Source organism: Lycium ferocissimum, unplaced genomic scaffold (genome assembly GCF_029784015.1).
Source record: "Lycium ferocissimum isolate CSIRO_LF1 unplaced genomic scaffold, AGI_CSIRO_Lferr_CH_V1 ctg3490, whole genome shotgun sequence".
Taxonomy (NCBI): domain Eukaryota; kingdom Viridiplantae; phylum Streptophyta; class Magnoliopsida; order Solanales; family Solanaceae; genus Lycium; species Lycium ferocissimum.
Window position 1 is genome coordinate 10,938 of NW_026725419.1, and position 72,089 is coordinate 83,026.

The 72,089-nt window shown below is 39.6% G+C and overlaps 2 protein-coding genes and 2 long non-coding RNA genes across 6 annotated transcripts; 2 read left to right on the forward strand and 2 right to left on the reverse strand.

Moving 5' to 3' along the window:
• Positions 1-35,320: 35,320 nt before the first annotated feature.
• On the forward strand, positions 35,321-40,133 carry LOC132044085 (protein COFACTOR ASSEMBLY OF COMPLEX C SUBUNIT B CCB1, chloroplastic). The gene is made up of 4 exons (XM_059434573.1): positions 35,321-35,754; positions 35,842-35,972; positions 39,567-39,719; positions 39,810-40,133. Exons 1-4 carry the CDS (start codon positions 35,434-35,436, stop codon positions 39,994-39,996), a joined length of 792 nt encoding a protein of 263 aa, XP_059290556.1. The 5' UTR covers positions 35,321-35,433; the 3' UTR covers positions 39,997-40,133.
• A 3,010-nt stretch (positions 40,134-43,143) lies between these two features.
• On the reverse strand, positions 43,144-48,529 carry LOC132044089 (G-type lectin S-receptor-like serine/threonine-protein kinase At4g27290). Of its 3 annotated transcripts, none has more exons than XM_059434576.1 (7): positions 47,200-48,510; positions 46,893-47,012; positions 46,623-46,780; positions 46,164-46,374; positions 45,775-46,012; positions 45,545-45,695; positions 43,169-45,456 (listed from the first exon to the last, which is right to left on the reverse strand). In XM_059434576.1, the coding sequence occupies exons 1-7, from the start codon at positions 48,470-48,472 to the stop codon at positions 45,148-45,150; spliced, it is 2,460 nt and encodes an 819-aa protein (XP_059290559.1). In that variant the 5' UTR covers positions 48,473-48,510; the 3' UTR covers positions 43,169-45,147. The 3 variants fall into 3 exon arrangements, 2 of the variants coding, with proteins under 2 accessions (XP_059290560.1, XP_059290559.1); XR_009412023.1 differs by having other exon boundaries at positions 45,317-45,456; positions 45,786-46,012; positions 47,200-48,529; XM_059434577.1 differs by lacking the exons at positions 46,164-46,374; positions 46,623-46,780; positions 46,893-47,012; positions 47,200-48,510 and having other exon boundaries at positions 43,144-45,456; positions 45,786-45,925.
• Positions 48,530-51,288: 2,759 nt separating this feature from the next.
• On the reverse strand, positions 51,289-53,400 carry LOC132044092 (uncharacterized). The gene is made up of 3 exons (XR_009412025.1): positions 53,219-53,400; positions 52,805-52,861; positions 51,289-51,729 (listed from the first exon to the last, which is right to left on the reverse strand). It is a non-coding gene; the product is annotated as an uncharacterized LOC132044092 (long non-coding RNA).
• Positions 53,401-69,074: 15,674 nt separating this feature from the next.
• On the forward strand, positions 69,075-71,581 carry LOC132044091 (uncharacterized). The gene is made up of 2 exons (XR_009412024.1): positions 69,075-69,318; positions 69,818-71,581. It is a non-coding gene; the product is annotated as an uncharacterized LOC132044091 (long non-coding RNA).
• Positions 71,582-72,089: the final 508 nt, after the last annotated feature.

The following is a 72,089-nucleotide window of genomic DNA, read 5'->3' on the forward strand; positions in this document are numbered from 1 at the left end:
GTAGCTAAATTTCCTTACTAAGGTTGTGAACCCAAGGATGGGTGTTTTGTGATTGGGGATTGTGATTGATATACGCATAATGGATTGTTAGGGTTTATTTGTTCTTCGTTTTCATCATATAGTTGCGGTTGCAAACATTAGCTAACGCCATAAACTTTGGTTTATTTAGGAAAATAACTAGGGTTTGGTAAGAGAAAATAATAAGAACTCAAGGCTTTAAACCTTGTTTAATAAATTCACTTAGGAATAAGAGGAATTTACTTGGTATAATTAACCGTTCTTCCTGCATACTTTCTTATCTTGTGAAAAAGCATAGAAAGAAATAATCTTTTCTTATTGGGAAATAGTCTAGATTCATATAGAGGTTAAGTGCATTCATGCAACGATCCATTAGAAGTATATCAAGATAAAGATCCATGATCATACACTTTATCTGACGGGGACACAACGTTGGTTCTTTTTACCCATATATTTACAACTCTAGATTACTAGTCACTCTAAATTAGTCCACAAACCAAAACTCTTATAAAACCCCTTTTTTGGAATGCACCAGGACCGCAAGATTAGTATAATACTTGTTTAGTAAACTTTTCACAACATATTCTCTGTGGGATTCGACACCAACCGAGTTGGGTTACTATATATGACATCGTCCGTTTTACGCTATTAAAAGGTGGAATTTGAGCATATCAAATTTTGGTGCCGTTGTCGGGGAATACAGTTTTGTAATTACTAAATAGTGTTTACTCTTCTTAAAGTCTTTGTCCTAATCCAACACACCTTATTTGCTACCTTGTAAACCAGGTGATCATGGACAACAACAAAGTTTCAGTCAACAATGCTTTTGCTGATGAATCAAATATGGAGGAAGACTTTGCATTTGCAATAATTCATCCGAGGGTGACTGCTGCTACTATTAAGTTTGACCAGTCCCTCTATCATATGCTCAAACAAGAGGGATACTTTCAGAATGCATTCGATGATGATCCTCACCTGCATATAAAAAACTTTCTGGAGGTACGCTCTCATCATATCCAGAGGGGTATGTCTCAAAAAGCTATGCGGCTGAAGCTCTTCAAATAATCATTAGCCGAAGAAACGAGAAAATGGTTCACAAAGCTGCCTCTAAACTCTATTGCTACATAAGAAGAGTGGTCAAAGTGTTTCTCAGGAAGTAGTACCCCCCGAGTAAAAAAGCTGAGATTCGTGATCAAAGTTACGAGTTTAAACAACGTCATGGGGAGGAACTTTTTGAAGCTTGGGAGAGGTATAAATAATATTTGGACAGGAGTCCGAACCATGGTTTCCCAGATCATATTCTGAAAGAGAAGTTCTACAGATGTTTGGATCCCATAACTCAAGCAATCGCCAATAATCTTTGCTAGTGGGTGTTTCATGAATAAGTCCAATGATGCTATTACCGATATACTTGATCAATTGACTACACACAATCAAGCATGGCACTGACTAATTCTGATGGTTTATCACTTGGGACACCATTGATCCAAAATATTGTGAAGGATAACCAGGAGACGCAGCAGGCATTGGCACAACTGGCCACAAATATCTCTTTACTGACGAAGAGGATTGATGAGAGGGAGTCGAAGAAGGTAAACGTTTGTGAAGATATCTCAGGCATGCCGCCTAAAATGTACCAAGTCCAAGAGGGTCCATATCAAGAAGGTCCCCCTCCACCAATTGAGAATGTTCAATATGCAGAGTACATCGCGAAAGGGGAAATTCTTGGGCCAATTCAAAGATACTGGAGATCTCAACAAGGGCAGGGTGCATACAGCAACAACCAAGGGAGATACAACAACAACCAAGGGAACTACAACAACAACTATGGTGGAGCGAACCAAGGTAGATACAACAACAATAATGGAAACTTCGGAAACAGAATTTCCAACCTTTACATTCCACCCAAAAGGGCAGTCTAATGATCAAGGTAGTTCGTGGTTGGATTCAATGCTTGAAAAAGTGTTGGCAAGACAGACGAATACTAAAAAAACATTATCTGGGCTATCAGAGACAGTGGTTTCTCACCCAGCGGCTATTCAAAACCTTGAACAACAGATGTATGGTCTTTCTAGAGAGCAGCGTCTTGCTAGAAAGGGAGGACTTCCTAGTGATACTATTCCAAACCTTAAGAATGGAGGTGGTGGTGTGGAGCGTACTTTTGCTATTAGCACGAGAAGCAGTAAAATACTTCAAAGTGCTGACAAGAAGTCAGTTGATCTAGATACGGTTATGGAGAAAAAAGAGGTGCATTCTGATATGCCTATAGTAGATGATGAGGTCCATGTTGAAGAGAAAACTATTGATATTTTAGATGTTGCTGCTGATACTAGGAAACAGGCGATAAAAGGGGCTCTTCGCTCTTTGACTTAGATGTACAAAGAAAAACATCCCTTTCCTCAGAGGTTGGCGAAGAAGAATGATGATGCTAAGTGTCAGAAGTTTTATGATCAATTAAAGCAGTTGACGATAAATTTTTCATTCTTAGATACTGTGAAAGAGATGCCCGGATTTTCTAACTTCGTAAAAAACCTGCTTACAAAGAAGAGGTCTGTTCAACATGATACAGTGAATTTAACTCATCGCGTGAGTTCGATTATTGCTTCCACCACATTTCTGAAGAAGGGAGATCCTGGGGCGTTTACCATTCCGTGTAATATTGGGCTTCATGCTTTCGCTAGTGCTTTGTATGATAATGGGGGTGAGTATCAATCTAAAGCCCCTTGCTATTTTCATGCAATCTAGATTGGGAATGGCTAGACCAACGTTTATGTGATTACAAATGGCGGATAGATCCACCAAGAAGCCAATTGGGGTTATAGATGATGTGTTGGTAAAAGTGGGTAAGTTCATGTTGCTTGCTGATTTCATTATTCTGGATTGTGCGATTGATAAAGATATTTTCATCATCTTGAGAAGACCCTTCCTTGCTACGGGCAGAACACTTATGGACTCTGAAAAGAATGAAATCAAGTTCCGAGTGAATGATGAAGAAGTGACTTTCCAAGCAAGTAAAGGGATAAAGTTGCCAAGTGCTTATAAGAATATCTCGGTTATTGATTTGATTGATGAGACTGATGATGCGGTCGAACATAAAATGGAAGAAAAAAGTTTGGGAGAAGCTCCTGCTGCTATTCTAGTGAACTTTGATGCTGATGATATGGAGGGATACGTGAAAACCGGTGAATGTGCTTGAGGGTCTAGGTTCTTACACTAGCCACCCAAGAAAGCTTGATCTTGACCTTGCAAAGAGAACCACTCCACTAGCTAAGCTTTCTATTGTTGAGCCACCAAAGCTTGAGCTTAAGCAGCTCCCAACATACTTGAGATATGAGTTCCTTGGCCCGAATAAGACATTGCCAGTTATTGTTTCAGCACTACAGATTGAGGAACAGATTGAGCAACTATTGGAGATTTTATGCGAGTATAGGCGTGCTGTTGTTGGACCATAGTCAGACATCCGGGGTATTCCTTCTAGTATTTGTGAGCATAAAATTCAACTAGAGGAAGACAACAAGCCGAGGTCGTGAAAAAGGAGATCATAAAGTGGTTAAATGCTGGCGTAGCGTATCCGGTTGCAGACAGCAAGTGGGTGAGTTCGGTTCAATATGTTCCAAATAAAGGAGGTATCACTGTGGTGCCTAGTGCAAAGAATGAGTTGATTCCCACTCGTACAGTCACTGGATGGCTTGTTTGCATGGACTATAGGAAGCTAAATTCAGCTACTTGTAAAGACCATTTTCCCATGCCTTTCATTGATCGACGTTTGATAGGTCGGCCGGGAGGTCTTAGTATTGCTTCTTAGATGGGTACTCTGGCTACAATCAGATCAATATTGCCTTAGAAGATAAATAGATGATGACATTCACTTGTCCTTATGGAACGTTTGCATTCAGCTGAATGCCCTTTGGGTTGTGTAATACACCAGCAATTTTTCAGAGGTGCATGATGTCGATCTTTTCTAACATGGTAGAATACTTCTTGGAGGTGTTCATGGATGATTTCTCTATTATGGGCGATTCATTTGATGATTGTCATGACCATCGGGTAAAGTGCTGAAAAGATGTGAAGAGACAAATCTTGTGCTAAATAGGAGAAGTGCCACGTGATGGTGAAGGAGAGGATTGTCCTTGGGCAGAAAATCTTGAAAAGCGAATTGTGGTCGATCAAGCGATGATAGATATGATTGCAGAACTTCCTCCACTAATCTTAGTCAAAGGTATCTGGAGTTTCTTAGGACATGCTGGGTTCTACAGGCGCTTCATCAAGAATTTCTCCAAGATTACCAACCCAATGTGCAAGCTTCATGAAAAAGAGGCTAAGTTCGTGTTCGATGACAAATGCCGAAAGGCATTTGATGAATTGAAGGAGCATCTCACTTCTGCCCCTGTTATTGTTACTCCTGATTGGTCCCTGCCTTTTGAGTTGATGTATGATACGAGTAGTTTTGCGATAGGTATTGTGCTTGGCCAGAGGCACAATAAAATTATGCACCCGATCTATTATGCTAGTCGAACTTTTAATGCGGCGCAGCTAAACTACACGGTGACTGAGCAAGAGCTGCTTCCTATAGTGTATGCTTTTGAGAAGTTTAGGTCCTATTTTTTGGGATCCAAGGTTGTAGTGTACACTGATCATGCTGCGTTGAGGTATCTTATGGCAAAGAAATAAGCTAAGCCACAACTGATTTGTTGGGTCCTTTTGTTGCAAGAGTTCGATTTTGCAGTGAAAGATCAAAAGAGGTCTGAAAATGAGGTTGATGATCATCTCTCGAGGCTTGAGAAAACTGGGGTGCCAGCAGAGGAACTTGAAATTGATAATGCTTTTCCGGATGAGCAAGTTTTGGCGATGTCTATGCAAGTGGCACCTTAGTATGCAGATTTGGCTAATTACTTGGTGATTGGTATCATTCCTGATTAGATCAAATCTTACCAGAAAAAGAAGTTTTTGCGCAATTCTAGTCAGTACTAGTGGGATAAAGCATACTTATTTAGAACTTGCGCTGATAACATTATTCGGCATTGTGTTCCAGAGAGTGAGGTGTTGGATATTTTGAAGGCTTGCCACGACTCTCCAGTTGGGGGACATCATAGTGGTATGACGACTGCTACAAAGGTTCTTGAATGTGGGTACTATTGGCCTACTCTCTTTCATGATACTAATCCGATGATGCGATCTTATGATCAGTGCCAATGGCAGGGGAGTATTGTTAGGAGGCAAAAGATGCCTATGAACTTTATAATGGAAGTAGAGGTGTTTGATATTTGGGGGGTTAATTTTATGGGGCCCTTTTTTAGCTCATGTGGCATGAAGTACATCTTGGTGGTTGTTGACTATGTTTCTAAATGAGTAAAAGTGGAGGATTTACCTAATAACAAAGCCAAGAGTGTTATGGGATTCTTGAAAAAGAACATATTTACTCGTTTTGGTACCCCGAGGGCTATAATCAGTGATGGTAGTTCTCACTTTTGCAATAGGGCCTTCGCGGGAATGATGGAGAAGTATGGCGTCAAACATAGGGTGGCAACACCTTATCACCCTCAGACAAGTGGGCAAGTTAAAGTCTCCAATCGGGAGATCAAGAGTAATGGTGAATGCAAATAGAACTGATTGGGCCCACAAGCTCGATGATGCTCTATGGGCTTACTGGACTGGTTTCAAGACTCCAATTGGGACTTCGCCATTCAAGCTAGTTTTTGATAAAGCATGTCACCTGCTAATTGAACTTGAACATAAGGCCATGTGGGCCCTGAAGAAATTAAACATGAATTGGAAAGAAGTGACCCAACTCAGGTTGTTTCAACTCAACGAGATGGATGAGTTCTGATACCAGGCCTACGAAAGTGCAGCACTGTATAAATAGAGGATGAAACATTACCATGACAAGAAGATCCTCAAGAGAGACTTTCAAAAAAGGGATCCAGTGCTACTGTATAATTCAATACTGAAGCTATTGCCTGGTAAGTTGAAATCTAAGCGATCCAATCTATTCGAAGAAGTTAGTGTATCGGCTCATGGTGCGATTGAGTTGAAGTCCGAAGATGGAACTCGGACATTTAAAGTGAACGGGCAGAGGGTAAAGCATTATCATGGTTGCATTGATGGTGATAGAATTGTGGACCGACACAGGCTAAAACATGGATACACTCCTAACCCAGAGTAAAATTGAGTAACACCGTCGTGCCGCGACGTTAAATCAAGCGCTTCTTAAGAGGCAACCCAAGTGTTTTTTTCTTTTAAAGAAAAAGAGTTGTATATAGGGTAACGTTTGCTTTGGTGCGCAGATGCGAATATAGAAAACATGGTCGATAACAGGTAAGAAAATCATCAAACTCACTATTTTAATACATGGAAAATTACACCAAGTGATTACGGACAGTAATACAACACGTAATTTTCCATGTCACAAAACAGTGAGCACTATGTTATAACTTGAAAAATTATGACCAAGAATTATGAACCATAACTGAATTACGGTCCGTAACCAAGGACGTAATTTTTCATGACACAGGACAAGAACTGCGCAACAATTTAGCATGAAATAGGACCGTAATTCAAATTATGGTCTGTAATTAAATTATGAAGAAATTATGGGCACGAATTTTAAAAATCGAGCAGAGGGTTTTAATACATAATAGACGCGCCTTTTCTCATTCCCACCACTTCAAACACCAACTCCTCATCTCTCCACCATCAACCCATGATCCTAGGTCCACAACCCATTAAATCCTCTATTAATTCTTTAAATCTACCCTAACCCATTCCCTAATTTCACCAAAAAAACATCAAACCCATCCGTCTGCTCAAAAACTTAAGTTGCTTGTGGTTTTCACTAAATTTCTCTCCAAGAATCTAGTCTAAGTTCATCAAAGCACAGGTATGTTGACACTTTAATCCTTACTTTGTTCTTATGGTTGAAATTTTATTATGGGTTTTGAGTAAACTAGGGTTTTAAGTGAGAGATTCCATGGGTAATGACATTCATCAATGGAGATTTATTATATTTTGTTGTTGTAACCTCATGGGGTTAAGAAATCAAAACCCAAATGGGTTGGAGGGCGTTTCAATTGACGAATTCAATTTTGGATTCCGAGATTGTTATGCCCGCCAATTGTTTGTTAACTTTGCTATGAGTTTAAAATTGAAATAAGGGTGAAGTCTGAGTAACCCGACCCAATATGAATTGAAATCGCGTGAAAATTTGTTGTGTATGATGGCTTGATCAAAACCCGAAGCAAAGATGAACCGTAAACACTGTGACATGTGATTGAAAATTATGGACTCAGTTATGAACCGTAATTCAAATTACGGTCTGTAATTTCCAATTACGGTCATAGACGATTTACACTGTAACATGTGATTGAGAATTACGGACTCAGTTACGAATTGTAATTCAAATTACGGTCACAGACAAAAAAAATCCAAAAACATTTTGTTACTTAGTTGTTTAATTATACCTAATAAGTTCCTCATTTACAGGGATGACAATAAAACATGGTATACGAAGAGGTACGGGGCCCCGAGCTTCGGGCCGAGGTAGAGGCCGAGGCAAACAACCTGAGATCGAGCATGCATTGCATGATTCCCCCTCCCAGTCTGAAGAGGAGGTGGAAGTCATCCCAGAAAAGAAAAAGAGTGGGGCCCCACGTGCTAAGCCCGAGCCAATGACACCTTCACAGTCCGAGTATGGCTCCTCCCAGTTTGAAGAGGGGGAGTCGGTCTCGGCCACATCGGGACATGACGAAACAGAAGGAACAGAACAAGCAGGCTCATGTGAACCTGCTTCCAGCCAGGGTCAGATTTTCAAGGCGTCTCTAGATCCAGAGGAAGAAGGCGAGGGTTGCGGATTGGCCATACGTACAAAGAAATTGGAGGAAAAGAAGCTTCGATTCTCCATTAAAGGGTCCAAAGAATTGTATGAGGCTGGGTTAGCTCCGACGAAAAAATGAGGGAAGCCGCAAAGGAATATTTTGGAAGAACGGATGTTGGTATTCGAGGGTTTGTCTGCGTACCCTCGCATTGCGGAGACTTTACAGTTTTACCAGCTCGGTATGTTCAGCCATCCGCCAGGGGAGTATTGTCCACAGATGGTGCGGGAGTTTTATGCATCCTACGGGGCCCTCTTATTTTTGATGAAGAAACACAGTACCCCCAGGCCAGAGGTTCCCATGCTTGACTTTGTCATAGTCCAGAATGTCAAGGTGGACATCTCCTCCAAAGCAATCAACCGGGTGTACTTTGGTGATGATTTTGTTGAGCCAGCCAATGAACATGAGTTCCTTGACAAGAGGGAAAGGAAGGATGAGAGGTCCATGAAAAGGTGGGCCGTATCCTTGATGGCTAAGGATGATCAAGAATGGGTAACAAATGCTAAAGCCCGTATTTTGAAAAGTTGTCAGACTACTGAAGACAAATCCTGGTGGAGCTTAGTCAGATACAGAGTGCTCCCAACTAAGGCTGATAATGTTCTCTCCACTAATCAGGCAGTGACAGTCGCTGCATTGATGGCCCGCTATCCCGTGAACCTGGGGCGTCTGATCAGTGAGGAGATTCGAGGCAGAGCGTACCAGCCTAAGTCCTCCATGGTATTTCCGTGTCTTATCACAGAACTATATAGGAGAGCGTTGGTAAAACCTCTTCCGGAAAAGACCATACTACCAGAGAACTTTACGTGGAAGACTAGAGGAAGATTAAGAAGGAAGAGGAGGAGGATGCTGGGTTAGAGCAGCCCGATGATGACAACGAGACTCAGTTCAAGTTGAGTTCGAGCCATACTGAGCAGGGTCCTGCACGTGATCAGACTATTCCCATAGCTGCTAGTACTGATGCTACGGCATCGCCATCGCCATCGCCATCGATACCCCCGCCACCGCCGCCGACTCCTGTTCTAGTGCCTGTTGATGCTATTACCACTGCCGCTGACTCGAGTTCGGTGCCTATTAAGGCTATAGCTACAGCTACTGCTATGCCACCACCACCACCACCTGCTTCCATACCCACGACTTCTGCAGGTGCCACTGCTGCGTCTATTCCACCACGAGCAGCAGCATCAGATGCAGAGTTGCTAAATTTCTCTAGAGCTAATTATCACGAGATATCCTCTAGGACATTAAAGGCGGAGAAGAAGATTGGGGTAAGGTCTTCCAGTCCAGATTAGATGGGGTCAAAACGAGACTTGTTGAGTTAGAGAAGGCCGCACCGGAGGTGGTTCGGCAATATTGAAGAATGATCTAGCCAAGTTGAAGGCCGACTTTGAAACGCTAAAGGCGCAAAAGCGAGTAGAAGAGCCAATTCCTGCCCTACAGATTAACCTGGATTTGGATATCCCGATTATAAATTTGCTCGACTCTGAGGAAGAGGATAGGGACGAGTCCCGTGCACTAACGAAAGGCAAGAGAAAACGGGATGAGATGGACCCATCAGAGGAAGACCCACTAGAGCGGGACCATTGATTGCACCGAAAGGAAGAGAAGCAGGTGAAACAAGCCATGCGCATTTCTCTGAGGGTGTCGTCCTAGGATTTAGGTTCATCCAGTCATCCCCTAGTGGACGACCCAGCTGCTACAGAGCCTGCTCGGGATGAGCATAGCACCTAGGGCGCCCAAGTACCCCTACCCTTCCTTTATGCTTATATTGGAGATGAATCGGGGACAAGTGAGCGCTTTTTTAGTCAGTAGTGGGTTGTGTTTCTATATACATGTGTTTAGGACCCCCTCAGCTTTTCTTTGCCTTGGGTTCTTTTCCTGAGGGGTTTATTTTATATCGAACCTAGCATGTTTAGGTAGTGTTTAGGTATAATAGAGTAGTTTTGCCTTATATGGTAGTACTCTGGTAACTTACAGCATGTTTGTGTTGTGTTTGTTAAAAATGGTAAACCCCTCAAAATTTTTGTGCATGCTTAGGAGTAGCTACGAATTGATGTGATTGGGTCTTTTCATGACAGGATGATTATAAGGGTATCGTGTAAGATAAATGATCGCTTGGGATGCTGTGTTAGGTTGAAATCCTTATGCCATTGTGTAAGTAAGTTGTTCATATGTGTTCATGTATTTGCATTTGCAATCTAGAACTTGCCCAGTTAGTCATGCTTAATTACTAACGATAGGTTGGTTGTTGAAATGATCCTAGGCTCTCTTTGTGTGAATATTGAAGCTAATTTTACCTTAAAAGCCTACCCAGACAATGAATATTATCACTAGTCTCCCCTTTTGAGCCTTTAGCCTTTTTATTGACTAACCATAATTAACCTGTACCCCTATTTGAAATAAATTCCATCATTTGCACCCGTTCCCTCCTTGACATTAGGAATTGATGAAATGAGGCTAAAAGCCTGAGTTGGGGGTGAAACGGGGGTGAAAGCATAAGTTGGGTGTGTTGCAAGTTCCTTAGTAAAGAAGTCGGTGGGGTTGATTAAGTAGTTATTTAAGTACTTATGAAAAGGGGGGGGGGGGGGGGTAAAGAAAAAAAAAGAGGCAACAACAAAGAAAAAAAAATAATAGCAGTTTGAAATAAGTTAAAGAAACCACACCGAAAGCAAAGCAATAAAGAAAGGGAGAAGTAAAGGCGAATTAAGGTAAAAATAGTGTAGTGTCAAAGAGGCTCAGTCACTAATATCCAAATATGTACCATTCCCGTCCCAAAGCCTACATTACAACGCGATAAAAGTCCTAGAGTGATCTCAATCGAACAGTCCGAAATGTATAACATCGAAAATAAGGGCAAGCCTATGGTATGTGCATTTGTGATACTTGAACTTCTTTATGAGTGAGAGTGTTTCTCTTTTTCTTCGTCGTGGTCCCTATCTCGTTGTACATATGTGTGAGGGAAATTCTTTGTTCTGTGTGAGGGCATTAGGATTAAAGTATGAGCATTCCCTAAAAAGCGACGTTTGTGTGTACATTGATGCATCTGATAAGATTATGTCATGGATTGAAACGTCACTGTGAGTTGTAGTGTCCTTAAAGTGAATCATGTGCTAATTTTTTAAAAATGAGGTGTTACCGATGATAAACATGCATGCCTGTAGTTCGGATTTAAACCATTGTAGACATTAGTACTCTGTTGTATCTAAGTTTAGTTGAGTCGTTTTTGTCGTATTACTTGCTTGAGGACAAGCAAAGACTTTAAGTTAGGGGTGTTGATGTGCCATGAAATTATGGCACATTCAATGCTTTTTGACCTTAAGTTTTACTTATTTTTAAGCAAGTCTGTGTCGTTTTAACATTTTTTTAATGTTTTGTAGGTAGATAAGAATTTAGAGGACAAAAATTGAAAAGTTGCAGAATTGGCCTTGGTGAAGATTTACTGACCGTAATTTGCATTACGGTCTGTAATCGTGGATCGTAATGAATGATAAGCTGAAACAGAAGGTGCAGAAAAGAAAATCAAATTTTACGGACAACTATTACGGTCTGTAATTCAAATTACGAACCGTAATTCAAAACGTAAAATTTTATATGGCAGAAAACAAAGAGGCAAGTTTGGGGGAAGAAGAATTATGGCCAGACAATTACGGACCATAAAACTTGATGAAGACTTTGTCACAGTTTCAGCAGGAAAGCCAAGTCGTAAAATGAATTACGGTCCGTAATTTGAATTACATAATTAGTGCCGCCAGGGACTAAGTTGCGATTCTGTAATTTTTATGTTTTTGAAACCTATAAATAGTCCAATGCAGAGTTTTATTTATTATCAGCTGTTATAGTTTGAGTTTCGACTTAGAGCATTCAATACTCATAATTTTTTAAGTATTTTTTAAGTCTTTTTGGGATTACAAACAATTGCAATTATTTTCTCTTCAATTCCATTCAATTATTTATAAGCCTTATGATCTCAATTATTTCTTCTTCTTCTTCTTCTTCTTCTTCTTCTTCTTCTTCTATGAGTTGCTAAATTTCCTTACTAAGGTTGTGAACCCAAGGATTGGTATTTTGTGATTGGGGATTGTGATTGATATACGCATAATGGATTGTTAGGTTTTATTTGTTCTTCGTTTTCATCATATAGTTGCGGTTGCAAACATTAGCTAACGCCATAAACTTTGATTTATTTGGGAAAATAACTAGGGTTTGGTAAGAGAAAATAATAAGAACTCAAGGCTTTAAACCTTGTTTAATAAATTCACTTAGGAATAAGATGAATTTACTTAGTATAATTAACTGTTCTTCATGCATACTTACTTATCTTTGGGAAAGCATAGAAAGAAATAATCTTTTCTTATTAGGAAATATTCTAGATTCACATAGAGTTTAAGTGCATTCATGCAATGATCCATTAGAAGTATATCAAGATCAAGACCTATGATCATACACTTTATCTAACGGGGACACAACCTTGGTTCTTTTTACCCATATATTTACAACTCTAAATTACTAGTCACTCTAAATTAGTCCACAAACCAAAACTCTTATAAAACCCCTTTTTTTGGAATACACCAGGACTACAAGATTAGTATAATACTTCTTTAGTAAACTTTTCACACCATATTCTCTGTGGGATTCGACCCCAACCTAATTGGGTTACTATATTTGTCATCGTCCGCTTTACATTATTAAAAGGTGTAATTTGAGCGTATCAATCACCTGCATGATCGAAAGACTACCAGGACATTCATAAGTGTTTCTCATTCTTCTTCATTCTAGGTTGTGCTGTAGAGCTTGAACTTCCGTTAGGATCGTTTTGACGCATTTGTTAATTCGTGCTTCACAAAAATGCCTGTAACTCGTGTGGGAACTGCTAAGCAAGGGAGCAATGGTGCTTCTGATTCATCATCTAGCGGACGAGCCGCTCGGGTCACTAACCGCACGGTAATGGAGACCAAGCACCACCTGCTCCAACTGCTTCTGCTGCGGGCATGGCTAATATTGGATCAATACAAAATACGATCCAGATGCTTACCACCCTTGTTGCAGCCCAGCAATAGCATGGAGATATGGATCCAGCACTGGGTGGGGGAAGACTTAAGCACTTTCTGGGGCTGAATTCGCCCAAGTTCTTTGGTTTGCGAAAAGAGAATGATCCCCAGTACTTTATGGATGAGACTTTCAAAGCTCTAAGGGTCATGGGTGCGAACCTGTGGAATTCGTATCATATCAATTAAAAGATATTGCTCTTGCTTAGTTCGAATTGTGGGAGACTAAGCGGGGTAATAATGCTCCAGCTCCTACTTGGGCTAAATTTGAAGGGGCATTCATGGAAAGGTTTCTATCTGATGAGGAGCGGTTTGCTATGCCCACTAAGTTTGAGAAGATTGAGTAGGGCACTATATCTATTCATAAGTATAGCTTGAATTTCACCCGTCTAGCCAGGTATACGTCGTATATGATTCATACTGAAAAGCACAAGTTGACCCAATTGGTGCGTGGTTTAGTGCCACGTATCAAGTCTTCGTGTGCTACTGCTATGTCTCCTACTTGTACATTTTCGTCCTTGGTTGGGTTCACTGAGCAACAAGAGAATTGGAAGGGTAAAGAGAGGCTATAAAGGGAACAAAGTAAGAAAGCCCGATCTACGAGTGGTTTCAGTGGTTCACAAAATGGAGGGCAAGGAAAGTGTATTCTGCAACTACTCAGTCTGGCGCATATTCTAGTACTAGTGTTCCGTCTAGCAGGCAGGGTAAAAGAAACAATAATCAGAACAGGTATTCGCAAGGTGGGAATAGACACTCATATGGATGAGAGGATTGTATTTGTCACCATTGCGGAATTAGGAGACATATTAAGAGAGATTGTAGGAAGTGGTTGCGTCAAATGGCTAATTCTTCTGGCCAAAGAAATAATTCGTCTACACCTGTTGCTGCTAGGAATCCGCCTGCTGGTAATACTAATAATGCTCCTAATGTTTCTGATAATGGGACTGATAAAGAGGTTGCTAACACCGCTAACGAGGGTCAAGCCCGAATTTACTGTTTAACTCGTAAGGAGGAAGCTGAAGCCTCAGATGCTGTGGTCACATGTATTCTTACTATTTGCTCTTTTGATGTATACTCGTTGATTGATTCGGGCTCAAATCTCTCATATGTGACACCATATTTTACTCTCGATTTTGGTATGGAACCTGAACAATTACGTGAACCCTTTTCTATGGATACTCCTGCTGGTGTCCCTATTATTGCCTCTAGAGTTTATAGAAAATGTGTGGTTGTAGTTAGGGGTCATGAAAATACAGCTGACTTATTTGAGCTAGAGATAATAGATTTTGATGTAATTATGGGGATGGGTTGTTTAGCTGCTTGTTATGTTAATGTGGACTGTCATTATAAGTTAGTTCGATTTGCTTTCCCTGATGAACTAGTTATTGTGTGGAAGGGAGAAATTGCTAAGCCTACGGGTAGGTTTATCTAGTATGTTAAGGCTAGTAAAATGATTTTGAAGGAATGTATTTTCCATCTAGTTCCGGTCAATGATACTCAAGCCATAGTGCCAGAGTTTAAGTCTGTCCCTATAGTTAATGAGTTTCCCGAAGATCTTCTGGGTATCCCTCCTGATAGAGTTATCAATTTTGGGATCGATGTTCTTCCCGAAACTCAACCAATCTCCATCCCAACTTATTGTATGGCTCCGACAGAGCTAAGAGAACTGAAAGATCAATTGAAAGACTTGTTGGATAAGGGGTTTATTCGACCAAGTACCTCGCCTGGGGGTGATCCGATCTTGTTTGACAGAAAGAAAGATGGTTCTCCCAGAATGTGTGTTGATTACTGTCAGCTGAATAGGATGACTATTAAGAATAAATATCCTTTGCCTAGGATAGATGGCTTATTTGACCAACTTGTGGTGCTAAGTTCTTTTCTAAGATCGACTTGCGGTTTAGGTACCATTAGCTAAAGATAAAGGAAGAAGATATTTCAAAAATTGCATTTCATACTAGTATGGACATTTTGAATTTCTGGTGATGTCCTTCGGTCTAACTAATGCCCCTACTGCATTTATAGACCTGATGAACCGTGTGGTCAAGCCTTTTCTCGATCGTTTCATAATTGTGTTTATTGATGATATCCCGGTTTATTCGAGAAGTCGTGAGGAGCATGCAGGGCACTTGAGAATAAACTTGAAACACATGAGGAGAATAATCTCTATGCTAAATTTTCCAAGTGTGAATTTTTGCTTAACTCTGTGGCGTTCTTGGGTCATATAGTGTCTACTGACGGTATCAAGGTTGATCCTCAGAAAATTTCGGCAGTGAAAGACTGGCCAAGACCCACAGGTGCGACGGACATTCGCAATTTCTTGGATTTAGCTAGTTATTATCAGAAATTTGTGGAAGATTTCTTATCTATAACTGCACCTCTGACGAGGTTGACTCAAAAAATGGCTAAGTTCCAGTGGTCAGAAGCCTGTGAGAAGAGCTTTCAAGAGCTCAAGGCACGATTGACGTCAGCTCCTGTTTTAACTCTAACTTCGGGTTCCAGAGGCTACATATTTTATTGTGATGCTTCCCAAATTGGGTTGGGTTGTGTTTTGATGCAGAACGGTACGGTGATCACTTATGCTTCCCGTCAGTTGAAGAAGCGCGCAAGGAATTATCCAACTCATAACTTAGAACTGGCTGCTGTGGTGTTCGCATTAAAAATCTGGCATCATTACTTGTATAAGGATCATTGTGATGTTTTCACCGATCACAAAAACCAGCAGTATATCTTCAAGTAGTGGGAATTAAATCTCAGACAGAGAAGATGGTTAGAGTTGTTGAAGGATTAAGACTTGAACATCTTGTATCATCCTGGTAAGGCGAATGTTGTTGCTTATGCATTGAGCCGGAAATCTATAGGTACGTTAGCATATTTTCACGCGCGGCAGATGCCAATGGGTAGAGAAATCAGGAGACTAGCTAGCTTTGGAGTCCGACTTGATGAATCTAAATATGGGGAGTTAATGGGAATCACACCCGCACGATTTGATATTGTGGAGAGAATCAAGTCCAAGAAATACGAAGATGGACTGTTGGTGAAACTATGAGAAGGAGTGGAAAGGGGCGAGTACACTTCATTCACAGTTGGGCTTTATGACAATGTCCTAAGACTGCAGGGATGTCTATGTATTCCCGATGTTGATGGTTTACGACAAGAATTGTTGGTAGAGGCGCATAGTTCTAAATACTCTGTGCATCCGAGATCCATCAAGATGTATAAAGATTTGAAGCAACACTATTGGTGGAAAAGAATGAAGGTTAACATTTCTAACTTCGTGGCTAAGTGTTTGAACTGTCAATAGGTCAAGGCTGAACATCAAAGGCCTGGAGGCCTGGCTCAGCATATCGAAATTATGCAATAGAAGTGGGAGGTGATCAATATAGATTTTTTTATGGGTTTACCCCGCACAAAGGCCAAGTTTGATTCGATTTCAGTAATCGTGGATAGACTCACAAAGTCTGCCCATTTTCTTCCCATGTAGACGACACATACCGCGGCGTAGTACTCCAAGTATATCTAAAGGAGATAATTATATTGCATGGGATTCTGACATCCATCATATCTGACAGAGGTACGCAATTTAGTGCTCATTTCTGGAAATCATTCCAAGAGGTTTTGGGAACTCGTGTGAACTTGAGTGCTACCTTTCATCCTCAAACGGACAGGCAAGCAGAGAGAACTATTTAGACTCTGGAAGACATATTGAGGGCATGCGCCATTGACTTTGGAGGTACTTGGGATGAGCATCTACCTCTTTTCAAGTTTGCTTAGAACAATAGTTATCAAGCAAGTATTCAAATGGCTCCTTATGAAGCTCTTTATGGGATGCATTGCAGATTTCCAATTGGATGGTTTGAATCGACTGAAGTAGATTTACTGTTAGACCTCTCATTTCATCGTAGTAGAACCTATGGTTTCCTAGTCGGGTATGCATTTGGAATAGAGACCCAAGCCCGAGTTTGGAGGTAGAGAGTGTCTTGCCCCTTGAACAAGGGTACCAGCAGGTATTCCTGGCAATTTGCAGGACTAGAAGTTGAGCGAATCGAATCGACACGATCTGAACTGAATCTGAGAAAATCTACAGACACCAGCCATCGTCGACGGGTCGTCGACCCGCTCGTCGAACCGGACCGCTGTAGCCTTTTTAATTCCGAGTATAAATATGTGGTTCACGACTTATTTCTCATTTTCCTCCATTCCAAGTCAGAGAAAAATCCTAATATTTCTCTCCCAACATTTTATACCATATTAGTGGAGTTTTGGCAAGATCCGAGCCCCGTAAACCCAAGCTTGTAAAGAAGAAGGTTGATTCTAGGGTTTTTTCAAGGTTGTGAAGCTTAGGAAGTTGGAGTTGAAGTGATTCTTGGAATCTTAGACCCCTCAAGGTATGTAAATGATTTCTACCCTTGTATTTGAGTTCATTATCAAGAGTTTTAGTGATTTTAAGTAGAGAGAGGATACTTATGGAAGTGGTAAGTTGATGAGGGGTAATATAGTGATTAGGGGTTATTTTAAGAGATGATTAGAAATGGATTTAAGTATATTTATGATTGGAAATGGATTTAAGTATATTTTGATATATACATATGTGTTATCATTGTATTGTGGGTATTGTGGTTGATGTTGGATCGAATGAGAAGTTGAAGAGTTGTAAGCTTACAAAGGACATTATTGTCTATAATTCATTAAGCTTTATATGTATTTGAGGATGCTTATTAAGCGAGGTAAATAGTCTAATTGAGGCCTATGTTATCTTAATTGTAGACTTGCAAGTTCGAGAGGTAGAAGTTGGACGATTGGGTATACTTCAAGGTATGTTAAGGCTATCCTTTCCTTCTTTTGGCATGATCTTACGATATGAACCAACAAATGAGTAAGCGGGCTTCTATATTACTCCACTCTTAGAAGCCTAGGGAGTACTTCAGTCTTTGATGTTCATGTACCCCGTTTATGATTGCTCCTTTTGTTCATGGGTTTAGCTTTATGTAGACAGTTATTCATGCATTACATTCATTCATATATATGTATTCGACCGTGATATTATTATTAAGGCGTTATATACGCATTATTATTATATGATATATAGATCGGGGCCGTACGTTCCTCGGCAATATTATTATTATATGATATATGGATCGGGCCGTACGTTCCTCGGCAATATTATTATATGGTATATGGATCGGGCCGTACGTTCCTCGGCAATATTATTATTATATGATATATGGATCAGGCCATACTTTAATCGGTAATATTATTATATGATATATGGATCGGACCGTACGTTCCTCGGTAATATTATTATTATATGATATATGGATCGGGCCGTACGTTCCTCGGCATTACTAATATATGATATATAGATCGAGCTGAACGTTCCTCAACACTATGACCTATATTTATGTATATGAGCATGATTATCATTGAGAGCATGCATATTGTGCGCCCACAGAGGCATAGTTAGTTATACAGGTTTATGCAGATACATACAGATACTAGTTCATACAAATACATGCAGACAGTTATTTCAGCTTATGAGTTCAGATCCTATTCATGATTCTTATATGTACATGATTGTTCTTATGCCTTTCATACTCAGTACATTATCCGTACTGACTCCCCGTTGCTCGGGGGGCTGCGTTCATGCCCGCAGGTTCAGGTAGACCGACAGGTGGTCCAGCTTAGTAGGACTCTATCCAGCAGTGGTCAGTGCGCTCCATTGATCCGGAGTAGCAGTTTATTTTGGTATGCTAGCCTTTTTGGATGTACATGCATATGGGTATGACGGGGCCCTGTCCCGTCCTTTCTACAGCTTTCATTCCAGTAGAGGTCTGTAGACAGTTGTATGTATTAGTCAGATGATGTAGCCTTGTCGGCTCCCATTCTTTTGTGTACAGTATATGTAGCGGCCTAGCTGGCTTGCACTGTTCTTCAGTATGTATGTGTATATACAGATTGTACAGAGTCTTGATGTTTCCCTTTTATGAGATCAGTTTATGCCATTTATGGGCCCATGATGTTCAGTATGGTTCAGATACGTGTTTAGGGGTGTTTGGTCGCTAGAGGTCAGACACTCGTCATGACTCATCGGTTTGGGTCGTGACAGTTGCTGGGTCCTGACTCAGTTCATGAAGCAATTGAGAAGGTGAACCTTATTGTGCAATGACTCAAGACAGCTCAGAGTCGACAGAAGTCGTATATGGACATGCGACCATCGCGAGCTAGAGTTTACAGTAGGTAACAAGGTGTTCCTAAAGATCTCACCAATGAAAGGAGTTATGCGGTTTGGTAAGAAGGGTCAGCTTAGCCCTCGTTTTATTGGCCCATATGAGATTTTGAGAAGAATTGAGAAGTGGCTAACGTTACCATCTGAGATGGCTATGGTGCACCCTGTGTTTCACATTTCGATGTTGAGGTTGTACAAGCCTGGCCCTTCTCATGTCTTGAACCATAACGATATTGAAATCAATGAAGGGTTGTCTTATGAAGAGACGCCTATGTAAATCTTGGATCGTCAAGTTAGGAGGTTGAGAACGAAAGATGTGGCTTCGGTTAAAGTCATGTGGCGTAATCATAATACTAAAGAAGCTACTTGGGAAGCTGAGGAGGCCATGAAGAGGAGATATCCTTATTTGTTCCCTGCTACAGGTACGTGTTGAACCTTTCGGTTATGTTTTCCTATGAAAATGTAGAGTGGACTGTGAATCTCACTATTGTATTGAGGCTTGAATGATGCATTCATGATGTGGGTAATCATATGTTATCTCTGAGGATGTTTCACTTTACTAATGGAATTCTCAAAATTTCTGAAAATTGAAGGTTTAGTAAAGAATCTCAGGCCATGACTTTCATTCGGGGACGAATGATCCTAAGGGGGGGATAATGTAACATCCCGTAAATCTGAGTTAGGTGTGAATGTGAAATAATTGGGGTTTAGATTTCATCTTAGATATATGGATCCCTTCAGGATGGGTACAGGTGTTAAATGATCTTTACGAGGTCAAACGAGGTAAGGCAATTCGTTAGAAATCCTGAAATTCGTCTAAGTCTGAGATAGTTTTCAGTTATGTCTAGTTTTTGGGTATTTGCATTGGGAAAACTCAAAACATGAAATTTGTAGCTCTCTGAAATAACTTTCCAACCATATAAAGTGAGGCACAAACTGAGCTACGTGCAGGGAGTTATGATCATTTTACTGAGCGAATGTCGATTATAGGAAACGTGTGCTAATTGTGCGTCGCGGGCCCATCGTGGAAAATCCAGCTGCAGAAAAAATTATGTTTAGGCGTTGGAGCAGCATTGTGTGTCCAACACGGATCCCATGATCAAGCGTTGCACCCGCGACGTGGGCTCAACGCGGAGCGGGTTATTTTTCTGGTTCCGAATTTTCTTTAAGTCCTACCTCGTTGTGTTATTTCCCACTTTGTTCCAAATCAATATTTATGAGGAAAAGAACCCTAGAAAAGTCTCTCTAACCCTAAGGTGAGTTCCCACTCAATCTTGATCATTCCCACACCATATTCATCCCCTCTTGATAGTAAATCATCTCTCTAAAACACTAAGTTCTTGTAATCTCAAGAAGAAGAAGAAGATAGGGGCATGTGGATTTCGTCTCAGAGGTAATGTTTTTGAATCTTCTAAGTATTAATAAAGCTTTGGTTGGAATAAAAAGTTCTACAAGGTGGGAATCCGTTAGTGATTCATGAAAGGGTTCAAGAACCAGTTTATAGGCTTAGAAATGCCCTAGTTTTGAACAAAGGCAGAAATCCCAAGAATTCATTAAAGTTCTAAACTTTGTCATATAAAAACCATTGTAGCGTGATTGTTGAAGTTGGAAGAATCTGGTTGCTAGCTTATAACGGGTTTAGAGGTATGTCTCTTTTTGAACATACTCTTTTGAACGGTTTTTATGAATTCTTTGGTTGTAGTTTGTGCGCGTGAGGGACTGTAACATCCCGTAAATCCAAGTTAAGTGTGAATGTATAAAAACCAGTATTTAAGTTGATATTGTAGCCATATGAATCTATTCGGGATGAATTCAGGTGATAAACAGTCGTTTTGAAGTCAAACTAAAAGGTGGAGTTCTTAAGGGCTTCTAAATTCGTCTAAATCTAAGATAGTCTGCACTTATGGCCGGTTTTAGGGTACTTACATTGGGAATTTGAGAAAACTTATAAAATTAAAGTTGTAGGCCTCTGAAATACCTATCCAACGATATAGAGTGGGGCTCAAACGGAGTTATGTACAAGGAGTTATGATTGTTTTACTGAGCAAATATTGATTGTCAGAAAAATGTGCTGGGCGTGCGTTGCGGATCCAGCACGGAAAAATTCAGCTGCGTACCAAAAAAAAAATGATCAGGTACTGAACCCGCGATGCGGACTCAGTACAGATAGGGTTATTTTTCTGGTTCCGAATTTTCTTTAAGTCCTACTTCGTTGTGTTATTTCCCACTTCGTTTTAAAACTATTTTCTGAGGAAAAGAACCCTAGAAAAAGGTCTCTCTAACCCTAAGGTGAGTCTATACTCAATCTCCATCAATCATACACCAAAGTTCATCTCTTCTTGATCATAAATCATCTCTCTAAACCCTAAGTTCTTGAAAAAATTCAAGAAGAGGAAGAAGAGAAGCGTGTGGGATTCCATCAAAAGGTAAGACTCTTGATTTTATGAGATTATTATTGTTGTTTGAACTAGTATAGAATAAACAAAGAGGTTATAATCCACCAATGATTTCCATAAGATTCAAGAACAAGATTTAAGGCTTGCAAAAACTCCAATCTTCGAAATTCCAAGAAAACTTCAAGAAACGATTCAAGTTCTGATCTTTATCATCTAAAACCATTGTAGTGTGATTGTTGAACCTTAGGAATTCCATTTGGTAGCTTTTTAGCGGGATTAAGGTATGTATGTCTTTTGAAAACTTATTTTGAATGAAAATCACTTTGTGAGACTATTGTTGGAAGTATAAATTTCATTCAAGGTTCTTTAATGAATAAAAAAAGAAAAGTTATCTTTTCATGTTTCTTGAACTCTAATTCATGTCTAAATGGTGGTCAATGCGTGTGAGGGGACAAACCCACATTAAACCTAGATTGTAACAAACCCTATATATGTATATGATATTATGAACGTTTTCCTCTATAAGAGATGCTTAATAATGATGGTTAAGGGTTGGTAATGATATTCTCATTGATGAATTAGGACATGGAAATCTTTCGTAAAAAAGTTAAACGTTTTCAAAACATTGATTGAAATGACTTATTCTTTCAATATGGCATAATGAACCTTAATGACAATTGATGATGTGACTACACTACAAATGAATTATGAATTGGCTTCTATGCTATGAAAATTGTTTGTTGTGTTTTGCCTAGCTACTAGGGAGGAAGGGTAGCCACCATGGATCCTAGTGTAATAATGCCTAGCCATTCGGGAGGAAGAGTGTCCACTTCCGGGTTCGCTACCTGGGGTGTGATTATGCCTAGCTATTCGGGAGGAAGGATAGCCACCATTGAATTTCATATTCCGGTGTGATGCGCTGCTATGATTAGGGAACCTCAAAGGTCATCCTTTCGTTATGATTGATTTTTGGGCCTGTATTGGCAAGTGTGATATTCCTATCTTTTAATGGAACTGTTGTTAATAATCACGATGAACTTAAATGGCATGTTTGGAGGTTGGAACTTGACAAGGAATTTATAACCTGTTTCTGATAATTGTCTTTCATTGAGATAAACAAGCTGAATAACTGTTTCCATATTGTGTCACACTATCCTCAGAACTGATTTCTTTATATGTTATTACACTTTATTTTCATATCACTTGTTGTCCCCAAGGCATTCACTGAGTACGAAGTGCTCAGGCATACCATTGTTGTTTCTGATGGTATGTTAGCTAACGAAGAAGAACGGAGTTCGTGACATTGAACGGTTAGGAGAACTTCACGATCTTTCTTGATTTGGTGAGCCCACATGCTTGTTCGTGGGACACCCTATTTATTGATTCCATTTATTTATATTAGTTTTCGGGCTGCGTCCCGATGAGTTAGACGTTTATTCCTTATTCTTAGAAGCTCCTTAGTATACATTCGAATGTGGGTAGAAGAAGAGTTGTTGTTTAACTCTTTCGGGCACACTATCATGTTTTGGTTGAATTATTTAATTTATAAAGACTTCCACTGATTTGATTCTTACATGACTTGTTTAAATTTATTTTATAAACTGTTGGAGGTGATTATTGAACCTGGCGGGTTCAAGTGTCATTGTGCATCTTTTAGGTTCTTTCGATGTTGTTCATGATGTCGGATGCCGGCCACGTCTAGGGTGGGTTTTGGGGCGTGATAGGGACAAGCTCACATTAAACCTTGTTTGTACTATATTATATGTATATGTATTTGTGATTGTTTTTCCCTTTAAAAGATGATTGAAAAGCTAGCTATAAAGCTTTGGTGTTGGAACTCGAATTAACCCATAAGGGATGTGTAACTTGAAAGTTGAAAGATTTGACTATCTCATGTGAAGGTTCTATAATGGATTGTGTTGAACTTGAAACTTGTTTAAAGATGTGAACTAGGTTTTCCACAATTAAAATGGCTCAATGTACCCCTATGATGGGATGATGAGCATAATCCGTAAGTAATAATGTGACTATCATGATATGACTTATGATTCGGCTTCCATGCCATGATTGAGATTCGGTTTCAATGCTATGATTGTAATTGTTTGTGTTTGGGCCTGTATGGGCAAGCTATGCTAGTCCAGAGGAGGATTAGCTGTTATAGATCCTAACATATCGATACGAGTATTGTTGTGTCAGTCTAGAGGATAATTGACCTCCGAAGCGTATAGCTCGATGCATCTATTGTTGTGCCATTCTAGAGGAAGATTAGCCTCCATGGCTTCCTAGCCCGTAGTATTGATTGATTGGTTTGCGTGTGAGTGGCTTGTTGATGATATTGATCTAGAATTGAAAAGACTCAAATGATAATAAATGGTATACTAAACCAGAAAAGATATGCACTTGTGTTGATGGTTTTACATTGATGATTTTGGGTTGTATGATTGATCTTGTCTGTGATTGCAAATTATTCTATTAGAACGTTTTTTGTTTCTAATCATTGTTGTATTATTTTCTTATATTACTCATTGTCCCGGAGACACTCACTGAGTACTCAGTACCCAGGCATACCGTTGTTGTTTTTGATGGTATGTTAGGTAACATTGAAGAGCAGGTTCGTGACGCGCTGACAACTTAAGGGAACTTGCTATTTCTCGAGATCTATCGGTGAGCCCACATGTTTGTTTGTGGGGCACCTCTCTACATTATATTTCATTTACTTAGATTGTTGGGTTGCGTCCCGAGACTTTAGACACTTTTTATTTCGTAGAAGCTCCTTAGATGGTTGTTGAACTATGGGTAGTGTTATGGATGTTTTTCCATGATCGTTAGGGCATGTTGCCACGTATTATTTAAGTATGGATCTAGACTGCCGTTGTTTTGTTTTAAGGCAAAAGACATAAATTGACCCTTAAATTTGTCCTCAAAAGTCGATATCACACTTAAACTTTACTAGTGACCTATTACACACCTAATATATGAAAAAGTGATATTATTTACCCCCTGAGAACTGAAAACCGCCTCTCAGGTGTGGGAGTGTTCCACACGCGCGCGACACGTCAGCGACACGTGGTTGCTAATCTTAGAAATACAATAAATTTATATTTTATTTATTCTTTCACAATTTTTCTTTTTTTATTTATATACAGATTTTTTTTCTTTTTGTTATTGTCTAACCACCGTCAGCCACCACCTAATACCACCACCATCACTGCAATTTCACATATCAAAAAACCAGTATCATTAGAAATAGTTTGACGGAAAATCACAAATCGACGGAAAATACAAGCTCATCTATGTGAAATAATAAGCATAATAGCAACATGAAATAAAGTGACCCAGTTTGCCGGAGAAGATGAGACGGAGCATTGGTGATGCTACGTTGCTTTAATGGTGCCCACAAAAAAAATAATTCTTTTGGACTGAAGCAATTGAAAACTAGATTAGTACTAAATCTCAGCAAACTCCATTGGATTTATGGATCTATGAGTTAAAATAGGCTCTTCAATAGCAAAGACAGATTTTAGCCATCAAAGCTTCGACCACGTCACCCCCGCCCCGACGCCCCACACCATTCTTCTTCTTCAACAATAATTTCCAATAGACCATCTTCTTCCAATTTTGCTTCTAGTTCTCATTCAAACCACCAATTTAAGGAAACCCACAAATACCCGTTTGCTTCATCTTTTTCTTCTAGACAATCCAGACTTGACAAATTTATCCAAAATTCCACCAAAAGATTTTCATGGAGTAATAATGGTGGAGGTGCTGAGAGAATTAAAAGGTGTCCTAAAATTTTGGTTTATGTCTTTGCTATGGAGGAGGGAAGGAAGATGGAGATGGAAGAAAAAATGAAGATGAATTTGGTGGGTGGGGAAAATGAGAGGTGTGGTGGGGGTTAAAAAAAATTGAATTTTACAATAAAAAAAGGAAAAATAAATAATATATAATTAAAACGCGCCTCTTTTTTTTTTAATATTGTGCCACATCAGCTCTCAGGGAGTAAAATATATCAGTTTTAGATACATAAGGTGTGTAATGGGACGACATGATAGTTTAAGCGTGATATCGACTTTTGGGGACAAGTTTAGGGGTCAATTTATGTATTTTGCCTTGTTTTAATGAGCATGACTTTTTCTTTGATATATGCTAAGGCTGTGTCTCTTGCTTATTAGAAAATGGCTGATTTGAAATTATTAAACGTTTTCATATATTATAAGGTTCTTCTGATGTTGTTCATGACATTGGATGTCGGTCACGTCTGGGGTGGGTTTTAGGTCGTGACAAATGATCATTAGGGTCTGCGCATAAATGCGGCTTATGCACCGGAGTACAACACACGGCGGTTATTCATCCTCCCGAATAACTAGGTTTGGGCACGAATCCGGCTTATGCACCAGAGCGCGACTCACTGCGGCTATTCATCCTCCAAATAACTAGTCATTGCGCACAAGTGCGGCTTACACCGGAGTACAACTCATGAGTTACTTATCCTCCCAAATAACTAGGCTTGCGCATAAATACGGCTTACACACCGGAGAGCGACCCACGGCGGTTATTCATCCTCCCGAATAATTAGGTCAAACACAACAAATCAGAAAGCATGGAAAGTTAACCAAATCATCAATCATATCGTCTTCTCATAATAGAGGTATTCCAAATCAATCGATTTACAACATATACAATTTAAGTTTTTAACTATAAGTTCAAGAAAATCCATTTGAAGAGCAAAAACATGCGTAAAGTTTCAATCATTTGAAAACAAACAAAATCCTCCATGATAGACAATACACGTTTTAACAGTTGTATAATCGTTTAAGGTTCGATGCCTACACGCGCAAAACGCTTTTCAAAATGTCATCTTTAATTCAAAAATGAATCCAATGAAGAACGACCACCAAACTAGGGTTCAAGTTGCACAAACAATCAAAGAGAGTTCTCATAACGAATCATGCGTTCTAAACATTCTTAAAAGTAGACATGTTTCCAATAATTTTTCAAGTATGTATACATATATACACACACACACATATCAAAACGCTTGAAAACGTAGACAAACATTGAAAAAAGATTTTTTGAAATCTAGACATACCTCAATTCTCACTAAAAGCTAGCAAACGTAATCCTCCTCATTCAACAATTGTTCTACGATCAATTTTAATCATAAAGTTTAAAACCTTATTTAGTTCTAAGGGTTTTCTCCCTAATGCAAAAACTAGGGCTTTTTCAAGCCCCTAAAATGTGTTCTTGAATCCTTTATGGATTGTTCATGGGTTCTAATATCATAGGATACTCTACACTTGTCTAAACCTCTTCAATTAAAAAAAAAATAAAAGGTCATACCTTTTTGAAGGAATCCCAAACGTTCCAAACGTCCCTCCTTCTTCTCTTTCTTGAGTTTTAAGAATCTAGAGTTTTGGAAGATTAACTAGTGTTAAACAAGGTTGTATTTGATGTAATAATCATAGGGATTGAGCAAGAACTTACCTTAGAGTTAGAGAGAGATCCTTAGGGTTCTTTTCCTCCAAAAAGTCGGCCAAAACAAAGTGGGAAAAAGTTAATGAAGTTAGGATTTTATATGATTCGGCAAAATCGCACCAGGCATAAAATGGCCTAGCGCGGTGTGGCCCAAAACGCTGCCTGCATTGCACATGGTATGTTTTCGACTGGGTCAAGATTTTCTTCGACCTGGAAATTTGGCCTGGCGCGTTGCAGCTCGAGACGTGCACCCCTTAATTTTCACTGAACCGATGATGCAGCAAAATGTGAATAACTCATAGCACCAAACTCCTATTGACCTGATCCATATATAGTTGGAAAGGTATTTCAAAGGGCTACAACTTTCATGTTTTAAGTTTTCTCAAATTCCCAATGAATATTTACTTATACTAGCTGAAAGTCAGACATATCGTAAACTTAGTCGATTATATCTGATCTTATGCACCTCACTATTCATCTTGATCTTAAAACAACTATTTCCGCCCAAACTCTCCCGATAGGACTTCATATGGCTAAAACATCATATTAATACACATTTAGCACATTCTCACCTAATCTAGATTTACGGAGTGTTACACATATGCAGTTATTTAATTCAACTAAAGAGGCGTACTTACAGGCACTTGAACAACAAAATATCTATCAGAAGCAGAGAGCTAAACAACACTGATTGAGAGAAGGTGACGCCAACTCAAGATTTTTTCATATTATGGCCTCGAATGGGAAAAAGAAAAGTCCATCACACAATTGAAAGATGGTTCGAGATAGTGGTATGGATGGGATAATGTAGGATGTGATCACGGGTTTCTAAGATGCTTTGTTCACATCTGAACAAGGTGTTATAGATACAATTCTTGGCTTGGTTGAAAGTAAGGCGACGACAACCCATAATGTATCTTTGGACAGAGTTTTTACTGCTGATGAGGTGAAGTACGCGGTCTTTTCTTTACACCAGATAAAGCTCCAGGACCTGATGGACTACACCCGGGCTTCTATTGTAGTTTTTGGTTGGTGGTGGGTCACGATATTTCGATCGTAATTTTACATTGTGTTAATGACAATGACAACATGCTTGGCCATAATAACATAAAGAAAATCTTAGGCAAAATACATCAAAATACCCCTAAACTATACCCAAAATGTCGATATCACACCTAAACTATACGAGCGACCTATTACACACCTTAACATCTTAAAAGTGAATTTAATTCCCCCCTGCAAGGTATTATACCACTTTCACAGCGTGTGGTGTTCCACACGCGCATGCCACGTCAGCGCCACGTGGAAATAAAATAAATTTTATTATTTTCAGTACTTTTTCTTTTTTCTTTTTAATTTGCACTATTTTCTTTTTCCTTTTCTTCTATACTCATTACAAAACCCACCACCCACACCACCAATTTCACCACAACCATATCCGCCACCACCAAATTTGCCACCACCCATTTCACCACCACCATATCCATCACCACCGTCAAACCAACCATCAAACCCATCACCATAAAATAAAAAAATTAACCACAAATTTCACCCTCCCCCCCCAACCCGCTCCTCTTCCCGCCACCCCCCAACCCCACCCCCCTCTCCCCTCCACCACCCCCCCCCCCCCCCCCCCCCAAAGAGCAGTTCGTGCAATTTCTTAATTGTTGCCCATTTGAAGGGCAGTTTGTGCAATTTCTTCATGCCTATTTGAAGGGCGTACCGTGCAATTTCTTTATGCCCATTTGAAGGGCAGCCGTGCAATGTCTTCACTGCCCATTTGAAGGGCAGTTCGTGCAATTTCTTCATGCCCATTTGAAGGGCAGCCGTGCAATTTCTTCATGCCCATTTGAAGGGCAGTTCGTGCAATTTCTTCATGCCCATTTGAAGGGCAGCCGTGCAATTTCTTCATGCCCATTTGAAGGGCAGTTCGTGCAATGTCTTCATTTCCATTTGAAGGGCAATTCGTGCAATTTCTTCATTGTTTAACAACAATGAAGAAAATTTCCCATTTGATGCAAATTTCTTCAATATTTCCCATTTTATTTTATAGGTAGATTAGATGCAAATTTGGTGACCGGAAAATGAAGAAGATCGGAAAAAATGGAAGTTCACCGGAAAATATTGAAGCTCATTGGAAACAATGGTGGTTATGCAATAAGAAAGGGAGTAGGGATGAAGAAAGGGAGGGTGGGGGAGGAGGGGGGTGGGGGGGTTACAAAAATATTTATTTTAATAAAAAATGGAATAAAAAATATTTTTTTATAAAAAACGCGCCACTTATTAATTATTTTTTAATTTTGTGCCACGTCAGCTTGCAGGGGGGAATTAAATTCACTTTTAAGATGTTAAGGTGTGTAATAGGTCGCTCGTATAGTTTAGGTGTGATATCGACATTTTGGGTATAGTTTAGGGGTGTTTTGATGTATTTTGCCAAAATCTTAATCCCGAAAAAGAAGCAACCAGAGGCAGTGTCTGATCGTAGGCCTATATCCCTGTGTAAAGTTATTGACTGAATTGTTTGTAAAATGATGGCAAATCGAATGAAGCATTGTTTAAATGATATTATCTCTGAGGCTCAAAGTGTATTTATCCCAGGTAGATTTATTATTGTAGTTCGGTTTTTAAGAAACCTAATGGTATTTCTCTCTTTTGTTTTTTATCCTACAATTTAGGATGAGACTTTTCCAGCTTTTCCCAATTTATAATCCATTATTACCCTTTTAATGTGGGAGCTATAATTTTTTGGATTATGGAGAAAATGACATATGATCTTATAAGCTCTAATCAAGAGAATAAAGTTTATAAGAAATACGACTTTTTTAGGTAAATCTGCTAGTTGTTTATTTGAACAAATGAGTTTGGTTTCATTAATTTTCTTTAAGAAATGAGCTTAAGGTGTAAAGTTCAATAGCCTAATAGAGATGTAGAGAATTTTAATGAAAAAGTAAACAAAGTATTTAAAATTATTGATAATAATTAATATATATATATATATATAAATTGTGTATATTATTTTGTCGATTTGCTTCAGTGTTTTCTTCGGTTTGTTTCCAAAACCGAATCAAATATTATCGGTTTTTTAAATTTAAAACCAAGTCAAACCAAACCCAAACAACTACCAGTTTGGTTCGATTTGCGGGTTCGATCGATTTTTAACCAAACTGTGAACACCCCTGATCTTAGCTTTCATTTATTTTCTTAGTTGTCTTATCAGAATCAACCAAATCAATGTAATAGAAAAAAAATATTTAATATTACTCGGGATATAAAAATGTCCCAAAGAAAATTCCGTGATATTTCTGATAATCATCAACCAATTTGACTTTTAAATTTAATATATTAGTTGTAGTGTTGCGATACAGTCAGACCTCTCTAGAATGACGTCCTCATATAACAACACCTCTCTATAATAGTCAAATTTTTTCGGAACCGATTTTTATGTTATATTTTACCTCTTTATAATGTGTTTTTCCTATAATAGCAACAACTGTCTTTATAACAGTACGCTCTTTGTAAAATTACCCCTTTATAACAAATATCCTTTTTTTTTTTTTTTTGGTAATGTAGTGATTAATCATCTTTATATAAATAAAATATCTAAGATTACCAATAATAGGTCCAAAGATTTTGACCAAATATTTTGATATTTTAATACATTATTTATGATAAAGGATATTGTATGAATATATATTTCTATCATTAAAATTATTACCTTGGTTATACAATGTGTGATTAAGTTTAGAATCTGATAATTAAAAATGAAAATTTAGATTTTATGCATATTTTGTTATCTATCACAGCGAGAAATTATTTAAATGTCAATGTTGTTATAGGTATATAATAGCCATTCGCGATAACAGTTAAAATATGTTATACCAATAATATTGTTATAGAGAGGTTTAACTGTATATCTTTATTACTCTCTCTGTTTCAATTTATGTGAACTTATTTCCTTATTAGTTCGTGTAAAAAAGAATGACATCTTTCTATATTTAGAAACACTTTACCTTTATGCAATGATTTATAGCCACACAAAATATATGTGACTCATTTAGAATCATAACTTTAAAAGTCTTCTTTTCTTTCTTAAACTCCGTACAACCGTGCCCATTCAAAAGGGTTCACATAAATTGAAACGGATGGAGTAATTGTTTACAATGTCCTACTGTACGTTTGCGCTTGGGCCTTCACCTAATTACCGCGCACATGTGGGTGAAGATGGAGTACCAACTCAATATTATGTAACTATAGTAATTAGTTTTAGGCAAATTTTAATTATGCCTTTTCTAGTTTACACTTGTAAATAATTAAACAAAACACGTTTTTATGATGTTATAAGGAAATAAAAGTTAGGGTGCATATTATACTAAGAAAAAATAGAATAAGGTGTGAATCATTAAAAAAAAAAAAAATCATGTTTTATATTTCCCTTCATTCAAACGGCTTTTTCTTTTTATATAATCCAAGTGGGCAAAATATTTTATTTCAAATTTTAAGTATTAGGTAAAAGTCCCGAATATAAAAGAGGAGAGTGTCGATTATGAATTCAGCCGAACCTAATAGTTTTGATTCAGACCCTGTATTTATCTTTAAGATAATAAAATATGTACAAATTATCAATTTAGATACCGCTAACTTACTAAAGAAAGTTCAGAACCCTTAAACTTTAGATCATGGGTCTGCTGCCTAAATATTAGTACAATATTTTCTTTTAAAATGGAGAAATAGTTTAAAAAATATGTGGAATTGCTATAGTTTGGAAATTCAAGAATAAATTTGAGCGAAAATTTATATAATGAAGGAAATTAATTACCTCTAGAAAGCTCAATGCTGCAGCAATGGTTGAAAACCTATTATTAAAAAATTCAGTGAAACGTAAAACTATATGGGATTGATATAATTTGGAACTTAAAGAATATGGAAGACATAATATAGAATATATTGAAACTTGATTGTAATTAGAATTCATGCTCAAAATTTCTAACCCTATGGAATAATGAAGTTAGTGCTCTTTGAGAAGGAATCAAATTGTGTAATTATTATCGGAAAATTACACTCTATGTCTATTTTTTAAAATATTTACGTCACATAGCCCGTAAGTTGTGTATAAGCACCCAAAATATTCAATATTTAAAGGATATTTTGATCAACCAACATTTATATTCATGCTTTTATAATAACTAGTTTTTATAAACGTGCAATTGCACGTTATTCTCAGTCTATCTCAATCTTAGTAAAAAAACATAAGATAATATTATTTGTAATTAAATATATTTATTTTCGAGTTAAAAAAATATTACTTTAGTATCGATTGTATCTGCATGAACACTTCTTTGAAATTTATGTTCCTAGTATTTATCTTTTTCTTCTTTTTCCCCATATAGAAAACATGTTACGACTAAGATAATCCAAAGTTAGAAATTAAGTAACCATAAAGCCGACATGTGGAGACCACCATCTGGAGTTTACTTAAGATTAGATAATTCCCATTAAAATTACATATTATTTATTTTATGAGATACAAAAATATTAATTGATCATATCCGCTCAATATTTCCCATTAAATTGTTGTTTTTGGTGTACATCCTTCAAGTTTTTACATATGGAGGAATATATTAGGACTAAAATAATCCTAATAGTTAAGGAAGAGCATTTATGCCTTTGTGATACAAGTTTTACCATAGTTTGAATTGGAAACAAATTCAAATATGGTAGCCCACCGAAATTTTATGTCACGTGCCTCGCACCTAACCCCACATTATAACATTAAGATTTCAGTCTTATAGCACAATTTCGGTTAGTATATAATTTTCTTGCTGAAACTAACTATTGGTTTAATAAACAATAAACGCAAATCGATATAAGTAATCTACAAACAATGATATAATCGCTATAAGGTTTTTGTTCTATAAATGTTCTTTCCTGCTCGTTTTTTCGGATGCTTCTACAAAAAACAATCTTTGTATCAGGATCGACTCATTACAATATAATCTTAAATTTTGGTTTTGTTCATAATTTTAGCATTAACGGTGTTTAGGATTTTAGGCATGTACTTATAGGCCCTTTATCATTTATTTTTCTGTATTTTAGTGCAAAAGTAGTATTTAGGTTCGCTTCATAATACAAACTTCTCTTGTGGTTTATGATATTACGCTTACCTCCCTAGTTTTAATTTACTTGTAACAGTTCTGTTAACTTATTTATTAATAATATAAAAAGTTACAGTTTGACTAATTAAGTTGCCCCTTTCAATCCTAAACTCTTTAAATTAATTAGTTTTAGAAATATTAATTTAACAGATTCTTAAAGAATAAAAGTTAAATTCCTTACGTCTTTGTGACTTCTCCAAACTGATCATCCATTTATATGGAAATCTAACATTAATTCATGGATTCAAAGTCATATGATCTCACAATCATTTTTTTTTCTTTTTGCTCAAAACCACTCAAGCTGGTGGTACTTTATTAATAAAAAAGCAATATGTACAATCAAACACAAAAGAAAGGGAAAAAGAAAAGACAAAAAGTGAAACTAATGCTAAGATTACACAAAATCCTAATAACACTGTAAGAGAAAAACTACTTTCCAAGGGCCTTGACTTGTATCCATTTTTCACACCTTCAAGTCTCACAAGTGGAATGGATCAAAGTCTCTTGAAGAATTCTTTAGGCATTCTTGGTTATGATAATCTCCTCATGCAGTGTCTGTTAGAATCTGGAATCACCTAGCATGTATAGAAATAAACCAAATCATATGAACCATTGATAATACTGCATCATGCAGAATGTGAAGCAGTGCACTTGTAAGACAGGTTCTGATCATCTGAATCCTCAATAAGCATTTCTCTAGCCTTGTATTTGTTGTTGTATTCAGTAACAAACAATGTGAACTTCACATCAAACATAGCAGTGCCTTCAGCAGATTGAACCATCAAGTTAATACCACACACTGAATGCAAAGCTATGTTCAGTTTTATCCTTTCCCAGCACTGAAGGTATTATATTGTTTGCCTTGCCTGTGAACTGAATCTAAAGTTAGGAGTTAGATCCTTTTCCAGATTGATTAGCCTTCTTCCTGATGATGGAACTTCTTGAAAATGATGAAATTGTATTGTACCTGCAAAATCAAAAACCAGGTTAGTAAAATAATCAGCCAAGCAGTTTTCTTTTCTCTGAACATGGATGATCTCACAATCAACAAATGTTTATCCCTTTATTATTTTAATAGATGTGGTCTCGTAATTCCAATAGGATCAGTTTTAATTAGACGTAAGGCCCAGTCCTATTTTTATGAGTCCTTGTATGAATTAATTTGGATATTGTTAAAAGGTATCCCATGTAGTATTGGTATAATTTTAGATGATCATGTCCTTTATGAGTCTTGTATCAATTAACTTTGAATTCTTGAAGCATATAAAAGTCGTTCAATATTTGAAGGATATTTTCGTCAACCAACATTTATATTAATGCTTTTAAAATAATATAGAGAGATTAGTCTCTATGAAGTGCCTCGCACGTTATCCCCTGTCAATATATCAAATGTTAGGTGATTTATTTTTTGAAGGAGAAAATTACACTGTATGTTAGTTGGGGGCAACAATGCTACCAAAATTGACCCACTTTTTTTAATTCTTAGAAAAAATGACCCAAACTTTTTTTTTTCTCTCTCTCTCTCTCTGCCTTTGTATATGTTTGTGTATGTTGGTATAAGTGTCTGTATGTGTCTGTATATTTTGGACTATTTTTTTGCAATGTAAGTGATCAACTTGTATATTTCTGAAATTTTCCCTATTTGAAGTTACATAGGAGTATTATTTATTTTTAAGATATAAAAATATTATTTTTGATATATATTCTTTATGTTTTTACCTTTATGTGGAAAAACATGACTAAAATAACTCAACATTAGGAACTAAACTAGTGATCATAGATTTTATTTATTTTCATTATACTAAATTGTTACTATGCAAAATTAAAAGAATATCAATCATTTGTTGAAGATAGATAGGTATGAATTGCACTATAATTACGTTACGACAAACAAACATATAATTATTATTACTATATTATGTGATTACCATCCTAGTAATTTCACCAGTTCCAATTACGAGGTGGCTTTTCAAACAGACCCTTAATGAAAATTGGAGTTTTAAACCTTACTCTCAATTTTTTAATAATTATAATTACACTCCAAACCATTTAATTAAGTCTGATTTGATTAAGGTCTCATTTTTTAATTCAAGGCATAGAAGGTCCGTTCTCCCAATCGTTCTCTAATAAAATAGGGATAAGAAGCGCAATTACAAGAAGTTGGAAGTGATAACTTTGGTAACGAACTCTCTCTACAAAACTGTCTGGTCTCCCTCCGCACATTTGTGTGTTTCATTCACTGCCACCAAAAAAGCTTCCATGGCAGCAAAGCTTCTATTCTCTTCTCTCTCTCTTCCTTCCAGTTTCCACACTCCACACTCTCACAAGCAACATCTTCTATGTCTCCGAACAAGACCAAGAACACACAAATGCTTCACTGTTCAAGCAACATTTAATGATGTCCTCTTCACTGCTACTAATACTACTTCACTTTTTCAAGAAAACCCATCTTCTCTATTCTCAGTTGCAGCAGTAGCAGATTCTGGTTATTCATTGGCTAGTTACTACACTTCTTTGGGTCTCTTTGTCATCTCTGTTCCTGGTCTTTGGTCACTTATCAAACGATCTGTCAAATCCAAGGTAATCCCACTTTCTCAATCAAAATCAAACATTCTTTCTCCTGTTTTTGGTTTCTTAATTAATGGGTGGTGTAATTTTTGGATGCAGATTGTGAAGAAGACGTTTGTTAAGGAAGGGATAGAGGAGGGAAAGAAGGCGGCTAACCAGGTTGCTGGTGAAATTCTTTCATTCTTCACTCGGAATAATTTTGCTGTCATGGATAGAGGAGAGACTATAACGTGAGCAATCCAGTACTGCCAATTGTTTTTTTTAGCTCTGTTTAGCTTTGTACCTTATCCTTTTAGGGTGATAGTCCCAATTGTCTTTGAGTATATTTATTCTCTTAACTTTTATCTGTGCAAAGGAGTTGAATATAACAACAACAACAACAACATACCCAGTTGAATCCCACAGTGTGGGGTCTGGGGAGGGTTAAATGTACGCAGACCTTACCCCCACCTTGGTAGGGAGGCTGTTTCCGAAAGATTCTCACTAAAAGAAAACAAGAAAACAAGGGGAGAAAAGTCAGATACCGAGAGGCAAATCAAAGCAATGCGAAAATGAGAAAAAACAAGGGCAAAGAAGTCATGATAAAACAGCATGGAGAGACAAGACCCAACACATAAAAGCAGGAAACATAGGGCAATAAAAGGTAGAGCAAAGCTACGCCTACTAGTGCGACAGAAAAGCGGGACTACCTACTAGCCTTCTACCCTAATCCGAGCCCTTCACAACCTCCTATCTAAGGTCATGCCCTCGATAATCTAAAACAGCGCCAAGTCCTGCCTAATCACCTCTCCCCAATATTTCTTTGGCTTTCCTCTACCTCTCCTAAAACCGTCCAAAGCCAACCTCTCACACACCTCCGCACCGGGGCATCTATGCCTCTCCTCTTCACATGCCCAAACCATCTCAACCTCGCTTCCCGCATCTTATCCTCTACCGAGGCCACTCCTACCTTGTCCCCGATGTCCTCATTCCCCGATCCTATCTCTCCACGTGCCCACACATCCACCGCGCATTCTCATTTCCGCGACTTTCATCTTCTCGCACGCGAGAGTTCTTCGATCGGCCAACACTCGCCCGTACAAATGTAGCCGGTCTAACCACCACTTTGTAGAACTTGCCCTTAAGTTTTGGGTGGCACTTTCTTGTCACACGACACCGGAAGCGAGCCTCCATTTCAACCATCCCGCACCAATACGACGTGTGACATCATTGTCAATATCCCCATTTTCTTGTAAAATGACCCAAGATACTTGAAACTTCCTTTCTTTTGAATGACACGGGTACCAAGCTTCACTTCCACGTCAGCCTCCTGAGGTACACCACTGAACCTGCACTCCAAGTACTCTGTTTTGGTCCTACTCAACTTGAATCCTTTAGACTCTAACGTTTGTCTCCAATCCTCTAGCTTAGAGTTGGCTCCTCAAGACTATGTCATCCGCGAACAACATACACCATGGCACCTCACCTTGAATTTGTCGCGTCAATCCATCCATCACCAAGGCAAATAGAAATGGGCTAAGGGGCCGATCCCCGACGTAAACCCCGTCGAACCGGGAAGTGCTCCGAGTCTCCTCCTAAAGTCCTCACTCCGGTCTTGGCTCCGTGATACATGTACTTGATCGCTCTAATGTACGCCACGGGTACACCTTTAGCCTCCGTGCATCTCCGCGAGAACCTCTCTTTGGCACTTTATCATAAGCTTTCTCTAGGTCGATGAAAACCATGTGCAAGTCCCTTTTCCGCTCCCTGAACTGCTCCACCAATCTCCTAACAATATGAATGGCTTCAGTAGTAGAACGCCCCGGCATGAATCCGAACTGGTTCTCTGAAATAGACACGTCTCTCCTCATCCTCATCTCTACCAGTAAACTTTGTGGATTTCTAAACTGAGGCCTAGGCCCATTGCCTGTACTTATCCCTGTTGAGGATTTTTATTTTTATTAAAGGCCGCTAGACACACTTTGTAGTGGTATAAATTTGCCAAAAAACACTCTGTGGAATTCACAATTGCATCCTCCAGTTGTTGTATTTGTTTTCCATAAGGCTGGATTTTTTTATGTGGACTTTCCTTTTCGGGTGTGCTCGGTATGGAGGAAAATGTGTTCTTGAAAAATAAGTGAATTTCTACTTATTTTCTCATGTTCGGTTGGATAGTGAAAAATAAGTGAATTTCTTACTTATTTTCTCATGTTCGGTTGGATAGTGAAAAATAAGTGAATTTCTTACTTATTTTCTCATGTTCGATTGGTAGATAGAAAATATTTTTCGAAAAATACCATATATGCCCCACCAACCCCACCCCAACCCACCCCACCATTACCACACCAACCCCCACCACCTTCCCCAAGCACCCCACCCCACCCAACCACCACCCTCCAACACACTTCATCTTCACCCACCCCTGCACCACCCACGCACCCCCTCCCAAATTTTCTATTTCATATATTTTATTTTACTTTTACAAAAATGGAAATTTTTTGCTTATCCACCCCACCGCCACCCACTATCCCTCACCACCACCCATCCCACATCAAATTTAACCACGCAAACTTTTCATTTTTATAAAAAATTTATAAAGGTAAAATCATATATGAAGTAGAAAATTCGGGAGGGGCTAAGAGAGGGGGTGTAGAAAATCAAAAAGAATTTCAAAACTTTTTTAAGAAATTAATAATTTTTTTGGACTGGGGTGGGGGTTGTAGAAAACCAAAAAAAAAAAAAAAAAAAAAAAAAGAAGTTACTTTTGGGGGGGTGGGGGTGGGGGGGGGGGAGGGGGAGTCGTAGAAAATCAAAATTAAAAAACAACTTTTCAAAACTTTAAAAAAAAAAAAAAAAACTTTTTTGGAGGGAGGTGGTGTGGTGTTGGCGTGGGGGGGGGGGGGGGGGGGGGGGGGGGATGGGCTGTGTAGAAAATCAAAAAAAAAAAAAAAAAAAAATTAACAATTTAAAAAAAAGAAGTTTTTAGGGTGGGGGTGGTGGGTTGGGGGAGGTGCGTGGGGTTGTGGGAGTTGTCAGGGTTTGATGGTTAGGGGGTGGGTTGTGTGGTGGTAGGGTGGTTAGTGAAATGTCAATTATGGACTTGTTTTCCTACTTTGATTGGGGAAGTCATTTCCCCATTTTTAAGCAACCTGTTTTCCTAAAGAAAACGATTTCCAAAAATTTTGACCAAACGAACATGAGAAAATTGGAAAACATTTTCCGTTTTCCTTCCTACCGAACACACCCTTCATCTCTTCTGTTTTTTCATTTTCATTTCTTTAGCTTTTCCCAGCTCAATTCAGTGTAATTGATGCGAATAGATGTGACACTGGTGTCTGTCTATGGCCTAAAATGGCTGCAAGCTCTGCCATTGGCTGCATAAACTTGTCTTTCCTCATGTTTATTTTTTATGTTATTTTCAGCTAGAAGTGGTCATTACTTTCCTATCTTTGCATCTGAGTTGCACACTGTAACTTTTTTTTTTCCTTTCTTTCCCCAATCTTGAGCCTTAATTTGGTGATGATGTTCTGAAAAACTGTACATCATCACCGCAGTTATTTGAGCATCTTCATGTAGGTGAATGACACTGTTAGTAGCTGTTTTCACCATATCATGTTCTGTTCACATGTAGGAGCCCCCTTTTCCCAGAAAATGCAATGCTTTCAATCACTACAATGCTTTTCCTAGCAAGTAAAGAGGAGTTCATTCATATTAGTATATTTGTCATGTCTTGACCTGTGAGTTCGTCTGCATCAATAGGGAAACTTTTAACTGTTAGAAATACCTACAGTGATTGTTTTAACCTCCTCTCTCGTTGCTATTAATTTAACTTTCGCGTCCTGAAGGTTTGAGGGATTTATGGTTCCAAGCAGAGGACAAGCAGCATTGTTAACATTCTGCACCTGTATAAGCTTGGGAAGTGTTGCCCTTGTTCTTACCATAACAGTTCCAGATGTAGGCAATAATTGGTTCTGGATCACTGCCTTAAGTCCGTTGGCGTAAGTACTGCTAATAGAGAAAAATCATCTGTCAAACTTTGATTGTGAATTGGTGTTGATTGGAAACAATTTTTTAAAAATTGAGAGCAGGGGTGTATATTATTGGACTCGAGCATCAAGAAAGGAGCAGATCAAGGTGAAAATGACGGTAGCAGATGATGGAAGCTTGTCAGAAATCGTTGTTCAAGGTGATGACCAAGAAGTAGAGAAAATGCGGAAGGAGCTACAACTGAGTGAAAAAGGCATGGTTTATGTTAAGGGCTTACTTGAAAGATGATATTACTGCTTGGTCAATAACATTTTGATGTTCCTTCATCATTCTTATGTAACCTAAAAATTTATAATAAGCTGTAAATTAATCGCACATACTCAGAAGTTCTTGTGCAATAGGGCGGATGTGTCTAATATACAAAATGAGTGGCTTGTTACTTTCTTCCTATAACTGTCTATGACTTGACCTGCTTTTAGCTTGAAAGAATCCTAATCATAAATCTCTAAAATACATAATCTTACGGTGAACAGGTTGCAAAGAAAGGGGAAGAATGAAGTGCTCTTTTCATAATTAGCTTAAAAGAAATAGCATCTTTTGTTTTGCAGAAACTACGTCTACCAGGAATGTACTTGGATATTAAGAAGAATGAGTTATGTTCTACAACTTGACAATGCTGAGTCATGATAACATAACTCCTGTCAAGCGTTTGACAATATGATAATCCATCATCAAAATTTTCTCCTGCTTGCGGAGAAACTATAAGCTCCAGTAAATAGAAAGTGCTAGGATCTGTAGATGTGGGCAATGCAAACATCATTATTCCTCATCAGTACAATAGATTCCATACAGTAAATCCACATAACTACTCTTTGCACTAGATAGGTTGCATTTCATAAGTCTCTTAGATGTGCATCAATCAGTTTCAAACTGTTGATAATACTATGTCTCAGGATATTACAGAAATAAACAGATAGCTGCATAATCTCTAAAAGATTTCTTTTGCAGATAAGTCAATAGCATATTTTTCTATTTTTTAAGTTAAGAATTGAAGCGATAAATGTATGTCTCTGAGTTATTAATAAAATAGTTCCCTTAGACTGCATTACCGGTATTTTTCTGTCAGCCTTTTCTGTTATTTTCCTAAATTTCTTTGTAAAAAACCAACACAAACATCTGGCTATCCACATTTGAGTATTCAGTTTTACTACTTCAGAGTTTGGTTATGATAGCATCTAGGAGTGTCAAATGGGCGGGTTGGGCTGAAATTGGCCCAATCAAAATGGGTTGAGGCAATAAATGGGTTAGCCTAATATTGGTCCAAAAGTTACTTGGGCTGAAATGGGCTAAAAATGGGTTGGGTACTGACCCGCCAAACTTGACCCAGTTTTTTTTGAAGGGTCTATGTTCTAGAGAAAAAAAAAATCGTGGAAATTTTTTTCTAGAAATACATTTTTCGCAAAAAATATTTTGTAGGAAAAATACTTTCGCGGATTTTTCATGGAAAATATTTTTGAGGAAAACATTTCCCGTGAAAAAAATTTCCTTCATATCAAACACACCACAAATTTATAAGATACATGATACAAGAGAAGTGAATACATAGAAAAAAATAAAGTAAATCTCAAGTAATAAACTCAAATTTAAGTAAATCTGAAAAATGGGCTAGAATTGGGCTAGTATTGGGCTAAGTTGGAGATCACTTTAAAATGGATTATGTTGGGTTGGGCTGAAATCAGCCCAATATAAAATTATCTTGAGTTCAACCCATAAAATTTTAGGCCGGTTGGGAAGGCCCTCATCTTTTGGGCCATATTTGAAACCCCTAATAGCATCTCATCTGTTACCATCTTCTTTTACTGTGTAATCTGCTGCTCTATGATCTGATTCACTTCTGGGTACCTCATCATTCAGCCAGGAAATAGCTAGACTATCAAGCATCTTATTCTGCTCTTAGTTGTTGATGCTACTTTCTGAGAGCCCTGTAGGGGCATTGACTACAAGATCAAGTGGTTCAAACAAGATTATGGACAGTGAGCCTCACAATGTATAGATATGACAAGCTATTCTATGCACACTTGAAATATGCTCTAAAGATTCTATTCTAAAGGATACTGCGTTAGTGCCACTTGTGATGTCACATGAATCATATTTGAACATGCAATTTGAATTTCTTAAGTTGCAATTTTTTTTTATAAACATAAAAACCTCACAAATTGTGAAAACTATCAAAATTTTCCTAATTCTTATACAATCTTACCAAATGAGTCAATCATAGTTCACAATAAAATTAATACGCTACTAGAAGGCTTTTCTAAAAAGGGAAAAGGGTCAAATTTGCCCTCCAAATATGATTTATAGTTCAAATTTGCCCTCCGTCAAAGTTTGAGATCAAATTCGCTCCCGCCGTTAGGATACTTAATAAATTTGCTCTTATCACTAACGGAATGGACACGTGGAGCAATGACGTGGCAAGTGTCCAGTTAAATGAAAACACATGGCATAACACTCATTTGTTAATTAAAAAGAAACTTTTAGCAAAAAGAAAAAAGAAATATCCTAATTTCTAAACCCACTCATCTGCCCTCCCTCTCCCTTCCTTCACCGTCAGAGCCCACCCTGCAATTGAAGCACAGCGACAAAGTCCACACGAAGTGAGAACTTCTTGCCGGTGATGAAGGGAAAAAAAGAAGCTCCCGGTAGTTAACGATTACATAATCTTCCATTGGAATCGTAGTCTCAAATGTTCTTTTATATTTTGACCCTTGATTTTGTATGTCAAAGATACGGTTTCCATTTAGAATATTTAATCTTTAAGAAAATTTCAGATTTCTTTCACTTTATCAGTGCATTTGTTTACTGTAGCTAAAGTTTCCATGGCTGCCTGGTTGGTTTCTTTTCGCCATAGATGTATTCCTGTGATTGAACACAATAAAGGAAGCCTTTAAAAAAGATTACATTTTTCTTCCGAGGTTAAGTCCTCTGAAAATTGAAGAAGAAAGGGAGGGAGGGTAGGGGGAAGAAGAGGGGTTGAATATTCCATTGACATGGCCAGGGCAGGAACAAGTAGGAGACGGGCAGGTTGAATGGGTTTAGATTAGGATATTTCTTTTTTTCTTTTTGCCAAAAGTTTCTTTTTAATTAACAAATGAGTTATGTGCCATGTGTTTTCATTTAACTGGACACTTGCCACGTCATTGCTCCATGTGTCCATTACTTATCAAGTATCCTAACGGCGAGAGTGAATTTGATCCCAAACTTTGACGGAGGGCAAATTTGAACTATAAATCATATTTGGAGTCATACTTGGAGGACAAATTTGACCCTTTTCCCTTCTGAAAAATATAACATCAATTGATCAAGCTTTAGTTCAATAAAAAGGAAAATTTAACATGAATAGTAATGTAACTACTGTTTAATATAATCCTCCCACATTGTACGAATAATATATCTACCAACTTATGATTGGTAAACATGATTGATAAATATATCTACCAACTTATGAGTCCTTTTTTACAAAATATAAATGTATGGGTCAAATTTTTTACATTTATATTTTTTGAATCATGATTTCAAATCCCATGTCATCCTTTTATCTCATGAGATGAAATCAGAGATGAAATCGCATGTCCAAACGCCTACTAAGCAGCCACAATCATACACCTGTGTTGACGCTTTCCTTGTTCAGGCTGGTCAGCGCCTAGGGATCCCAGCTGTTGGGAGGAAGTACAGCACGACCATATATGCTGGCCGTGCTTGTCTTTGAAACCAAGCCTGGGATGCTCAATGCTGAAATCGTCAAAATGGCTGAAGTATGTACATCTTGAACTCCCTTTTGGCACTTAGGCAGGATAATCAGTTGGCTGGTCAGCAGGGTGGTGCATGCTCCCTCACTTTTTTTTAGTGACGGTTGCAGTATCATAGAGAAAATTAGCATGGACTTGTTAAATTGCTACAATTCTTCATATTTCTTCCATTTTGCCTTCTCCCATGATTGCCCCTTCCATGGACATGAAATTGAGAACCTTTTGTTCTATTTCATGGAGAAGCAAGAGTTGCAGATGCATCACTTTCAAGATATGGACGAATCCATTGTTGTGATGGAGTCCTTAACTGGTTTTCTGAATGAGACTACCAAGATGAAGGACAATAAAGGCATGACCACCAGGGGAGGAGACTATGACAAAAGAAAAGGTGTTACTAAAGCGTGTGAATCCAAGCGGATGGCCACAAGACTTCTCATTGGCATAAGAATTATGATGAAAAGAAGTAGAGCAATGCTCCCAAGGCTGTTACCTTTGTAAGGGTCCACCACAATATCAGACACTGCCCTAACTTGGGTAATCTCAATGCTTTGGTCAAGGATAAGCAGCCCAAGCACCCCCTGATGACCGAGATGTTGCACAACTTGGCACTATTAAGTGGCTGGGTGCACCTGTGGCCCAGAAACAGCAGTTGAAAGAAAAAGGACCATTGTTCATGGACGTGAAACTGAGTGGGCAGCCTGCTTGGTCATGGTCGACACTAGTTTGACGCACATCTTCACCACTGAAGCTGAGACCAAGAGGTTTGGTCTTAGATACATTCTAAGCAACACTTGGTCGAAGGCAGTCAGTGCCAACAAACTTACAGCTGCCATTGGAGTTACTCGTGCATGCAGCTTAACTTTTAAGGCCTTGGCATGGACGAGCAGACTTTACTATTGCCCCTGTGGACTTGTTTGAAATCATTTTGGGGCAAGACGTTTTGGATGAAAGACGATGCCTTCCTTTCCCACATCTTAACCAAACTTCACTATTGCCCCTGTGGACTTGTTTGACATCATTATTAACCCACTTTACTGACCACTAGGCCACAACCTTTGGTACAAATCACAATATAATCTTTCTTTTTCATTAGATACTAATATTAGAAGGTCTAGGATTAGAACTAACTTGGTGCATAGATTTCATAATCAGACAAGTCAATGAGAGAACCATGAAGGAAGATATACAGATTTTTTCCTCGACTGAATGATAGCCTGAAAAAGAGGGAACCTGTTAATGTTTGACCAATTTTCCTTAAACTTTGTACAAAGCAGGACTCACAAATACAGGAGTAGATTGCTATTGGATGTTATTTCCATATATGAAGCTTCTTAGCAGATACTGTTTAACCCTCATGATGCATAATTGAATATATTCCTCATATTTTAAGCCACAACGACTACCAAATCACTTAGCTCAACTTCCCCATGTATTTAGCTCAGGTAGAGTTCAGGATTACTTGCAGTCATATGCAGGAAATCTAGTGCCAAATAGTCATGTTGAATACCATGCCACAGATTCTTGAAGTGTGACTTATTTAGTTGAACAATGAGTAGTTGTTGAGCTATGTGACGGGAGCAATTAAGTAATTATAGCTTCTTGAGAAAACACCAATGACCTGAAATTTTTTCTCCTATCTGGCATCCAACTGTGTGATGCTTAATTCATTGACAGAAGTTTCGCCATGCTTGCTAGATGAACTGTCAGCTTCAGTGAATCTGCTTCTTCCATTGAAAAAGCCTGGCTCTTTAGGCAAGGGCAGCGCAACATCACTACCCAACATCATCACAACTGATGCCATACTCGGCCTATCTTCTGGACGCTGCTGCACACATAATAGACCTACATGGACTGATCTTTGAACTTCAGACAGATTGCATGACTGCCTTGGTTGGGTATCTATTAGCTCCAAAACCCTGCCTTCTTTGAAGAGGATCCACACCTGAACATTTGATATCATGCAGTTAGATGCTGCAAGTTTTACTAACATGAATTTTGCACCATATAAGATAGACAAGAAGAGCTCCTACATGTCCTAGAAGATTATGGTGATGGTCTGGATGCAAGAACCCTCTATTTCTCTTCCCGCTTATAATCTCCAGTACTAGAACTCCAAAGCTAAATACATCTGATTTCACCGAAAATTTTCCTTCTGCTGCATACTCCGGAGACATGTAGCCACTGCAGGATAATGTCAAACAAACAAAGTAAGTAGCTTTTTAGTGGACTGCAAATATTTCACAGGTTAAGAGATCTTTACTATGTCCCGACCACTCTTGTTGTCATGGCTCCCGTCTCTTTTCCTCCGAAACATCTTGCCATGCCAAAGTCAGATATCTTTGGGTTCATATCAATGTCTAGCAAAACATTGCTAGGTTTCAGATCTCTATGGATTATCCGCAATCTTGAGTCTTGATGCAGGTAGAGAAGTCCTCGAGCAATTCCATTAATAATATGGAAGCACTTAGGCCAATCAAGCACTGACCTCCTATCTTTATCTGCAGAAATGCAGAGCTTATAATTGTACGCTTTCAAATAATATTTCAGATCTAAAAACAGATAACCAAATCTATCTGATGATTGAACTATTTCGACAGATTATTCATGAAAAGCTAAGTGTGTTGAAAGTTCAGAGAAGTGAGAACCAACCAAAAAGGAACCAATCCAAGCTATTATTAGGCATGTACTCATAAATCAACATTTTTTCTTCTGCTTGAATACAGCAACCAAGAAGCTTCACAAGATTCCGATGCTGGAGTTTGGCAATGAAGATAACCTCATTCTTGAACTCATCAGTTCCTTGCGCTGAGTATCTTGAAAGTCTCTTTACTGCAATTTCTTGTCCATCTTTCAGCACACCCTAGATATCCTCAGGCAATTAGTTGAAAAATCATATTTTACTGACAAATAAAAAACTAGAGTTTGATGCTTTTGGGAAGTTTGTTTAAAGCGGAATTAACTTTTCATGACACTGCTGTTTAGTTGAAATTGGAGCATGGGAGATAAATTTTCTTACCGAAAATTGTGTTTTCCTTTTAAAGGCTCAGAAATTGCTTTTTAGGCTGTTAATTTGGATAAAACAGAAAGAGCTGATGTTAACATGGTTACCTTGTAAACAGGTCCGAAACCACCCTCTCCAAGCTTGTTGCTCAGTGAAAAGTTATTGGTAGCATCAGATATAGTTTCAAAATCAAACAATGGTAAATCTAGTTCTTCAGCTTGGCTTTTGTTAGTGCAGAACATTTCAGAGCTTCTTATTCCTCTTCCTGTCAAAATCAGGACTTAATTGGATGTAAAGAGTGAAATTTTGAGATTTACCAATCGTGGCTCCAGAAAAAAGGCACCACTAATTCAAAAGCAATAAAACCTCTAGTTTACCTTTGCTAAAATGTTGCTTTTGCCTTATGTACAAGATTAAGCTTAGTGTTAAGAGCAGACCAAATGCTGCCAGAGGCAAGCTGATCTTCAGTTTCTTTACTTTCCCTGTACTGGAGTTCTCTGAGGATCAAAATAAACTCATCTGAGTTTCATAAGACGGAAAATGTTTTTCCTTTTTTTTTCCAAATAATGTAGAAAAACCTCAAACCTGCTCATTCGATGACATTTAATTTGGTCTAGAATACTCAAAATCTAATGTAGCATCCTTGACAGCCATACATGCATAAGTAAAGAAACAGACTTGTACCTAACTCGGAAGAGTCCAACTTTATATAGATATCTTGTCCACTAGCACCGAACTCCCTGATGTCGACCAGATCATCAAACCAAAGCAAACAGCCTTCATTTGTTCCTGTTATGTCTGGATTTGCATACGCCATACAAGAACAGTTTCTCAAGCACAATTCCTCGCATGCATTAAGAGTCACTCCTTTGCTGTACCAGGAAAAACGAGTGTCTGGCAACTTGATGCCTGAATGCTTCAAGAATTTAACTTCCTTTTGGCAATTCAATGTTCTCTTTCTAACACAGCCGCCTGACCAATTTCCCCTTGCCCATTCTGTTGGATCTTCGGGTTCAAATTTATCCAAACATCTGCAGATTGGAGAGTAGCCGCTGTTGCACAAACCATATGCGTGACACTGGCCATAAATGTCACAGTTATCTGCTGGTACGCTAACAACATCGTCCCAATTTTGGGTCTGATTATTCCATTCTGAAAGCTGTAGAACTCCATTCAGTTGCATCACTACCCTTGCAATGATAGAGCTGTCTGTGAGCTCATACATGAAGGATATTTCCTCAGGATCAGAAAAGTATGTATAGTTATAACCATTCCACGAGGCGTCGCGAGCTGGTGCATTAGGAAAGACTCGACCATTCCATGGTCCGGCCCTGTAGAGTTCAATGGAACCATTCATGATGAATGTTTGTAGTAATCCACGAGGATCGAATGTCCAAATAAACTCACCCCTGGAAGGATCATCTGTGCTCTTCCATGACCAGAGGGAACGATGAAAACCAGTCTTCAGATCGATCCCAAGCTTCATTCCAGGTAAAGCTGTGTCACCTGGATAGTCAAAACTCTGCCACAGGTAATTCTCACGCTTATCCTCGGCTACATCTCTAACAACAAGATTGCCAGAATCAAGAAGTTGTGCTACTGGATTTTGCATATGTCTAGTTGCATTGGAGGACCAAATGACATGGCCAGAACCATTTAGAAGAGTAAGAGTTCCTTGTCTGGTAAGATTTAGCGCACCGGATCTATCATTGAGTGGACTGTCTGTATTAACAACCCATACCACTGTCTGTACAGTAACTTTATTGAACCATATTCCCAAGTACCATTTCCCGGATGTCCCAGGGGAGAAAAATCCCAACTTAAACTTGCCACCTGATGAAATAAGGGTGCTTCCATCGGTTAGAGGTTGATTTGCAGGTATGGTATCTAGAGCACTAGATAGAATCCATATGGATGACAAGAAGAAAAGTATGCTTATGGCTTCCATTGGTTTCATGGTCTTTCCCCGATAATAGCAGATGGAGTTTTCAATTTGTTGTTTGCTTACCAATGGGTTTATTGACTATGTTGATAATCAATTTGATTGAACATAGGTTTTCCGTTAAGACTATGTTGTTAGCAAAGTGTGTGGACATCAAAGAATGACAAGACATGGCAGGTTGACCATTCTACTGACATAGTTGTGTGGAAATTTCGTATGTTGATATTTCTTTTGTTTCTTAAATTGTTTTTGGGAAGTCAAAGAGTACGGCTGAGAATTCTGAAGTAGGAGGAAAGAGGAGATTACCAAGAAGCTTTGCTCCCAATCTGAGTGGACTCCTTAAGGCTAGGCCTGTTTTTGAACCTTAAGCAACTTGAGTTTCCTACAACTGTCTCACAACTCGAGTTTGTCATTGATCAGTAATCGTGGTGAGGAAATATACTCGATCCGTCCCAAAATACTTGTTGTAATTTTCATTTACACGTCCCTTTAAAAACATTGATAAAGATAGTGTTTTGACTATTACCCTATTTATAAAACTAGTTTTTGGCACGCACGTTACGCGTGTATCCAAGAAGTCTAAAATTATCTTTATTTCTCATTTTTAACATCATTTCCTTCAACTCAATTAAATGCAAATTATATCTAAATGTAACGACCCGTTTGGTCGTTATAGTTCTTTTGGTACTTTCACCCGCTCCCGAGCGTTGATTAGCTTCCTGTTGACTCGAGGAGACCGTTGACACGTTTCCTGAGGTGTCTAGACTGGATTCGGGTAACTTTGGTGAAAATATAGGCTTAAAAGTGAAAGTGGTTGACCCGAAGTTGACTTTTGGGCAAACGAACCTTTTTCGGAATTGACAATCCGGATAGTCGTTTAGAACTTGTGTGTGTGTTTGATTCGGTTCCCAATGCATTCAGATGCATTTTGGGACATTGGATGGGAAATGGGAATTAAAGCATCGGTAGTTGACTCGGTCAACGAGACCTCCGTTGGGAATTCCGAGTCCACATGCCCATTCGTGGTGCGTTTTTATATGGGACTAGGTATCTGGTATGTGAGCAGATGACCTCGGCAGTTTTTCGAAAAATCGGATCGAAAGAAAATATTGAGCCAAGTTTCTGGTGTCTGGTGCTCGCTTTGGTGGCCCCAAAGATCGCAAGAGGGCAAAGCACCGCCGGGCGGTAGCCCGCCAAAAGCGGTGCCGAAACCATTTTGGCTCGACCACTGAGCCGTCGGCGGCCGCCGCGCGCCTCTGGGGCGGTCCGGTATTCGCTACGGCGATGACGGGCAAAGGATCGTGCATTTACTGAGTCTTATATGAGTCTGAGACCCTCATTATTTCATATCTCGACATTGGGGCTTGGGAAGGCTATTCTTGGAAATACATTGAAGGAAATCTTGGAGGTAAAACCTTGTCTAATCCTTTACTTCTCCTTAATCACAATCATCTTAGACTTTCCCCTTCCTTTTTCAATCCCCTAGAAAGGGAATTTGAAGGAGGGTTTTGGGAGATTTTTCTCTAAGAGTATACTTGATAAATTGATGATGTTAATGTTAAAATGTGATGAATCTAAGCTTAGTAATCATATATCTTTCACTTTTAAGGTTGAATTTTGGATTTGGAGAATTAGGGTTCATACCCAATTTGGGGGTTTTTACTAGAATCAGATTTGGGGATAATTCTTGAGCTAAATCAACAATTAATGATGAGGTTATGATTACCTAGGATTCAATTTGGTATTTTACCTGTTAATTTCCCGTTTCGCCCTTGTGGGCCCGTTTCCCCCAATTTCTAGGGTTAAAATGGACTAATTGATATCATAGAAATATTAGTATCATTATTCATGATTTCTAACTTAGAATTCGATTATGCTTAGACTACTTTGGTTCTGAGCTTCAGAGAAAGGGAAAGGCAATAGAGTGACTTGTTGGTGTTGCAGTTCGACAGTCCATATAGGTTATGGTTTACCTTTGGTGAGACTTAGTATAGTGAATCACATATTTAGATTATGATGTCGGAGACAGCATGTGAACCTTCGGGTGTGATGTTGGGATGGACATTGACTTAGGTTGGGCCCTGATGTGTGTAGGGACTAGCCACCCCGTTATACGTGTTTGATTTTTTAATTGTGTTGGCTTGATGCCATGTTTAGTTGGTAGATAACGAAGGTCACTTGTTGTCCTGATTTGGATAGGATTGACATACCCGTTGATGGTATTTGTACTTGATATATTATTGGCGTACCCACTGTTGGTACTTGAGATTATTGATATATTAGTGGCGCATCCGCTGTTGGTACTTGATTATATATGTTGGCATACCCACTGTTGGTATTGTGATGTGATGCATTGTTGGCGTACCCCGTTGAGGTACTTGTGATATTGAGCTTGTTACACCCCGGAAAATTTCGCGCTACCAAGATTGTAGACGGCTTATTATGAGCTCAGAGAAGAGTAAAGTCATACAAGGATTAGGGATGAAGATTATATGATCTGAGTATAAGAATATATAAATATGTATGACATTTGGAGACCATATGGGGTGAATCAGTTCATACGTTACTTGATGAAAAGCCCTCGTTACTGTAAGCTAAGTGGGGTCCACACGCTGGAGTTTTATAAAGGACATATGAAAAATTATATAAGTAGTACATATGAAGTTGAGCAAGTCTTAAGAAGGACCCTTAAGCCAAATATGGGCATAAGCCCTCCAAAGGGATGATTTAAGGAAATGTTTTCGGACGATCTGACTTGAAGAGGCCAAAGCGCCATTATAAGTTTGGAATTTGAAAAAACACCAAAGATGAATTTGGCCGGCACCCGGCACTCGAAGGGCCGAGCGAACCAACTGTAATATCTAAACTCTGTAACGTGAATCATAGGCCGACGAGGCCGCTGAATAACAATAGTAAGAAGTATATCATAACAACCTGCAAGCAGAAAAGGCCCAACAACACATATATGCATAACTAGGGCCGACAAGGCCATAACCAAGAAAGACAACTAGTCAGAAGGCCGGCAAGGCCAAACACAACACGGACCGGACCCGATAGTCTGTAAGCCTCTAAGAGCACTAATATACATCAACTGGTCGGGACGGTGGCCCCGACGTACCCAATAGCCATACCCATAATATATATATATATATACATGCATGCATGCATCCTATTTAATGGCTCTGACCAGCAACTCCAGAGAATGGAGTGCGAACATCCCTGCTGAACTTTGGTATCCTACTGAGAAAGGTACAACAATCCGTCTACCGTACCTGTGGGCATGATCACAGCGCAAAAAATGCATCAGTACAAAATATGTACCAAGTATGTAAGGCAGTAAGCATAAACGTAACATAAGCATAATAGATACAGATAACTTGGGAAAAGATGTAGAGACAACCTGAAACTCTGAACGAGGCCACTGAGGGCGACCATAATCATGATATAGATGTAAATGCATGCTCGTAAAATCATTCCTCACTGTGGACCCATATATCATATCATATAACAATAATAAATCCCTCTGTGGGGTGAGCTCATCATCATAACATCATCTACGCCCAATCGATCGGTGGCAATGCACGCCTACGTGCCTGCCGCCGCCTACAACACGGCTCGGTAAAGAAAGAAATATGTCTAGGTGCACATATAAGTGCCTACCCGGCCGACTATAGCGCGGCTCGGTAATGAAAATAAATACATACATATAAGTGCAATGAAAGACTGACCTTAGAAGCAATATCATGGAAAGAGTCGGAGTGACCTATCGTCGTTATCCTCCGACTATCATTATTGTCGCTACGTTTATCATTATTTGATCATTAGTCCAAAGAAGTAAAAGTACAAGGAAACATATTGTTATGAATTATTCACGAAGCCAAAGTTAGCCACAACTCTTATGAAATATGATCGACACAACTTTTATCGGAAAGAGTGTGCCAACGAGAGGTTCGTCACCTTGGAGCAATAGACAAGAAGATAAGGTTTAACTCAATTAAAGGAAGTACAATCAACTCAACTTTGATGTGAAGAGTACCATAACTAATATCATTCTTCATTCGATAAACAAGAGGGACACGAAATATGAAAGGTGCTTTAATACAAGCTATTCATGAGAAAAGGGTAAACTTAACCATTTTGGGACATAATCGACACAAGTTGAACGGAAAGTCTTTTAATCGATAGCCAAAAGGAGATGTGGACCATAATTTGGTACAAGTCATAGATGAGTATGTATCAGCTCAATTATCATGGAATGCGATCGATCCAAGTTAGCGGAACAATTTTTCAATGAAAGGTCATTTGAATTCTAGTCATGCCACAAAGAAAATAGAAAGCCCTACATACCTCGTCGATGGAGTTATATATGTTTCCCGAGTCCTCGAACGCCTTACGAACGATCTCCTACATAATATGGACTATTCAAGATCAAAACCAAGGTCATAGCTTATAGAAATCTTCATTTAGACATTTAGTCGAGCAACTCATGGGCGTGAATTTATAGGCCCTTTTGTAGCAAAATTTTCCCGTAAAACGCTACCAAATTCTACTTTTCTACTTCTCCTCTTCAATATGATCCCATCCATATCACCATAACTCCAAACAACACAACAATATCATATAAAACAGCCAACAAATAAGCTAAGTTAAATGAAAGTTTCATAAGAATATAGAAGAGATTGTTCTATGGGGTTTTTCACTAATTTCTATGATCAATTACTTGTAGAAGTTCAAAGAGATCAAAAGGAAGTTAAAATATACCTTACATCATGAAAATCACTTCAAACCCCAAGTTACTTCAAAGCAAGGTTTTCCTCCGAAAGGTGAAATAGTGAAGAAATCACAATTTCGAAGTTGTCATGTTGTTCTTCATGTTAAAGTTGATATATTTGCTCTTGGTTTGGATTGATATTGATGGAGGATTAATTGGAGAGGGTTTGAGGGTTTTCTAGGTTGGGGATGGTGAGAAAATGGAAGAAAAATTCGTGCAAGGGCCTATATACTTGGGCAAATTTAAAGCCACCGACTTTAGCACACTGTTCCCGTGACAGTTTGCGTCTCTGGACGGAAATGCGAATATCTCTCTACTCCGATGTCGTATCGATGAACGGTAAAATGTTCTGGAAACTAGACTCATAGAACTTCGATTTGGTAGGTGGATCACCCCGTAACTCCACGTAGATTGAGAGAAAAGCTCCGAGACATCTGACCCAAATTTCAGTGAAATTTACAAACTTAACTTGCGACTCCCTTTGTCGACTTTTGTATTACAACTCGTTTGACTTCCAAACTTAACAAACGACCATTATACGATTAAAACCTCATATTATTATTTTCTTAGCATGTGAAGAACTCCTAATCTCACCCAAAAGTACAAGTTATCATATTCCCAACTTGCCGACTTTTGACGAAACTCATCTTCTTTGATTCATTCACCCTCCAAATCTTCCGCCACTTACTAATATTATTTATAGACTCTTGTAACCATTTATATTAATAAGCTCAATCTCTTTTAACTTCAAGATAATTTCTTTTTGAACTGGCGTCGACTAACTCATGATGCGACTTTAACGTGCGAAAATCTGAGGTGTAACAATACGGTATCGGGATCAAACGTTATGGGCATTTTAAGATCGGCTGTCAGGACAGGAAATTAACCCTGAGCGAATGCGCCAGAAGGTAGCGCGAACGCGCAGGGCAAGACCCTGTGACTCAGCGCGATCGCGCTGAGCAAATTTTAAGTCGGTCCAGGCAGAACCTGGACCGTTATAAAAGGGGACACCCCCTCATATTTTTCAGCCAAACCACCCCAAAATCCTCTCTAATCTTCTGGAAATTCCCCAATCTTCCAACACCCACTTTTTAGCCTAAATCAGGTATAATTCCCAAATTCTGGTCCAGACGGTGTATAGTTGCGACTACAAAATCGTATAGCGGCGCGTTGTGGCTTAAGATCAAGGTGGAGAAGTGAAGATATAGCGATATTATCGAGAGAAAGGTATGAATCTCTTGTTATTAACGTTAATCTTGGTTTATTTACGGAGATGGAGCTGTTAAATAGTTATAAAATAATTCTGTGGTGGAAATATGGGACAAACACCATATGGGATGTTTATGAAGTATTTTGGTATTGGAAATATTATGGTTAATATTGGTATTGTTGTTGTTGTTGTTGGTTGCTGAGTTGGGATTCCGGACTAGGCACATAAACAGAGGAGATGCTATCGAAATTTCGGCAGATTTTAGAAAGATTTATTTGAAGGATTAGGATAAGTATATAACAACGGGCCTAATCATAGAATGAATGGTCTTATATGTAGACTTGCGAGATCGGACGGATAAGCGTAGGTAGTTGGAGGCTGAACAGGTATGTTACGGCTCGTCCCCTTATTTCAAATGCATGATTCCTATGTTTGATTCCATAAATGTTTCCATAACCTCCCTGTTTCTAAAAGTTAGAAGTTCATGATTCAAGGCATGACTCCTTTTCTGATAATCCATAAATGTTTTCCAAAATATCCGTATTTTTCCAAACCAGAGATTTATGATTTTGTAAGCTCTTATGACAACAATGATGGACATGTTTTTACCATGATGACGATGATGCCAAAGATGAGAATATTTCTATGATGAGAATGATTTCATGTTTAAAGGTTCCAAGCTTATGGTTTCAATGTGAATATGAGAATGTTGAGCTATTTCTTGATTTCTCAATTTCATTCGTCGATGATGACTCCATTTCTAAAGATTCCAAAGTATATGGTGACGCTTTGTGAGATTTATGATCTTATTCTATGCTTTCCCTTAATGTTATTCTTTATTGATAGTCTCACCTCATAATGCTAGTTCCTTGAGGTGAGACATGACGATCATGATTATTCCATAATATAATCGGAGGTTATCGACCTTACGTCACTCCGATAGAGTTATAGCTTTCTTTGGGCTCCCATGCATGCCACTCATATTATATATATATATATATATATATATATATATATAATATGAGTGGCATGCATTATATTATATTATATGTATGTATGGGGTCATGGGAAAAGGGCGAGGCGTTATATACGCATCCACCTGATCAGTTGGTATATTATGATATCGTCCCGGACACGGGATATATGGTTAAATGGATCGGCCCCTTCGTTTCTCGACACTATTATATATATATATATATATATATATATATATATATATATATATGGATCGGGCTGCACGTTCCGCAACAATATTATATATGTGTATATATGGATCGGGTTGCACGTTCCACGGCACTATCATGATACATATGCATGAGAAATATTTTATGAAAAGATAAGCATGCATGGTATCCGCCTTAAAAGGCACTCAGATGTACAGGTTACTCCTTTATCTTATGATATGCTTTATATCTCCATCATGTTATTATTCAAGCTCTGTATCCCCCACTATGTTATTATTCACGCCTTACATACTCAGTATATTACTCGTACTGACGTCCTTTCTTGTGGACGCTGCGTTCATGCTCGTAGGATCAGGTAGCCAGCCGAGCGAGCCAGACCAGTAGGGCCTCTTTCCAGTTCCAGCCAGCAAGCTCCATTTGGACAGGAGCTACAGCCCTTTGGTATGCGAAATGTCAACACTCAAGTATGCGGGCATACCGATACAAAAAAAGAAACAAAGAAGAACAGAAAGAAGAGAAAGAAGAAAGCCTAATCATTGCCTTTAAGTCAGAACTACCGGGAGCAAACTTCAAGATCATTAGGAATCCAGGAGAGCAGATGGGCGACTATTTAACATGGCCCATTCTAATACATTTAAACATAAACAACAGAAAATAAATATGCAACGCCGAAATCTTTGTTGTATGCAACAAACAGAAAGAGATAGAGAATTTTTTTTTTATATGTACATATATGGGTATGACAGGGCCTTGTCCTGTCTTTTCTACAGTCTGTATTCTGTAGAGGTTTGTAGACAGTGATATGTAGCCATGATGTTACACAGCCTCGTCGGCGCTTATTTTGTTGTACAGTACATGTAGCGGCCTAATCAGCTTGCGCTGTTACTCTGAGTATTCATGTTTATATGTTTGCGTTGGCCGTGAGTTCTCGAGACGGTGTTTCTTGTGTTGATCATTCAAGAGACAGTATAGCTCAGTTACAGATTGTGTATGGGCCAAGGATAGTAAGTGAGAAGTAAATGCAAGCTTAGGAGTGCTTGGCCTGTAGTGGTCGGGCACTCGTCACGGCTCATCGGTTTGGGTCGTGATAGAGCTTGCTTGTTGATGATTGACATATGCATTGCAAGCATTCTCTAATAATTATCATGCATGGATGATATCTGGTGATGATCCGGTATCGTTGATTGAGCGAAACTGATATTTGATAAACTCTTTTACTTGAGTGATTGTGAAAAAGGCCGATGTCCGAAGATCCATTCCGAAATCGTTATTTATATGAAATTGATACTTGATAAACTCTTTTACTTGAGTGATTGTGAGGAGGCCGATGTCTGGTGGTTATATTCGGGCATCGTTGTTGCATGGCTGTAGTGCATGGGCTCCGCGGGTCCCTCGGAATCGATTGGTCTTGGTGAGACTCCCAGTGTCGCGAGAGTAATTAGCGGGGTCCCGTCTGTCGTTTGGCAAAGATCCGGAACGGTGGCACTCGGACTTCGCGAGTCGCGTGATCGGGTTGTGCTTCCGAGACGTCGATATTTTCGTCCGGAGCACATCTGTACATCTCATTTGCATAGCATGGCATGGCATGGCATCACATTCATACCATTATTGCATTGCATTGCATTGCATTATGACTTGAGTGAGATGTCGTGATGATTGTATTGTGACGATTGTGGTATTGATTCTATTATGTTGATTGTTCTAGGATTAGATATACTCAGACTTATTATATTAGGGTTAGATACTTACACAGGTGTTGATGGATACTCGGTTACGATTATATTGTTCCATGCGTGATTGGTTTACTTGTTTATGCGTTATTTTACGAATTGTGTTAACTATGATTAGTCGGCCCGTGATGCCTACCGCACTTGTTGTTTGTCTTGACACTTCGCACTTGCATTCTTTATGAATGCGAGTATCGGCCGGATCTACCTCTCTGACTCGCACTGATCGACTCCTCCGCTTCTACTTGAGTTTTCCAGGGTAAAGATGGCGTCCGCTAACCTCGAAGACTCTTCTATTGCTTATGTCTTACTTTTCTTCCAAGACACGATTTGAGACATTTATGTATTATTATTCGGACCTTAGTATTCGAAAATAAATGCTCTTGTATGATTAGACCAGATACTGGGTTGGATTTATTTACTTCCGCACTTATCTATATTATATTATATTGTGAGACTTACGTCATTTACTTCTTTCGCTATTTTATTATATTTATTGGTTGTGACCGTTGAGTTAAGGGTTCGCCTACCGAGGTGGAAATGGTAGGTGCCCGCATGACCTAGGCTAAAATGGTTCGTGACAAGTTGTTATCAGAGCCCTAGGATACCCGGCCTTTAATACAAGAGCGTGTCCAGGTAGTTTCGTGGATCGGTACGATGAGCTGTAGTTATACGGGAGGCTATGGGACATTTAGGAAATCTCATCTTCTTTCTTTCCATCGTGCTACTTTATTCAAATTGGTATTCGGAAGGACCAAATTGATATCCGACTCTTATCTCTTCTCTCGCGAGATGGTGAGGACTCGCGCTATACGCCCGAGGTCGGTGCGGAGTCCCGCATCTACGGGCACGCAGTGGGCGCGCTACGGTTAGAGGGACGTGGCGGAGCGAGAGACACGGGGGCTGCGATCGGGGCAGAGCTCCGTGGTGGGCCGGCCGATGAGAGAGGTCTCCGTCTTCCGAGCTCGGTATCGGTAGGGTGGGGAGAGGCCGCGAGAGGATGGTGTGGCCTCGGCACGGACATAGCTCGAGGTTACTTTTGACCGGGCCGTGCATGATCATGGCCGGGGATCTGCCCGTCCTCGATGCCCGACGAGGCGGTCGCGGGTGTTACTACTCCCCGGCCGGGGGGTTCCACGGAGACTAGGGTTGGGGCACAGACCCTTGAGCAGGGACCCACGCAGGTCGCACATCCCGCCGCAACTATGGCTCCCCGCATTGATGCTATACCCGCCCCTGGGGAGGATATTAGGCCCATGGATGGCGCTGTTATGATTACTGCTGATCAGGATCTGGTGGGGAGATTCAGAAAGTTAGAGCCACCGAGGTTCTCTGGTACTTGGTCCGAGGATGCCTATGAGGTTACTCTTGATATGCATGAGTTGCTGTACCGTATGGGTATAGTGGAGACTCACAACATTGATTATGTGTCCTACCAGTTTCGCGGCGATGCGAAGACGTAGTGGAGGTATTTCGTGTCGTGCAGACTTGAGGGTTCTCCTCCGTTGACTTAGACTCAGTTCTACTGGGCCTTCCTGAGAAGTATGTGCCTCGATCTTTGAGAGAGGCTCATAGGGAGCAGATTCTACACCTTGAGCGAGGGTATATCCTTGGAGTCTTATATGACCGCTTCCTCTATTTGGCCCGATACTCTACTCCGTTGATTCCTACCGAGGCTGATAAGATCAGACGCTTTGTTGGAGGACTAGTAGGCTCTCTACAGATTCCTTGCCTTCAGCTGGAGTCTATGGGGACTTCTTTCCAGTCCATTATTGAGCATGCTTCGATGGTTGAGGGCGCCAAGGCCCGTTCTTTTAGTGATGGTGACAAGAGGCCACACCGACCGCGTAGCTTTAGGGGTTAGAATGCACGAAGTGGCGCGGTGAAGTTTTGAGGCCACCGCGGCCCTATTCCGATAGTCCGGTGCATTCGGCATTACATCGGCTTCCCAGTGAGCCACTTGGGCAAAGAGCTCCCCGAGAGCTCGTTCTCTAGACCCGTGGATAGGGCCCCAGCACGTAGGGTCTTCGGTTTCCGTGTTTCGGCGGTCGACTCCTCTTTGTTTCTCTTGTGGGGAGGTGGGCATATTTCCAAGCAGATGTCCCTACCTAGGCGAGACTATTAGCCGCCGAGGACTCGCGTATCATCGGTGGTCGAGGAGGGACACCGAAGGCGATGCTCAGTCAGGCCGCGGTACTTCCTATGGTTCTAGAGGTGGGTCCCAGCCAGCTAGAGGTGGTACCCAGAGTTTGAGAGAAGAATCCCAGACCGGGCGTGATGGAGCCCATTATTACTCATTTTCCGGCAGCTCGTTGTAGAGGGCCTCGTACGCCGTGATCTCGGGTACTATTTATGTCCGGCATAGAGCAAAGATTCGTGTTATTTGATCCTGGATCCACTTATTCGTATGTTAGATGCATTTCATGTCATTGGTTTGGATTTACCCTGTAATAGCATAGATATACATGTTTATGTGTCTACTCCAATCGGAGATTCTGTGGTTGTTGATCGAGTCTACCGGTCTTGTTTAGTTACTTTTATGGGGTATGACACCTGAGTAGATTTGATGATTCTAGATATGGTGGACTTTGATGTTATATTGGGTATGTCCTGCCTTTCTCCTTATCATGCGATCTTGGACTGTCACGCTAAGACAGTCACTTAGCCATGCCAGGCATCCCTAGGCTTGAGTGGAAAGGTAGTCCTAGTCCCGCTCTGAAGAAGATCATTTTCCTTTTCGGCGGCGTTGGGTTAGTAAGTAAGGGGGTGTTTAGCATATTTGGCGCATGTTCGTGATACGATCACATCTCCATCTCGAGTCTATTCCTATTGCGAGCGAGTTCACACACAGAGGTATTTTCGTTAGATTTTCCGGTATGCCACCCAATCGTGACATTAATTTCGTATCGACGCAGACCCGGAACTGCGTTCTATTTCCATCCCACCATATCGACGATGGCACCCTTCGAGCCGAGGGAACTTCGAGGAACACCGCAGGATTTATCGAGCAAAGGGTTCATTAGATCGAGCGTCTCCCTTCGGGGTGCTCCGAATGTTATTTGTGAAGAAGAAATATGGGACCTACGAGGATGTTCGTTGATTACCGCCACCGAACAAGGCCACTATCCGAACAATTGCCCATGCCTCATATTGATGATCTATTTGACACAACCGTGGTGCTTTGTTTTCTAAGATTGATTTGCGTACCGGCTATCATCAGTTGAAGATTAGGGTAGAGGATATTCCGAAGACAGCATTTCGGATGAGATATGGCCACTATGAGTTTCTAGTGATGTCTTTCGAGCTTACCAATTTCCCAGCTGCATTTATGACCTTGATGAATGGCATCTTTAGGTCGTTCCTTGATTCTTTTGTGATTGTGTTTATTGATGACATCTTGGTGTATTCCAAAAGTAGAGTGGAGCACGAGAGCCATCTTCGTACCGTCCTTGGGTTGTTGAAGAAACATAGCCTATTTGCGAAATTTTCTAAGTGAGAGTTCGGTTAGAATCGTAGCATTCTTGGGCCAGCAAACCGTGGTGTAGCGAGGGGATTATGGTTGATTCACGAAGATCGAGGTCGCAGGGGTTGGGCGAGGCCCACTCACCGTACCGAGATTCGTAATTTTGTGGGTTTGCCGTTATTATCGTCATTTTGTGGAGGGTTTTGTTGCCATTGCTTCGTCCCCCGACCGGATTGACTCGAAAAGGATGTTCCCTTCCACGGATGATGATTGTGAGGAGAGCTTTCAAAAGCTCAAACTTTTAACCACAACCCCGATCCTAGCCTTCCACTGCAGGCAAGGCTTCGCGGTCTATCGTGATCCTTTCGTATGGGTTTTTGGATATGATGTTGATGCGCAGAGGGTAGAGTGATAGCTTATGCTTCCCATCAGTTGAAGGTTCACGAGAAGAATTACCCTACCCATGATTTGGAGTTGTTGGCCGTAGTCTTCACTTCGAAGCTTTTGAGGCATTAGTTGTACGGTGTCCATTGTGAGGTTTTTACCGATCACCGTAGCCTTCAGCATGTGTTTACCCAAAGAGATCTTAATTCTAGGCCGATACGGACGGAGCTCCGAAGGATTATGACATCTTTCGTTCGTATCACCCCGGTAAAGCTAATGTGGTGGCCGATGCCTTCGAGTAGCAAGCGCGCCGGTATGCCGAAGTTTAGCTCGATTGGTTGTTTCCGAGCGTCCGTTGGCCATGGAGGTTCAAACTATGGCCAACAGTTTCATCCGTCTTGATATCTCGACCCCGGGTAGGATTTTGGCTTGTATAGAGGCGAGATCATCGTTGTTGGATCGAATCAAGGCTCATCAGTTTGAGGATTCTCAGTTGAGCAAGATCCGAGATAGGGTGTCGAAAGGTAAGGCCAAGGAGGCTGTGATTGATTCTGAGGGCATTCTGAGGATTAGAGGACGCGCACGCGTTCCCTCGTGTCAAGGTGCCGATTCCGCCTGATCTTATTCGAGGCTTACGCCCTCTCGCTATTCCATTCATCCGGAGCGACTAAGATGTACCGTGACTCGAGACAACACTATTGATGACGCCGTACGAAGAGAGGATATAGTTAATTTTGCGGCCGAGCGTGGGAATTGTCACATTGTGTAAAGTACGAGCACCGCCGACCCTGCGGGGTGTTTCGAGGATGCCCATTCCCGAGCGGGAAGGGGAGAGGATTACCGTGGACTTTGTCACAGGTCTTCCGAAGACACTCGGGTAAGTTTGATTCTTATTTCCGTCGATAAAGTGATCGATTGACCAAGTCCGCTCACTTTGTCCCGGTTCGTGTTTCTGTACCGCTGGAGAAGTTAGCCAAGATGTATATTCGGGATATCGTGAGATTACATGGGATCCCTATTTCTATTGTATCTGATCGGGGTACTATCTTCACTTCCCGATTCTGGAGAGCATTTCATGATGAGTTGGGTACCCGATTGGACTTTAGTACAACTTTTCGTCTCCAGACCGATGGCCAGTCCGAGCGGACCATTCAGCTGCTTGAGGACATATTGAGGGCATGTGTTATTTGTCACGACCCAACCCCGTAGGCCGTGACTAGTGCCCGAATTGGGCACCCAAACACAATCACTAATCCGAGTCACAAACAGATGGCTTATACAGACACAATTATCAAACGCTGTCTCAGATCATATCAAACTGTCTCAAACAAATCTCAAACACAACCGAATATATATCAAAGCCGGCAAGGCTATCAAATGGCGCAACGGCCCAAAACATATACAAATGCTAGCCGACGAGGTCGTACACGGCGAACGGAATCGCCCGTAACAAATAGCATACAAACACAACCGTACGTAATGGGGCATAACCCACATACATGTGGTACTTCTAAACAGACAAACAAAATCATATGACTCCGATTGTGGCCCCGCCGTACCCCCGAACAAATATATACAAATGCAACGAACGAATATATACCAAAACGCATACAAATAACGAGCACTCCAAACAAGAGGGTGTCCTAAACAGTAGATCCCAACCTGCGTCCGATGTGAAATATGCCCCCGAAGAAAGCGGGGTCAAGGCTATCATAAATATGTACCGAGTATGCAAAGTATAAATACAAAGCAAATCCGAGTAATAATCAAAACAAAGAGTACGGGAAAGTAAGTACATATCCAAAAAATATCAAAATGTTTACACAAAATACAAATCATGCAACCCAAATGAAATATGGTCGCCGCCCGTCGATGGCGCCATAACACAACATAACATATGCAAAAGTTTCAAATCTCCGAATCCCCGTCACATATCACAACACAACATAACGCCAAACACAAGATAGTCCGCCAAAATATAGGTGGAACCCCGCCCTCGAGCGAGGACCGTGAACCGTAAACACAAGATAACACCTAGAGTATATCATAATGCGCACGACAGCATAACCGGCCTCGAAGACGGGGCGAACGATATACCGTAACGACGAACGAGTCACGAGTAACCATATGCATAAAATCATTATCGTAGACTCCAAAGATAAGTAAAATAATCATACTTAAAATCGGGATATTAGTCATATCATATTTTGTCAAAAGTCGCCGAATTACAAAAGAAGCCCTGGTCGCTAACACATCAGACGGGTGTTGAAGCGAGTCGGGCCCGCCTATAAAAAACATACTTATCATACATCATACAATCGTCTACGAGCATATCAAGGCAATCCGAGCCTATATAAAGATACGAGCGTTCGTAGTTAGGTAACTTTTTAAAAGCCAAACTTTTTCAACAAAAGTTGAAAATCAAATATTTCAAAGGCATGAAGGCCAATATTTCATCATACTAACATACGAATTTCCAAGAAACGAATAAGAGTCATAAACATGCTCGGATTGCGAGAATAGAATTTTCGAGGCTCGTGTCATAGCCTATTTGTAAGTAAGGCATGCCACTAAGAAAGAATGGAGCTTTACATACCTCGTACGCACTCAACGCTAGCTCAAACTCAAGATAAATCCAACCTACGTCTCGGGCTGCCCAAGGTCTACAAATAATTCATAATATGCCAAACATTAGCTAGAGACATTTGGGCATTTAATTCCAAATTTGCCCTTAATTCTACAAAAATTTGGGCAGCATTTCCCCTGTAAATAGGCCACCCCGAGAATTTAACTCGGCCAAATCAATCAACAACAACCAACCTAGAAACATCAATAATCAATCCGAAAGGCAATACAACAATAATAACTCTCTTTTCCATCATTCAACAACATTCATAAATTCAATTCAACGGCTTACCTTCAAGCCAACATCAACGCTTATACATTCAAATACTAACCCAAACCCATACCAACAATATTTAAAGACATTCTAAGCAATTCATACAATATTTCCAACAATCCAACACTGGCTCCAATTCACCCAAAATCAGCCCCCAAACCCGAGAACCTCACTTTAACACATTCCTCATTTTCAAACCATGAGTTGCACCAACAATTCACATTCTATCAATATCATTCTCATAATTATACAAATTACATCAAATGTACAATAACCTCCAAATCAGTCCGCAACACTTACAACATCAATTTGAGTCATTAAACATTCATTTCCAACATAGAATTCATAACGACAACGACTAAAACATTAAGCGATATTAATTTCTCATTGTCATATTCCATGATCATTTTTACATAACACAACATATCTACATATGATGATTCTCATTCATTCTTCACCCTACAATGATCATAACATACTAACTAGACTTTAATTCATCACTTAAACACAACACAACACACACACACTTCACACGGCCAACCTCATACACATGGCCTCAATTCCAACTTACTATATTTCATGAATTTCTTCCATTTTAACATACTACAATCCATGCATACAACCATTTATCACATAAAACATAATTGATTCTTACCTTTCTTCTTCAACTCCCCATTTGCCTAGGGTTTGCGATCTACACAACGGGTGATTGGACGACCCGAACAATGCTTCCACGCTATTAGGACCTCGAAATAGTGGGTTTGCATCAACAAAATAATTTTGGAAGAGCTTGAATGAAAGTTGGTTTCATCCTCCACTCCATACAAGAGCCTCTTTCTCTTCAACTTCAAGGATTTCATTTTTTTTTTCTCTAAGTGTTTGATGAATAAAGATGACTTAAAGTCATCTTTAAGTCTCCACAATAGTTGCACATGTGTCTATGGCCCACACTAATGTGTTGAGCAATTAAAATTAAAACAAAATGGATGGGCCAACCTGCCCAACAACTACAACATGGAAAAATGGATGATTTCCAACTTAGTTTATCACTTTTGGTCCCAAATTTTCCTAATTGTTCCATACCAACAAATTCATGAACAACTTATGTCTCAAAATAAAATCGAAGGTCAAAGTCTTTTTTTTGCATCCAAGTTTGGACCCAACTTATCATAAGGTTGTTCCAATGTACAAAAATGCGGGATATAACATTATTGACTTTGGTGGTCATTGGGATTAGCACTTTCCCTTGGTAGAGTTTGCGTACAACAATAGTTATCATTCGAGTATTGGTATGGCGCCTTTTGAGGCCTTATATGGTAGGATTTGTAGATCTCCCAAATTGGTTGGTTCGATGGGTTCGAGGCTCGACCTGGGAGCACGGATCTATTGAGGGAGTCCCTTGAGAGAGTGAGAGATATTCAGGCCAGACTTGTGGCGGCTCAGAGTTGGCAGAAGATATATGCGGCCCGGAAGGTTCGAGATTTGAAGTTTGCTATTGGTGATCAGGTTCTATTGAAGGTTTCACCCATGAAGAGTGTTATGAGGTTTGGTAAGAGGGGCAAGTTGAGCCTTAGATATATTGGCCCGTTTGATGTCGTGGATTGTATAGGTGATGTAACTTATGAGTTAGCATTGCCGCCAGGCTTGGCGGGAGTCCATCCGGTCTTTCATGTCTCGATGCTAAAGAAATACCACGCCGATGGTACCTACATTGTCTGTTGGGATTCTATGTTGCTGGATGAGAATTTGACTTATGAGGAGGAGCCTATCGCAATCCTATATAGGCAAGTTCGAAAATTGAGGTCTAAAGAGATTGCTTCTGTGAAGGTGCAATGGAAACACCGCCCTGTGGAAGAGGCTACTTGGGAGACTGAGTCCGATATGTGTAGCCGATATCCCCAGTTGTTCACTGATTCAGGTATTTCCCTACTTTCCTTCTTTACTTGCTCGGGGACGAGCAATGGTTCAATTGGTATCTGATGTAATGACCCGTTTGGTCGTTATAGTTCTTTTGGCACTTTCGCCCATTCTCGAGTGTTAATTAGCTTCCTTTTGACCTGAGGGAACCGTTGACACTCTTCCTGAGGTGTCTAGACTGGATTCGGGTAACTTTGGTGAAAATATAGGCTTAAAAGTGAAAGTGGTTGACCCGAAGTTGACTTTTGGGCAAATGAACCTTTTTCAGAATTCTGTCAATTCCGAGAGGTCCGGATAGTCATTTAGAACTTGTGTGTGCGTTTGATTCAGTTCCCAATGCATTCGGATGCATTTCGGGACATTGGATGGGAAATGGGCATTAAGGCATCGGTAGTTGACTCAGTCAACGAGATCTCCGTTGGGAATTCTGAGGCCACAGGCACGTTCGTAGAGCGTTTTTATGTGGGACTAGGTATCTGGTATGTGAGCAGATGACCTCGGGAGTTAGTCAAAAAATCGGATCGAAAGAAAATATTGGGCCAAGTTTCTAGTGTCTGGTGCCCGCTTTGGCGGAACCAGCACCGCAGCAGCGGTACCGCTTGGGCGGGAGTATCTGGCCATGAGCGGTGCCAGCCATTTTGGCTTGACCGGCCAGGCCGTCGGGTGGTGCAGGGCGATCCGGTTACAAAGCTCCCTACGGCGGTGACGGGCAAGGATATTGTGCATTTAATGTGTCTTCAATGAGTCTTAGACTCTCACTATTTCATATCTCGATATTGGGGCTTGGGAAAGCTGTTCTTGGAGATAAACTGAAGGAAATCTTGGAGGTAAAACCTTGTCTAATCCTTTACTTCTCCTTAATCACAATCATCTTAGACTTTCCCCTTTCCTTTTCAATCCCTTAGAAATGGAATTTGAAGGAGGATTTTGGGAGATTTTCTCTAAGAGTATACTTGATAAATTGATGATGTTAATGTTAAAATGTGATGAATCTAAGCTTAGTAATCATATATCTTTCACTTTTAAGGTTGAATTTCGGATTTGGAGAATTAGGGTTCATACCCAATTTGGGGTTTTTTACTAGAATCAGATTTGGGGATAATTCTTGAGCTAAATCAACAATTAATGATGGGGTTATGATTACCTAGGATTCAATTTGGTATTTTACCCGTGAATTTTCCGTTTCGCCCTTGTGAGCCGTTTTCACCCAATTTCTAGGGTTAAAATGGACTAATTGATATTATAGCAATATTAGTATTATTATTCATGATTTTTAACTTAGAATTCGATTATGCTTAGACTACTTTGGTTCTGAGCTTAAGAGAAAGGGCAAGGCGATAGAGTGACTTGTTGGTGTTGTAGTACCTTTGGTGAGACTTAGTATAGTGAATCACATATTTAGATTATGATGTCGGAAACAACATGTGAACCTTCGGGTGTGAAGTTGGGATGGACATTGACTTAGGTTGGGCCCTGATGTGTGTTGGGACTAGCCACCCCGTTATACGTGTTTGATTTTTTAATTGTGTTGGCTTGATGCCATGTTTAGTTAGTAGATAACGAAGGTCGCTTGTTGTCCTGATTTGGATAGGATTGACATACCCATTGGTGGTATTTGTACTTGATATATTATTGGCGTACCCACTGTTGGTACTTGATATTATTGATATATTAGTGGCGTATCCGCTATTGCTACTTGATTATATATGTTGGCATACCCACTGTTGGTATTGTGATGTGATGCATTGTTGGCATACCCCGTTGAGGTACTTGTGATATTAAGCTTGCTTGTTGATGATTGACATATGCATTGCACGCATTCTTATAATTATCATGTATGGCCCATATCCGGTGATGATCCGGTATCGTTGATTGAGCGAAACTGATATTTGATAAACTCTTTTACTTGAGTGATTCTGAAAAAGGCCGATGTCCGAAGCTCCATTCCGAATCGTTGTTTATATGAAACCGATACTTGATAAACTCTTTTACTTGAGTGATTGTGAGGCCGATGTCCGAGGTTCAATTCGAATCGTTGATTTATGAAATTGATATTTGACAACTCCTTTGAGTGATTGTGAGGAGGCGGATGTCCGATGGTTATATTCGGGCATCGTTGTTGCATGGCCGATTTTGATGTTATTTCGGATTCGATTGTAGTGCATGGGCTCCGCGGGTCCCCTAGAGTGGTGCCGGTGAGACCCCCCTGTGAGCAATTAGCCAGGGTCCCGGTTGTCTGTTTGGCAAAGATCCGGGACGGGTGGCACTCAGACTTCGCGAGTCACACTGGGTTGTGCTTCCGAGACGTCGATATTTCCGTCCGGATCACATGTGTACATCTCATTTGTATAGTATGGCATGACATCACATTCATACCATTATTGCATTGCATTGCATTATGACTTGAGTAAGATGTCGTGATGATTGTATTGTGACGATTGTGGTGTTGATTCTATTATGTTGATTGTTCCAGGATTAGATATACTCAGACTTATTATATTGGGGTTAGATACTTACATAGGTGTTGATGGATACTCGGTTACGATTATATTGTTCCATGCGTGATTGGTTTACTTGTTTATCTGCGTTATTTTCTGAATTGTGTTAACTATGCTTAGTCGGCCTATGATGCCTACCGATGCATCGTTGTTTGTTTGTACCGAATCGCACTTGTCTTTGCAATCTTTTATGAATGCGAGTATCGAAGTAGGATCTACCTCTACGACTCGCGGCCGATCGACTCCTCGGCCTTCTCGCTTGAGTTTCCGGGTGGTGAGCATGGCCTCCGCTGACCTCGAAGACTCTTCTATTGCTTATGTCTTACTTTTCTTCCAAGACATGATTTGAGACATTTATGTATTATTATTCAGACCTTAGTATTCGGAAATAGATGCTCTTGTATGACCAGACCAGATACTGGGGTGGATTCATTTACTTCCGCACTTATCTATATTATATTATATTGTGAGACTTACGTCATTTACTTCTTCCGCTATTTTATTATATTTATTGGTTGTGAACGTTGAGTTAAAAATTCGCCTACCGAGGTGGGAATGGTAGGTGCCCGCATGACCTAGGCTAAAATGGGTCGTGACACTAAAATACCAAAAAGATGTACTAAACCATTCACATTACTTTTGGAGACCTAAAGCCGCATCAGTTTCCTGCCACAAAATAAATCATTTCCATTAATGAGGAAGTCCAAAAGTTTCATTAAATTTTGTGTTGACTTGTGAGGTAAATATAACAATATTAACGGAGAGGAAACCTTGTGAGCAAGGAATCACATCTTGTCGGAAGGTTTAGGTAAGTGATTTTAGTAACCTGTTAGTATTGCAATTGTTGTATACAACTTTTGATTGGTTTGGATGGATCGATTTACCGGAGTTTAGCTCTTTGATTTGTTTAGCATGTATTAGTTATTCCGTGTTATTCTTTGTTTTTCTTAATGATATGCAATAATTTCATTTGTGGAATTATTTTTGCCATGTTTAGATAAGACATGTGATAAGATTAGTACGTCAAAATAATTAATTCTCATTTTCCGTGGATATTTGCAAAGCAAGGAGTTGTCCTTCTGCCTGACATTAGCAAATTGTATCGGTATTATATTGTTGTTATCTATTTTGAGTGTGTTTTGTTATCAATTATGATCATCTCCACACATTTCTTTTTCTTTTCAGACTTTGCAAAACTGTTGCTACAAAGTACTGTTAATATTGTTTCTATTCAGTACTGAAATTAACATATCAATTATTGAGTAGTTTTGTAATGATAGAACATCTTAAGCTTTATGCGAAATGAGGGAAGGTGAAAGCTACAACAACAACGTACCCAGTTGAATCCCACAAAGCGAGATATAAGGAGGGTAGAGTGTACGCAAACCTTACTCCTACCTCGGGACTTGGGAGGTAGAGAGGTGTTACTAAAGTGTTTGAATCCAAGCGGATGGCGACAAGACTTCTCATTGGCATAAGAACAATGATGAAAAGAGGTAGATCAATGCTCCCAAGGCTGTTATCTTTGTAAGGGTCCCCCACAATTTCAGACACTGCCCTAACTTGGGTAGTCTCAATGCATTGGTCAAGGACAAGCAGCCCAAGCACCCCCTGATGACCGAGATGTTGCACAACTTCGCACTATTAAGTTGTTGGGTGCACCTGTGGCCAAGAAACAGCAGTTGAAGGAAAAAGGACAACTGTCATGGACATGAAACTGAGTGGGCAGCCTGCTTGGTCATGGAATGGGACACATCTTCATCACTGAAGTTGAGACCAAGAGGTTTGGTCTTAGATAAATTCTAAGCAACACTTGGTGTCTTGGTCTAAGGCAGTGCCAACAACCTTACCAACTCCATTGGAGTTACTCATGGAATGGAGCTTAGTTAGGGCCTTTGGCATGGACAAGCAGACTTCACTATAGCCCTTGTGGACTTGTTTGACACCATTTTGGGGCAAGACTTTTGGGATGAAAGTCGATGCCTTCCTTGCCCTCATCTTAACCAGATTGGAAATTGTGGCCAAGAAGGTTCTTTTTCTTAAATTAGTAAGCAAAAGATCTTGTCAATATACAAACCCAGACACCAACATGGTGACAGGAAAAGACAACAAATCATAAAAACCAATGAGGTTCTTTTGCTATGCGAACCATCAGTGCGCCACAGTCCATGTTTAACTATTAGCCGTGCAACTTCTGAAGGGTTTCAAGTAGGGTGATGACACTTTTTCTGCCACGGTAACCAAGCTAGAAGATGGAGATGTCTTCTAGGCTATGAAAGACTTGTCCTCGTGTATGCAGCATGTCCTAGAGGAGAACATGTACGTGATGCTGAAAGATCCTCCCAAGTGTACTACTGCATGCGTAGCGATGTCGACCACAAATTGAGCTCATGCCAGAGATAAAGCTACCTGCCATGCCTCCTTACCACATGGCACCTCTGGAGCTGGACAAGCTAAAGAAGAAATAAAGTGAGAACATGGACATGATGCCAAAAGATCTTCCCATGCTCGCTACTGCATAGGGATGTCGACCACAAACTGAGCTCGTGGGATGAAGTTGCCATGGCCTCCTTACAACATGGCGCCTCTGGAGCTAGACAAGCTAAAGAAGCAACATAGAACAGCTAGACATTGACCTTCCAAAGCACTGTTAGGAGCTCTAATCTTGTTCGAAGAGGATGACACTTTGCGCTTATGCATTGACTATCGGTCACTCAACAAAGTGACGGTAAAGAACAAATGCCCATTCCCTTAATTGCTTACCATTTTATTGTCTTAGGCAGGCTGAAGTGTTTAGCAAAGTCAATTGAGAAAAAGGTAGTATCAGGTTCATTGCCTAGGGTGACGGGCCAAAGGAGATGTGTGTGACATGATTCTCCACCAGCCTCACAAATCTATTGCTGACCACCACCATCACCAGCTGCTATTGCCACTATCTTTTAGAGTCTGCTACATCAAACACATAGTATTTACAATATCATATTTTTTTTTTCTCTAATGTATAATATTTACTAATTATTTTATTTATATTGTATATGTGCTAGCTTTTAAATAAAAATAAATTATATACATATCTAGAAGCTAGAAAACAATCTTAATTATCTAGTGCTCTAATTTAGAGATAATATCTTAACAATAAGATAAATATTCGCATTCGAACAAGTTAATCGTTAAAAATATAACTAAGGGGGAGGCCATTATAAATCAGAGAACTCAGAAGTGCGGTTTTTTATAATGGTGGTTTCCGGGCCGGCGTGCACGCACCTAGACTATTTTACCAAGTACCTATGACCTGGCACCAATACAAGTATCGGGTAACTCTGTCACCAAAGCTTATGCAAATGGGAAGGAATCATCTAGTTTTTCTTGTCCGGAATTTGGACATTGGTCTCCCACAGTTTATGCCCACTTCATTAATTGTTAGGCTAGACCGCTGGGTGCAACTGGGAAGAAATAGCGTTCACATATCCGTGTTTCACTTTCCATTCAGACCTTAGTTTAATGGTCTCTCTTCTTTTTAATAACTGTGTTATTCGGGCCGGTTTGTGCGCACCTCGACTAATTTCGGGGGCACCTGCT

Excerpts from the sequence above, each read along its gene's own strand:
- LOC132044085 (XM_059434573.1), top strand. The coding sequence starts at position 35,434 with ATGGCAGCAAAGCTTCTATTCTCTTCTCTCTCTCTTCCTTCCAGTTTC. Across the intron at positions 35,755-35,841 it reads AACGATCTGTCAAATCCAAG|ATTGTGAAGAAGACGTTTGT; the intron begins GTAATCCCACTT and ends TTTTGGATGCAG. Across the intron at positions 35,973-39,566 it reads GATAGAGGAGAGACTATAAC|GTTTGAGGGATTTATGGTTC; the intron begins GTGAGCAATCCA and ends CGCGTCCTGAAG.
- LOC132044089 (XM_059434576.1), bottom strand. The coding sequence starts at position 48,472 with ATGAAACCAATGGAAGCCATAAGCATACTTTTCTTCTTGTCATCCATA. Across the intron at positions 46,013-46,163 it reads CTTGGATTGGTTCCTTTTTG|ATAAAGATAGGAGGTCAGTG; the intron begins GTTGGTTCTCAC and ends GCATTTCTGCAG. Across the intron at positions 45,457-45,544 it reads ACCATAATCTTCTAGGACAT|GTGTGGATCCTCTTCAAAGA; the intron begins GTAGGAGCTCTT and ends TCAAATGTTCAG.